This window comes from Musca domestica, unplaced genomic scaffold (assembly GCF_030504385.1).
Source record: "Musca domestica strain aabys unplaced genomic scaffold, Musca_domestica.polishedcontigs.V.1.1 12, whole genome shotgun sequence".
NCBI classification, from domain to species: Eukaryota; Metazoa; Arthropoda; class Insecta; order Diptera; family Muscidae; genus Musca; species Musca domestica.
The window spans coordinates 14,241,376-14,311,991 of record NW_026712155.1 but is presented as its reverse complement, the minus strand read 5'-3'; the positions used below and the strand labels follow the sequence as shown (position 1 = coordinate 14,311,991).

The 70,616-nt window shown below is 37.2% G+C and overlaps 7 protein-coding genes and 3 long non-coding RNA genes across 15 annotated transcripts in view; 7 read left to right on the top strand and 3 right to left on the bottom strand.

The window, feature by feature from the left end:
• Positions 1-13,169: 13,169 nt before the first annotated feature.
• LOC101891729 (protein pygopus) lies at positions 13,170-18,402 on the top strand. 2 transcript variants are annotated; one of them, XM_011297306.3, is made up of 3 exons: positions 13,170-14,067; positions 14,142-17,200; positions 17,263-18,402. In XM_011297306.3, exons 2-3 carry the CDS (start codon positions 14,415-14,417, stop codon positions 17,381-17,383), a joined length of 2,907 nt encoding a protein of 968 aa, XP_011295608.1. In that variant the 5' UTR covers positions 13,170-14,067; positions 14,142-14,414; the 3' UTR covers positions 17,384-18,402. The 2 variants fall into 2 exon arrangements, with proteins under 2 accessions (XP_011295608.1, XP_011295609.1); XM_011297307.3 differs by having other exon boundaries at positions 14,123-17,200.
• Positions 18,403-26,105: 7,703 nt separating this feature from the next.
• LOC101891554 (tubulin polyglutamylase TTLL13) lies at positions 26,106-30,685 on the top strand. The gene is made up of 5 exons (XM_011297308.3): positions 26,106-26,460; positions 26,533-26,829; positions 26,886-27,683; positions 30,004-30,478; positions 30,549-30,685. Exons 1-5 carry the CDS (start codon positions 26,228-26,230, stop codon positions 30,642-30,644), a joined length of 1,899 nt encoding a protein of 632 aa, XP_011295610.2. The 5' UTR covers positions 26,106-26,227; the 3' UTR covers positions 30,645-30,685.
• A 1,948-nt stretch (positions 30,686-32,633) lies between these two features.
• On the bottom strand, positions 32,634-36,793 carry LOC101891255 (serine/threonine-protein kinase pelle). Its single transcript, XM_005190878.4, has 5 exons — positions 36,676-36,793; positions 36,311-36,500; positions 35,836-35,948; positions 35,064-35,777; positions 32,634-33,388 (listed from the first exon to the last, which is right to left on the bottom strand). The coding sequence occupies exons 2-5, from the start codon at positions 36,482-36,484 to the stop codon at positions 32,881-32,883; spliced, it is 1,509 nt and encodes a 502-aa protein (XP_005190935.1). The 5' UTR covers positions 36,485-36,500; positions 36,676-36,793; the 3' UTR covers positions 32,634-32,880.
• A 1,027-nt stretch (positions 36,794-37,820) lies between these two features.
• LOC101891083 (protein unc-50 homolog) lies at positions 37,821-39,069 on the top strand. Its single transcript, XM_005190876.4, has 4 exons — positions 37,821-38,259; positions 38,314-38,379; positions 38,454-38,813; positions 38,882-39,069. The coding sequence occupies exons 1-4, from the start codon at positions 38,016-38,018 to the stop codon at positions 39,016-39,018; spliced, it is 807 nt and encodes a 268-aa protein (XP_005190933.1). The 5' UTR covers positions 37,821-38,015; the 3' UTR covers positions 39,019-39,069.
• Positions 39,070-39,692: 623 nt separating this feature from the next.
• On the bottom strand, positions 39,693-40,938 carry LOC101890907 (large ribosomal subunit protein bL19m). The gene is made up of 3 exons (XM_005190875.4): positions 40,749-40,938; positions 40,402-40,674; positions 39,693-40,319 (listed from the first exon to the last, which is right to left on the bottom strand). Exons 1-3 carry the CDS (start codon positions 40,813-40,815, stop codon positions 39,775-39,777), a joined length of 885 nt encoding a protein of 294 aa, XP_005190932.1. The 5' UTR covers positions 40,816-40,938; the 3' UTR covers positions 39,693-39,774.
• A 1,466-nt stretch (positions 40,939-42,404) lies between these two features.
• LOC101890731 (transcription initiation factor IIA subunit 1) lies at positions 42,405-51,929 on the top strand. The gene is made up of 7 exons (XM_005190874.4): positions 42,405-43,270; positions 46,136-46,330; positions 46,984-46,992; positions 47,068-47,586; positions 49,110-49,317; positions 49,386-49,630; positions 51,604-51,929. Exons 1-7 carry the CDS (start codon positions 43,247-43,249, stop codon positions 51,709-51,711), a joined length of 1,308 nt encoding a protein of 435 aa, XP_005190931.1. The 5' UTR covers positions 42,405-43,246; the 3' UTR covers positions 51,712-51,929.
• Positions 51,930-52,075: 146 nt separating this feature from the next.
• On the bottom strand, positions 52,076-53,127 carry LOC105262383 (uncharacterized). The gene is made up of 3 exons (XR_891772.3): positions 52,991-53,127; positions 52,712-52,928; positions 52,076-52,411 (listed from the first exon to the last, which is right to left on the bottom strand). It is a non-coding gene; the product is annotated as an uncharacterized LOC105262383 (long non-coding RNA).
• A 67-nt stretch (positions 53,128-53,194) lies between these two features.
• LOC131800669 (uncharacterized) lies at positions 53,195-53,655 on the top strand. Its single transcript, XR_009341491.1, has 2 exons — positions 53,195-53,410; positions 53,484-53,655. It is a non-coding gene; the product is annotated as an uncharacterized LOC131800669 (long non-coding RNA).
• Positions 53,656-61,778: 8,123 nt separating this feature from the next.
• On the top strand, positions 61,779-63,352 carry LOC131800670 (uncharacterized). The gene is made up of 2 exons (XR_009341492.1): positions 61,779-63,107; positions 63,181-63,352. It is a non-coding gene; the product is annotated as an uncharacterized LOC131800670 (long non-coding RNA).
• A 1,052-nt stretch (positions 63,353-64,404) lies between these two features.
• Positions 64,405-70,616, top strand: part of LOC105262382 (uncharacterized) — a 9,838-nt gene continuing 3,626 nt past the window's right edge. For 2 of the 5 annotated variants that reach the window (XM_059118266.1, XM_059118264.1), the window contains exons 1-3: positions 65,254-65,313; positions 67,638-67,739; positions 70,218-70,562. In XM_059118266.1, coding sequence (XP_058974249.1) covers positions 65,269-65,313; positions 67,638-67,739; positions 70,218-70,562 — 492 coding nt within the window. In that variant the 5' untranslated portion in view covers positions 65,254-65,268. Of the gene's footprint in view, positions 64,497-64,614; positions 64,780-65,019; positions 65,226-65,253; positions 65,314-67,637; positions 67,740-70,217; positions 70,563-70,616 lie in introns of those variants that run through there. The other 3 variants (XM_020039398.2, XM_059118268.1, XM_059118267.1) reach the window with 3 other exon arrangements.

Here is a 70,616-nt window from a genome sequence, read left to right as displayed (position 1 = left end):
ACAAAAAAAAAATTAAAACAAATTTGTCAACAAAGGACAGATTTGAGAAAAGTTTGTGCAAAAAAGTGTTTCTCAAGCATTGTTGAAAAATTCTTATGATAAACAATTTTCATAATATTATTCTCAAGCTGTATTGTATTTTTGGTATGTTGGGAATGCTAAAAATAAAACTTGTTACTACACCTCAAACAGACTGGTTGTTCTGCAAACTGTTATTGACTTTCACAAAAGAATATCTTCAATAGCACGAATATAGGTCAGCAAAAGCTACGCCATGCCATGGCATGCCATGCAGCAAGCACTCACTACAACAAGACCTAATACTGGCGGCATCCACTTGAACCGAATCAACGATACCTTTCTGGCTGTAATGTGAACAAACATCATTACGGCCATCATTATCACCGGCGTTGTCTTCGTCATTATTCAATAGTGTTGTTGAAGAAACATTCAAAACGGAACGTCATTGAAGTCAAGTGTCAAGTTTATCATTTTCAAAATATTTTGGTTTTTTTGTTTATTTTTTATAAAAAATTTTGAACTTGGCGTCATTTACAATAACAACTACAGCGAAAAAGACAAAAATAATAATTGTTAGCAAAGCAAAAAATCAAAATCAAAACAAACAGCCCAAGCCCAAGATTATAAATAATAGCTGAAAATTGTTGTAAGTCCTTCATCTTGAGCATGTGATGAACACGACTAAGCCTTAGCCAACGAGGCGAGCTAAATTGGGAATTTGACCTCGCCCTTAAATGAGCTTAACAGTAAATCCGCAGCAACCAGGCCATCGCCACAGCGGTACCAGGTATTAAATGGTTTCTTCACCCCTGTCAGATTAAACTTTTGCCATGCAATTCGACATGTTGCCATTGACGGCAATACCATTTAATTCGTTTTTATGGCCATAACAATGGAAGATGATTTTCGTGGAGCTTCTTAGCATTTAAATGATCTATGAAATGCTAAATGCTTCAATGACTTTACAATAATTATGGCTAGATGATGGGCTAGATCTTCATACGCTTCAAATTATTTTTAAAGAGAAGTAAATTGGGATCGGATTTCTATGCACACTAAAAGGTATAACCCTTTATTATGTGGAAATACAGGCGATAACTACAAGATTATTGGGATTTCCATAGTAAATATTATCGATAACAAAATTTGCTACAGCAAATGCTAACGATAACAAGATTTTCTTTAGATAATGGCAGTGAAAATAAGATTTTCAATAGAAAATGTTAAGTTTTGCATAGAAAATATTATCGATAACAAGTTTTTTTTTTTAAATGTAATCGATAACAAGATTTACATAGAAACAGTGATCGATAACTAAATTGTCCATGGTAATCGATAATAAAATCGATAACTGTAATCGATAACCAAATGTTATCGATAGCAACTTAAATGTATAACCCTTTATTCTGTGAAAATGCGGGCGACACCTAGATTTTTTACACAAAATCTAATCGATAACAAAATTTGCTACAGCAAATGCTAACGATAACAAGATTTTGTAATGTAATCGACAACAAGATTTACACAGAATCTGTGTCCTATAATTAAATTTCCCATAAAAATCGTAACAGATAATAGTATCGATAAAAATATTTTTTTAGCATTGTAATCGATAACAAAATGTTGAAAGAGACAGTGAAAACAAGATTGTCAATAGAAAATATTAGGTTTGCATAGAAAATATTATCGATAACAAGTTTTTTTTCTTCAAAATGTAATCGATAACAAGATTTACATGGAAACAGTGACCAATAACTAAATTTTCCATAGTAATCGATAACAAAATCGATAAAAAATATTGTTTAGCAATTGTAATCGATAACCAAATGTTGTCGGCAACAACACTTAAACGTATAACCCTTTATTCTGTGGAAACATCTAATCGATAACAAGATTTGCTACAACAAATGCTAATGATAACAAGATTTTCTTTAGAAAAAAGACAGTGAAAATAAGATTTTCAATAGAGAATATTAGGTTTTGCATAAGTAAATATTATCGATAACAAGTTTTTTTTTCGTTGAAAATGTAATCGATAACAAGATTTACACAGAATCTGTGACCTATAATCAAATTTCCCATAGAAATCGTAACAGATAATAGAATCGATAAAAATATTTTTTTAGCAATTGTAATCGATAACAAAATGTTAAAAGAGACAGGGAAAACAAGATGTTCCATAGAAAATGTTACGTTTGCATAGAAAATATTATCGATAACAAGTTTTTTCCCTTGAAAATGTAATCGATAACAAGATTTACATAGAAACAGTGACCGATAACTAAATCTTCCATAGTAATCTATAAAAAAATCGATAAAAATATCCTTGAGTAAAAGAAAATGTTACGTTTGCATAGAAAATGTAATTGATAACAAGTTTTTTTTGTTGAAAATGGAATCGATAACAAGATTTACACAGAATCTGTGACCTATAATTAAATTTCCCATAGAAATCGTAACAGATAATAGAATCGATAAAAAACAATTTTTTTGGCAATTGTAATCGATTACCAAATGTTGTCGATAGCAAAATTTTCTTAAGAAAATTGAAGATTTCGGATAAAAAATGTAATCGATAAAAATATTTACATAGGAACTGTGGCCGATACCTGGATGTCTCGTAGAAATCGTAGCAGATAACTATATTTTCTATCGACAGCAGCAAGATTTTCGATAACAAATCTTAAGAATCGTATGAAGTCCCAAAAAATATATGTATTATCGATTGGAAGATTTTCTGCAAAGTTTTTTTTTTTTTTTGATCGATAGGCAAATTTCTTTTGGCTATGATAAATGTGATGGTTAACAAAATTTCCTACACAAAATGTTATCGATAACAATAGTTTCCACAGAAAATTGAGTTGGATACTAGAACCTTCAAGAATCTACTAGTTTTGCAAATTTCTCCGATATCATAAAGGGAAAATCGATTGTCGTAGTAAAATTTTTTACATTCTTCCAGTTCTGGATATATTTGCTCTGTTCCAGAACCCGCAAGAATCTACTATTTTTTCAATGTTTTTCGATATCATAAAGGGCAAATCGGTTAACGTAGTAAAAAATTTCAGATTCTTGCAGTTCTGGAACAGGCCTATTATCAGCAAACATTTCATCGATAAAAATACTTGTTAAAAAAACTTTAGAGTAGAATAATCGATGATGAGATTTTCTGTAGAAACATTGTCGACAACAACTCGTTGTTTTTTAAAATATTTTGCAGATAGCTTTGTTCGAAAATCTGGAATAATCTACTAGTTTTGCAATTTTTTCGATATCATATCAGGGAAAATCGGTTATCGTAGTAAAATTTTTACATTTTTGCAGTCTTGGAATGTCCAGATGTTTTTTTGTTCTGTCAACTCTATTAGAAGTTGTAATCGATAACAATATCTTATGTGACAATAGTCATTTTCGATAATGTTGTTTTCTTTGCAACCTTAATTCTCATACTTCTAAGGCATCGCTATTGCTGTTGTTGTTTTTTTTTTTTTGTTCAACTATTTCAGCATAATCATCATTTGGCAACAACAACAACAAACATCGCTCCATATAAGCTTAAAATGTCAACTGCAATGCAGACATCATTGAAAACTTCAAGTTATGGTTTCGTTTTCGTTTTTTTTTTTTTTTTTTGAAAAATGTCAACAATAGATTTAAGCTCGAACAGTCACAATGACATACAGATGAGTAAATACAAAACACACACACAGCTGTTGTGTTTGTTGCTTATGCACAAATTATAAACAAATGGGATTCCCTCCCTCCCAGAAAACAGATTTGGCCTGAATAACAAAACAAGACATGTTGTGCACCACTAACCCTCATCCGCTCAACAACCACTCACACCGCTCCACTTAGCTTCGATCCGCATTAGATTGATTTGGAATTCCGCTAATGTTTAATTGTGTGCAAAATGTCTGACAAATTGCGCGTATTAATCGTAATTATCATTGCAAATTTATTCCCATGGACTTACAGCGCTTGCGATGAGCAGCAAAACCGTAATCAAAACAAAAGCCAAAAAAAAAAACAAAACTCAAACTCAAACTGTATTGAATGAAATCATATTAAGACCAACAGATAACTACAAATTTTGTTGCGTTTGGAATTTTTAATGAAGAAAAGCGTTCGTGTGACGAAACGATATATCATCGCAACTCCCTGCAATCGTTTGAGGTGTGACATGAGATGCATACTCTGTTATTAGGTTTAGATTAGAGGCATTAATGGAAGTGGGGATTATAAAATTTGCGAAAATTTTAAATCGATAACAACATTTTAGTTAGAATACTATTTCGATAAGATTATATTCTTCAGAAAATCCTGTCGCTCCCACATGTTACCTTGTTATCGACAAATAGTTTGTGAGGAATATCTAAATAAATTTCAATAGAAAATCGTGTTATTAAAAATGTTCTCGGAAAATAATACTCCTATGAAAAATCTTGCTGTCAACATTTAGAAAATATTGTTATCGACAATATCTTCAATAGAAATTTTTGTGGTAGCAAATATTTTTTATAAAAAACTCTTGTTATCGACAATGTTTTTTTTTGAGAAATTCTCGTTATCATCTATATTTTATTCTTGTTATCGACAATATTTTCTGTGGAAATTTTTGCTACCGAACATATTTTTATAGAAATACTTGTTATCGACTATAATTTAATAGAAAGTTCTGTTATCTAAAATATTTTTATAGAAATTCTTGGCGTCAACATTATTTTTGTGGAAATTTTTGTTATCGGTAATATTTTTTATAGAAATTCCTGTTATCGGAAATAATTTTAATAGAAATTTTTATTATAAAAAATATTATTTATAAAAAATCTTGTTATCGATAATATTTTTTAGAAAAATTCTTGTTATCGAAAATATTTTTTATAGAAATTCTTGTTATCGACTACATTTTAATCGAAATTTATTTTTAATAGAAAATTTTCTTTGTAGAAAATATAATTTATACAAATTCTTGTTATCGAAGAAGTTTTTTTAGAGAATTTATATTAATCGGCTATATTTTCACAGAAATTTTTGTTATCGAAAATATTTTTTTATAGAAATTCTTGTCATTGACTATATTTTAATAGAAATGTCTGTTATCTAAAATATTTTTATGGAAATTCTTGGTATCGAGAATATTTTCTGTGGAAATTTTTGTTATCGACAATATTTTTAATAGAAATTTTTGCTGTAGAAAATATTATATACACAAATTCTTGCTATCGACTGTTTTTTGAGCAATTCTTGTTATCGGCTATATTTTTATAAAAATTCTTGTTATCGAAAATATTTTTTTTTTATAGAAATTTTTGTTATCGACTATATTTTAATAGATATTTCTCTTATCTAAAATATTTTTAATAGAAATTCTTCATATCGACAATATTTTCTGTGGAAATTTTTGTTATCGACAATAGTTTTAATAAAAAATCCTGTTATCGATTATATTTTTAGTAGAAATTTTTGTTATCGAAAATATGTTTTATATAAATTTTTGTTATCGACAATATTTTCTGTGGAAATTTTGGTTATCGACCATAATTTTGATAAAAATTCCTGTTTTCGGTAATATTTTTAATAGAAATTTTTTTTGTAAAAATATTATGTATACAAAGTCTTGTTAAAGATGTTTTTTTAGAAAAATGCCTGCTATCGGCTAAATTTTTCACAGAAATTCTTGTTATTTTTTTTTTTTTATATCGACTATATTTTTATCGCAATTTATGTTTTCTAAAATATTTTTTTTATAGAAATTCTTGTTATCAACTATATTTATTGTGGAAATGTTTGTTATCGATAATATTTATAATAGAAATTCCTGTTATCGGCAATATTTTTAATAGAAATTTTTGTTGTAGAAAATATTATCGGTAATGTTTTTTAGAGTAATTCTTGTTATCGGCGATATTTTTATAGAAGTTCTTGTTATCGACAATATTTTTTATCGAAATTCTTGCTATCGATAAAATTTTTTATAGAAATATATTTTTCAACAATTATAATTCTTGTTATCGACTATATTTCTTATCGAATTTTTTGTTATCGAAAATTTTATTTATAGAAATTCTTGTTATGGACAATATTTTCGTTTTTGTAGGTGTGTTCCAGAACCTTTAAACAAACTAGGTCAATTATTTTTTCGATATCGTAGAGGCAAATTCGATTATCGTAGTAATATTGTTCGATTCTTTCCAATTCTGTATGTTATGTTACCGATTACTTTCACTGCAGAGAATGTTACCATTTTTCCCATAGAAGATCTGGTTATCGACTTTTATTTTCAATGAAACACTTGTTATCGATAACATTTGCTACTGGAATATGCATTTGATGGTAATTTGTTCTATGGAAAATCTCATCGTTAATCGTTAAAGGAAAAATCGGTTATCGCAGATAAAACTTTTTTCCTTGCAGGTTCTAGAACAGAGTATAGGACTGTTCCAGAACCTGCGAGAATCTCCTAGTTTTTTTTTTTTAATATTTTTCGATATCACAAAGGAAAAATCGTTTATCGCAGATAAAACTTTTCTCCCTGCAGGTTCTGGAACAGAGTATATTTGCTCTATTCCAGAACTTGAAAAATGTAAAAGTGTGTTTTTTTATAACGATAACCTATTTTTCTTTTATGTTATCGAAAACAAAACTAGTAGATTCTTGCAGGTTCTGAAAAAGAGCCTATTATTGCATAACAACCTAAATAAACAATGCCTAAAGTGGAAATCTTCCTACAAAAACAACAACAACACATGCACATTGTAATGTCTCAAGATGAAGATTTACAACCGTAGCCAAAAGAAAAAAACAGAAGGCGAACATTGAGATTTTTAATGGTTTCAAGAGATATATAACCTGTAAAACAGACAACAACAATTGTTCCTTCGATTGTCCGTCCATCCGTCCCCAACCTGTAGCATAACTGAAATGTAACCCATCTATAAATTGTGGTGTTCATGCCTGACGACATCGGGCGCCAGCGGCTGTTACAGAGCCCGGTTACATGGGGACCCAGCCACCAACAAATACATTCTCCTTGCCTCCAAAACGAGCTAATGATGACGACAACAATCGTGCAACTACTGCTGAAGATGGTGATGGCAACGACAACGACCACGACGGTGACGCTGATGGCGATGATGATGATGATGAAGAGTATTCCCAACTGAAAGTGAACGAACACGCCATGAAGTGTTATTGTGCGACCATCTGTCTGTCTGTCTGTTTGTCCATCTGCCTGCCTGTAACTACAAGTTGTTTTGGGGGTAATAACGATGAGCTGGCTGTTTTCGTAGCCAAAAAATTAAAAAAAAAAATACGAATTGAATTACGTAATGTCCTATTCACTCATGAATTAATGGTATGCTGGTGGGTATGAAGATATGTATGAGTGGATGTAAGTCGGCAGAGTCAGTGCACTTGGAAAAATGTTGGGCCTAAAAGAATGTTTACAGATATTGAACCCGGTGAATTACCACTGTCACTTCCATCACGTCAAATGAATACCACTCTTCCAGACCCTACAAGGATCTTTTTTTCCGATAACATAAACGAAAAATCGGTTATCGTAGTAAAAAATTTGACATTCTTGCAGTTCTGGAACAGAGCATTTATTTTAAACGACACCTAAATGCAAAAAATTTGACAGTTGAAATCAGCTGGATGTCATTTTTTAAACATATGGTCTAGTGTAAACATGCTATTAGTTACCTCTCCTAGCTAAATTCTTAATATCGATATTTTCTCAGTGTATTGCTTTTATTATTTTCATTTTTCTCTCTCTCTCCTTTTTTTTTTTTTTTGTGTTTAACGACATCTTTGGTTATATTTCATTTACACTTGCAAATATTGAAACTTCAAACCAAAACAAAAAGAAGAATATGAAAAAGAAACTCTGCATGTATTTCCTTGTTAACCGGAGACTTATCGCCGCATGATGGCATAGAGCCTGCAAACCAGATGAGACGTCTTCGGCAAGCAATAAAACAGGTTTTGACAGCACTGGAAATCTGCAGTACAGCTTCAAGGGAACCCCAAAAAAGACAATTACTGCGATAATGAGAAAGGATGGAATTATTGCTCCATTCCATTGCTCTGCCAGAATCTACTAGTTTTGTGAATTTTTTCGATTTCATAAAGAGAAAATCGATTATCGTTGTAAAAACTTTTACATTCTTGCAGTTCTGGAACAGAGCACATATTGTCCACAATTTTCTAGGCAAAATATTTTCGATAACAACCATTTATATGGAAATATGGCGAAAACAGCAATACCCCCCGATTATAAGATTTTCCATAAAAAATATGGGATATTATTAACGATAACAATGTTCTAACGACAACACTGTTATCGATGACAACATTTTCCCACAGCAAATGTGATAGATAACTGTGTTTTCTATAGAAAATGTGCGAATGATAACATAACCATACAAAAACATTGCTCTATTCCAGAATTGCAAGAATATACAAAATGTTACTACGATAACTAATTTTTATTCTTAATTATCGAAAAAAAAATTGCATGTTTCGTAGATTCTTGCAGGTTATGAAACAGAGCAATAATTTTTTGAATTGATTTTTTATAGAGTTTATTCTCAATAGACATAAGTTGTTATCGACAAAATATTCCATAGAATATTCGATAATATTTTATATGTTATCGATAGAAAATTATGAGATAACCCCTGTTTTCCCAGAAGAAAAATTCGTTGTCAGCGATTATTTTCTTTAGACCACCCTGTTATCGACTGTATTTTCTATTAGATATAATATATCGATTACATTTGAAGTAAGCAAATGTGGACTTCGATGACAGTCTATATGGGAAATCTTGTTCTTTTGTCGTTAGAACATTGTTATCGGCAATAATATCATATATTTTTTATACAAATTATACTATATACTTAATGTCGATAACATTTTGTTTACACAATAATGTTATCGACAATCTTTTCCATTGTAAACCTTGTTATGGGGAAAACACTATCAAAGAAACCCAGTTATATTTTTGCCAGTGATGTTTTTTTTACAGAAATATGATTATCGATAATTCTCTCTAGAAAATACAATATCGATTAAATTTGCAGAAAGGTAATGTTGTCATCGATAACAGTCAATATGGGAAAAATCTCATTTTCTTGCCGTTAGAATATTGTTATCGCTAATATTTGTATTTACATTCTGTATAGAAAATCTCATAATCGGTTACATTGCTGTTTCCGTCATATTTCCTATAAAAAATGGTTGTTATCGAAAATACCTTGGCTAGAAAATTGTGTTGTCAGTAAGAGTTTATATAGAATATCGACAAAATATATACTGAATACTTAATATCGATAACACTTTTTGTACACCCTAAAGTTACCGAAAAAAAGATCCATTTTAAGCCTTTGGTCTGTTCCAGAACTGTAAGAATGTAAAAGTTTTTACTACAATAACCGTTTTCCCTTTATGATATCGAAGAAAATGGCAAACCTAGCAGATTCTTGCAGGTACTAAAACAGACCACTTGTTATCGAGAAAAATTATCAAAGAAATTTTTGACAGCGATATTTTTTATAAAAACATGATTATCGAAAGTACTTTCTAGAAAATATAATATCGATAACATTTGTAATAAGAAAATGTTGTCATCGATAACAGTCTATATGGGAAGCCTTATTCTGCAAGAATGTAAATTTTTTTATTACGATAACCGATTTTCCCTTTATGATATCGAAAAAAAATTGCAAAACTAGTAGATTCTTGCAGGTACTGGAACAGAGCATATATAACAGATTACTATCGATTATATTTGTTAGGGTGGAAATACACAAAGCGCATATTTGGCTGGCTTAAGTCATCGGCTGGTTTCTTCGTAGATGAACAAAGGAGTTTTAGGTTGACTTAGTTCGATTTTGGCCCCAGGGCTCCTTTGTTCATTTCCGAAGACGCCACCCGATAACTTAAGCCTGCTAGATAAGCGCTTTATGTATTTCCACCTTTATTGTTATCACGTACCCAACAACGCAATAATATGAAATTGAATGTAACATTTGTGCCTTGTGTAGGCCTTAAATCTTTTCGCAGATCTTTAAAATGTATTTCAAATTGTAATATTTTGGCCAAATTGGTCTGATGCCTAACCACAACAGATTAACTGTTAACTGTTTTAGTTAGCAAACAAATAAGTAATTAAATCCCATATAATTATCAATTTGGCATGGCTTTGTTGTGCCGTTAGGCCATATTGTGATTTCTTCACACACAACTGTTTTCATTTCAAAACAATTTTTAATGCAAAGAAGATTTTATTTCATTAAATTCCCGCCTCCTCCTCCCCGTCGTCGTCTCTATTAAATTCAAAACAAAACTCGCTTAAAATAGTTTCTTGTAAAGGTAGATAACCTGCTGGTTTTTTGGGGAGGTGGTTTTTTATCATCATCGCCACTAGGCTATGTGTGGTGCCGGCTACTGTGTCCGTTTCGATCATTTGGTGTGTTGAGCTACTGACCTACTCTACGTGCGAACGATGGTCGAAGCGGTTAGTTTGAGATAATTATTTTTTTTTACTTTTCTTGGCGTGGTTATTTTGCGAACGTTTGTTTTCATTTTGTAGTTTACTCATAAAACAGTGGGGCAAAACAAAATTTTTTTTGTGACTTCAAAAAAATGCGATAATAAAAGGGTTGTTCCAGAACCTGCAAGAATCTATTACCTTTGCAATTTTTTCCGATATCATAAAGGGAAAATCGCTTATCGTTGTAACAACTTTTACATTCTTGCCGTTCTGGAAGAGACAAAAAATAGTAGATTCTTGCAAGTACGGAAACAGAGCAAAATTTTTTCTTTTGAAAATATTGACGATAACAATTGGTCTGTTCCAGAACGGCAAGAATTTAAAAGTTTTTTTTTACAACGATAACCCATTTTCCCTATATAATATCATAAAAAATCGCAAACTAGTAGATTCTTGCAGGTTCTGGAACAGAGCAAATATTTGGCCGGCTCCAGATCCTGCAATAATTTACTAGTTTTGAATTTTTTTACGAAAATCGGTTATCGTAGTAAACATCTTTACATGCTTGCAGTTCTGGATCAGACCTATTACCTAAAAAAATAAATTAAAGACATTTTTCTTTAGACAATTTTATCGATTACAAGATTTTATATAGAATATATAAACGATAACAAGTTTTCTTAACATAAAAATGTATTGATAAATAAACGCAATAAAAGATGTTATCGATAAAATTGTTATAATATATTGATCCAGAATCTTCAAAGGTGTAAACATTTTACAACTGTAATCGATTTTTCCTTTCTGATATCGTGTTGCTGTTTCAGTCATATTTCCATATAAATAGTTGTTATCGAAAATATTTTGCTTAAAAAATTATGTTGTCTGTAATATTTTATATAGAATATCGACCACGTTATGCTGTATACACAATATCGATAACATTTTTTGTCCACAATATTGTTATCGACAACAACATTTTCTATTGTAAACCATGTTATCGAGAAAAATTACCAAAGAAACCCAGTTATATTTTTGCCAATTATATTTTTTATAGAAACGTGATTATCGATTGTGCTTTCTAGAAAATATATTATCGATTACATTTGCAGTAAGAAAATGTTGTCATCGATAAAAGTCTATATGGGAAAATCTCTTTTTCTTGTCTTTAGAATATAGTTATCGCCGATATTTTCTTTTATATTCTGTATAGAAAATCTAGTAATCGGTTATATTGCTGTTGCCGTCATATTTCCTATAAAAAATTGTTATCTAAAATATTTATATTTAAATATTTATATAAACATATGATTGCATGACTTTACCTCCTTGATTCTACCATAAAACCTTAATTCAATTGTCTGAACTAACTAATTATTGAGTAGTTGGTAGAAGAATTTAGCTAGATGCATCGAAACAGCTGCTGGGACAATGAACTGTCAAACCAAATTTGGAATTGAAAATGTTGAATGAAAAATTATTTAAATTTGTAAAAATTGTTGAAAAACCAGTATTCTAATATCCTCCGAATGACGTCGTATAAGAAAACATATAAAAATCTACTTATATTTGAAAAGAAAATTAAAATTTTTTGACATATCAATGCTCCCAAGCATTTATGCATGTATTTTTCTACCATGGCATTCGTGTTCTCATCTCCTAAAACTAAAAGAGCGTTTACACACAAAATCGTTACCTAGTTTAACCCTGATAATTTACCAATCACAATATATGTAAGGTATATTTTATACAGACAGATTTATTGTGATTGGTCATTTATCAGGTTTAATAGTACGTCTACGTTGTAAAGGATTTGGAAAACCCAGTCGTTTTAAATTGTCAATTCAATTGTATATACCTCATATTAATCTTCATAACGAAGGTTAACCCGAAAAAAACTCTAACGTAAACATGGATTAACCCGAGACAAGGTAGGACACATAGTAGAATACAACGCATCGACACAGTTGACGGGACAATGAAATGTCAAACCAATTTTGGAATTGAAAAATTTGAAAGAATTTTTTTCAAATTTTTAAATAATTTTTTTTTTTTTTTAAAAATAATAACCTCCGATTGACGTTGTATACCCTATAAAATCTACTTATATTTAAAAGAACACCTGTATTCTTCTACCATGCTTGTAATTATTGTATCATGTGTGAACGTACTCTCACCTTGGTTAACTGTCATAATTGAACAATCACAATAAATTTGCCGTAAGTGTTTAATGTTTAATGGCTAAATTTACAGAGATTGGACAATTATCAGGGTGTTGTAAGGCAAATTTGTTTGAAGAAATTGGTATTAAGCAATAAATTCTGATAATGTGGGTTAATCCGGATAAAATTGTCAATCCAAACGCGCTATTAATCTTTCCCCCCTTCAAAAACTATCCACTGCACTTATTAACCTATTGCCTTTGGTGCCAGAAATTTACCCCCCGAAGTAAGATTATATTCATTGGGTAAAAATATATTCTAGGTTATTTCAATACATCTTCGAAATAAGGGACAGTTTTAAAATCTAACGAGTTTTACTAAAATTAAACCGGAGGTTACGCAGAGTTGCGTTTTGATAGACATCAAACGATTATTCGATTTTGGCAGTCACACAAAAATCGATAGTGCCACTAGAACACAAATCGATCTAAGTATCCCTAACCGCGTCGTCGATACAAGATGGAAACAAGTAAAAGGAATTTGACAAAATTTTAATAATTTTTAATGGAATATCACTTAATATTCCAACAAAAACAAGTGTAACCCAAACGCCAACAGTAAATTTCTTTGGCCGCTTACGGTTTTCAACATAAAAACTGCTACAAAAACTCAGTAAATGCGGTGCGCGATAAACTGAACACCAAAAGAAAAAAAAAGAGAAGTGGTAGTAAAATTTTTTGCAATGAAATTGACGACACACAGGAACGTCGGTCGGTCATCGAAAAAGAAGTGAAGCGAAAAAATTAATCGAGCAGCAGAAGACGAAACAAAAACGTTTGCGTGCAAGGAAGATTTGTGTCAACATTTCAGTGGTTCCATGTCGACCTGGAACATTGAAGCGTTCCTTGCAGCATAAAATTTGGAAATAAATCAACAAGAATAGTGTGGAATTTTTCTTTTTTTTTCATCGTCAAAGAAAGTGAGCGGTGGTGAGAAAACAAAAAAAAGAACAAAAATATTCTGAAGAAGAAGAAGCACACATACATTCAATAGTCAAGAAGAAGAAAGTCATATTAACAAAAAATAATAAAAAGAAAAGAAAAAAATCAGGATTTTTTTATTTGGACACATTTTAAACTGAAAATAACACACACATTTGGACTCCTCCTGTTGTTATTGTTGTTAATGTAATCGATCAATTAGTGCCGTGCAGTAAGGCGAACAAACACAAATATTTGGAACAAAGCAGCGGCGGCAACGGGAAACGCTGCTGCTGTTTGTGAAAAAAAAGAGACCACTTCGTTGTCGGTTGCTTGCTTGCAGATGGTAGCAAAAATGTGCAAGATCACAAAGAAGGAAACATGTTGAAATTATGATCAAATCCAGGTGAGATTTTCATTTGGCAAAAATGTGGACACAAAAGAAATGACAGAATTAACAGAAATTGTTTTTCATTTTAGAAAACAGCAACACCACCACCAGAGATATGCTTCAACATTGAAATAGGCGCTTTAAACCTAACAAAAATATTACAATACAAATTGTTGAAACTTACCTTAAAGTACTCCCACAAAAGCCAACAATTCATCTTGGGACTTGCTTGAACGTCGTTTTGTAGTATCAACCCCGTTATATTGTATTGCCTGCTGGTCGGCAGCAGGCCATTTTTATTTTTTTCTCTCCGATCGTCTTAAAGAAAAGCTGCCACCATTCGGAAGAAAAATACCAACAACATGACCCATAATCTCGGTATGGCGCCATATCGTATGCCGGGTCCAGCAGGTGGACTATGTCCGCCTGATTTCAAGCCACCGCCACCAACGGATATCATCTCGGCGCCGAGTAATCCGAAAAAACGTCGAAAGACAAATGCCAATTCGGCGGCAGCAGTTGCAGCAGCAGCTGCCGCGGCCGCAGCAGCAGCTAGTTCAATGCAACAATCACAGACACCACCTACACCGCAGGATCTGTTGCCGCCGCCGCCAATGGGTGGCTATGGCGATACAATTGTAGCTTCGAATCCTTTTGATGATACTCCGCCTTCAATGTCCAGCTCGATGTCCTCCATGAGTCATATGGGTGGTCCCCCAGGACATTTTGGTCCCGGACCCGGTCCTCACATGGGTATGGGAGGACCACATGGGCCACCACACATGCATCCGCACATGCATCCTCATCATCCCGGCGGTCCTCCACATCCACATCATCCAATGGGTGGTCCACCGATGCGTGGTATGAGTCCTATGGGAATGGGCAGTCCAATGGGAGGTCCTGGCCCCGGTCATCCAATGGGTCCTGGTGGACCTATGGGTATGCCACCGCACATGGGCGGACATGGTCGTCAGGGACCCGGTGGTCCCATGGGCAGTCCAATGGGCAGCTTGGCGTCAATGGGTGGCATGAGTCCCATGGGAGGTATGGGTGGTCCCAGCATATCACCGCACCACATGGGCATGGGTGGTCTTAGTCCTATGGGGGGTCCGGTACCAAATGGTCCCCGCGGCATGAGTTCTCCCATGCCGGGAGGACCAGGTGGTGGTTCTGGGCCTGGTCCTGGACAATGTTCACCCATGAATTCAATGCCAATGGGTTCGCCCATGGGCGCAGCAATGGGTAGCCCCTTAGGTCCACCAACATCTCAACCAGGCCCGCCACACCCGCAAAATCAATCGCAACTTCCTCCGCCTCATATGAACAACGGTCAAATGGGCCCGCCTCCAATGCACAGTCCCTTAGGTAATGGGCCTGCGCCTCAGAATCACATGTCCGGCGGTCCAGGACCAGGTCCTGGGCCCGGTGGACAGCTCCAGACTCCCTCCGGTATGGTTCCCAATCAACAAGGTGGTATCTCTCCTGCCCACAGTATGGCCTCAGGCGTCAATAGCAATAATTCAATCAATAGCAGCGGTAACAACAACAGCAACAATCCCAATAACAGCAACCAACAACAACAACAAAGTCAACAGAATCCCATGCTTTCGCCGGCGGCGTTAAGATTGGGTATACCACATTCACCATCTGCCAGTATAACTCCGAATGGACCCTTGCCGCCGACCTCATCAACACCCTCGTCATCTTCCTGTGCGTCATCAAATTCAGCTACAACGACGACGACAACAGCGTCTACGTCAGTGCCTATATCTTCACCAGCGCCCGGTAACGGGCCTCCTGCAATGTCACCCCATCATGCAATGTGCGGTAGTGGTGCCCGACCGGGACCTAGTCCAGGGCCAGGTGGTGGAGTGAATAGTAATATGCCTCCTGGTGGTCCAGGACGTAGTCCCTTGGCATCGCCAGCCCATGCGGGTAACTCGAACAGTAACAACAACAATAGCAATGCAGCTGGCAATAATTCCATGGGTAACATGGGTGGTGCTAGTCCACACAACAACAACAATGGGCCGTCAAGTGCGGTCACCTCACCGCTGGGCTGTGGACCGAATAACAGCGGCAATAATGCCAACAACAACAACAATGGTCCAAATTCTGGCGGTCCAATGCAGCAGCAGCAGCAACAACAACAAATGAATCCTAATGTTCCTATGCAACAGCCACAACAGTCACCGCATGCGCATGTGCCGTTGGGAAGTGGTGGTTCTACGGGCAGTGGCGGTCCAAATCAAATGCTGCCACCGCAACAACCCTCGCCACATTTAAATGCACCTCCACAACTTTCACAAAATATGAATCAGGGGTCTGGGCACGGGCCCAGTCCTGGACCCAGCGGTATGCCCTCACCGCATATGATGCATGGTCCCGGTGGCGGAGGTGGTGGTGGTCCACCAATGGGTATGGGTTCAGGGCCTCCAAATCACATGGGCGGCGGCCCACATCACATGATGGGTCCGGGCGGTAGTCCACACATGGTGCCCGGCGGCAGTCCTCACATGGGTCCTGGCGGCAGTCCACACATGGGCCAGGGTCCCAATGCACACATGGGCGGTATGGGACCCGTTGGCATGGGTCCCGGCGGTATGAATGGACCACATCAACATGGACCTCATGGTCCACATGGACCACATGGTGGTGGCGGTATGCCACCGCATCATCATCACAATCCTATGGGTGGCAATGGTCCACCTGGCATGTTTGGCGGACCAATGGGCCACATGGGTGGCGGTCATATGGGTCCCGGTGGGCCAATGGGACCAGGTGGACCCATGGGTCCAGGAGGTCCTATGGGTCCAGGAGGTCCTATGGGACCGGGTGGTCCCATGGGCCACGGGGGGCCAATGGGCATGGGTGGTCCCATGGGTCCGGGTGGTCCAATGGGTCCTGGCGGTCCCATGGGCCCCGGCGGCCCAATGGGCCATGGCAACCCCATGGGTCCCGGCGGTGGCCCCCCCAAGCCAATGACAATGGGTGCTGGCAAAATGTATCCTCCCGGCCAGCCAATGGTGTTCAATCCGCAAAATCCTAATGCGCCACCAATCTATCCTTGCGGAATGTGCCACAAAGAGGTCAACGATAATGACGAAGCTGTTTTTTGTGAATCCGGTTGTAATTTCTTTTTCCATAGGTAAGTAATTCGTCGAAATAAAATTTTGAATACATTGCAATTATGATTTGGGCTTCTTGTAGGACATGTGTTGGCTTGACGGAGGCCGCCTTTAAAATGCTGACGAAAGAAGTCTTTGCTGAATGGTGCTGTGACAAGTGTTTATCAACCAAAAACATACCCATGGTCAAATTCAAATGCTAAACAAGGCAACGTCACGTAGCTTGAATCTTCTTTGATGGCGACAATGCAACGAAATTTAACTAAAATGCAATGTGTTGGTTGTTTAAAAAAAATATATAATAACAGAGACAATGAGTGATAAATAACGAAAAATAAAAACAAAAAGCAAAACAAGCTAAGAAGTAATTTATATAAAACAAAAAAAAAAAAAAATAAATCTCTCCTTTTCCCTGTCACATCCAGTACATAGACATATAAACATCATACCTACATCATAAAAATAATAAAAATGAAATAATAATGAGAAAGGACTGCCTCTTGATTGTAAAAATATTAATATATATACATATATATAATATTAAAAAAGAAATTCATTAATTGAAAGAAAAAAGAAAAATAAACAACAAAAAATATTGCAACAAATTATGAAAAAAAAGGATAATGTAAAACAAATGTTAATGTATTAAAAATACTTAGTAGTTTATAAACAACAACGATTACGGAAAAACAACAACAGCACCAAAAAAACAAAACACAACCGCCACCTCCAACACCACCACCATCATCACTACCACAATTAAGCACCACAACAGAGACAAGATTATCAATTTCAAATCCGGCAAACCTCCCAACCACCATTGAAACAAAAGCAAGAAATAAAGCTCATCAGCATAAGGAAATCTACAAAAACACCACCACCACCAACAACAACTACAACAACACATCATTCATGAGTATAAGTACTATAATTAAAAAGTAAAAAATAACTTAAATTAGGAAAACAAAAATGCTAAAATATAACAAATTGTATAGATTTTTTTTTTGAAAAGTATAAAAATTAACTACAAAAACAAAACAAACTGCAAACAAAAATAAATAAAAAAAAAAAACAAAAAACAATACAACAACTTAAGTTACAATGTAAGCAATTGACGGATAAAACAAAAACAACAACTACCATTTATATCATGTTTAAGTAATAATAAATTAAAATAAAAACGAAATAACAATAATAATAAAAAAAGAAAAACAAAAAAAAACAGCGAAACAACATTATATATAAATTATAGTTGCATTAAACAAAAGTAAAAACAAGTATTTGAGAAAAGGAAAAAAAAAATAAGAAACATTGATGGCCTGTTTCTTGGAAAACGATTCGGAAGCAAATCCCATCGAACGTTCTCGTGCAGAAATTACAGGGTGAGATAAAAACAAAAAAACTGCAACAAAGTCAAACGCCATAATTTTTATTTTTTTTTTTTAAATTTTATTGAATGAAAGCAAAAAATTTTGGAAATAACATTAAATTTTAGGATAACTTTAGATTTGTTCGAATTCGTCACCTTTGGCACGAATGATGGCCTTCAAACGGCCAATGAAACCAAGTCATACGCTGCCGTAATGTTGCTCGGCGGTATTTTGGCCCATTCCCGGCGAAGAGCATGCTTGAGGTGATCGACACTTTGGTATATTTTAGTGCCAACCATGCTTTCTAAAAAAACTTCCCGACACAATTGTCGTCCAACGGATTGGTGGTATTCGGAGATTTTGGTGGCCATTGTGCACTGGAAATGAAGCGAGGAAGCTCATTTTGTAACCATTCTTGGGGTGAGTCCTGTTGGAATGTCCAAAGTCTGCGGTCAAAATGTTTGCGTGCCCAAGGCTTTAATACACCTTCCAGAATATTTTCGCAGTAATATTCGACATTTATTCTGATGCCACCTTTCACACCAGACCTTGCGTTAATAAAAATATTGTGATGTATGTAATTTGAAGTGAACCGGATGCATATTTCGGATATTTTGATAGTTTTGGTTATTTAAAACTTTGACTATTTGTGGGGGGAGGTACCATAAGGAATGGTCCGATCTCTAGCATCTTTATAACAGATCTTGTGTTTATGGAGATATTCAGATGCACCTGGTCTGTATGGAATCGAATGTTGATTTTGCGTTTTATGACCTTCATGGATGCTCAAAATGTTGACGGTTTTTTGGGAAGGTATCAGAAGGAGTGGACGGATTTATTTCATTTTCACACCAGTCCTTGGGTTAATGAAAATATTGAGATGTGTGTAATTTGAAGAGAACCAGATGCTTATTTCGAATTTTATGATGGTTTTGGTTATTCAAAACTTTTACTATTTGTGGGGAAGGTACCACAAGGAATGGTCCGATCTCTACCATATTTATATTCGATTTTGTGTTTATGGAAATAGTGAGATGTAGATATTCGACATTTATTCTGATGCCACGGTCGATTAATACGAGCGGAGAGCGACCATCGGCAGTTATGGCGGCCCACACCATCACCATGGCTGGCGCTTGAGTTCGGGTGGCCAACCGAATATATCACCACTTTCGGCCAAGCAAAGCAACATTTAGCTCTTTTGAGTCTATTTTCTTTCTGTTGCGGTGAGGTTCTTACACTTTTTGGAATTTCAATGGCTTTACGCCGAGCTCATTTTTCAATATTTGCCGAATGGAATATGGCGATATGTTAAGCTCACCAGCTATTTTTCGGCCACTGTGACGCGGGTTTCGATCAAGTCGCTTCTTTACTTTTTGAACCATTTCTGCTGATGTTGCAGTTTTCTTCCGTCCACGTCCACTTCCGTCCTTGACGTCGGGATACGCTACCAGCTACCAGTATCACGGCAACGAGCGATAGTACGAGACACAAAAGATTTATTCACATTTAAATGCTGGAGTGCTCTAACGATAGCCACTTGTGGTTTTCCAGCCAAATATAAAGAAATCACGCTTGAATTCCCAGCCATCACGAATAACTTTTTTTTTCCGGAAAATTCTCACCAAAATGCTTTTGTGAGCTTGTAAACAATGCAATGAGCTGTCACTGGAATAATTTTAACATCTGACGGACGAGTAGCTTAGAAATGGCAGAGGTCTGAAGATGGTTGCAGTTTTTTCATCTCACCCTGTAGTTTGGATGACTCCCACCATTTGGTAGACGCAAGTTATTGAATAAAAACACGGGTATTTTGCAGTTTATTATATCAGGAAATCGGTTGTCTTGACAAAAATCTTTAACTGTTTTATTTCATTTACCATGATCTGATTAAGGTCTGGTCATGGAGTCGTTGACTAAGAATTCCGATCTGATATTTGCAAACACTGGACATTGACAGAGAAAATGCTCGAACGTTTCATCATCTTCTCCGCATGGCCTGTTATATGTACATCCAAGATGGGACAGTTGAACTTGTAGGCCCTGGCAACCCGTTAGGGTGCCTGTGTTACATCACACAAAACTCTAACGACAAAATGAGAGGCCATAAAAGTCTGCGTCGTCGTCACATTTTCTTAGAGAATACCAAAAAAACCTCAAAAATGGTAAGATTTACACTTGGTATACCGATTCGCAATAAACGTCACCGACTTGTGTCAACGCCGACACATAAAATAAAGGCGTATACTTTAATTCTATTAGAAAATGAATTAATTGATGAAATTGTTTTCGAATCGACTCAAAGAAATGGGCCACTAGAAAAAATTGCTATTTTTTTTCAAATTGGTTAAACGTAATAAGTCATGCTCCTTTTTCCACATTATTTTTAAAACACCCTGCTCCACTTCTCTCCCTAAAATACGGGATTGGCACATAGAACATTTCATGCAGGAAAAATATTGGTTCGTGGCAAGGTTGTGTAAAGGACTATAGGCTATGAAACCTATATTCAGGGTGACATGAAAAAAAACGGCAACCAACTTCAGACTGCTGTCATTTCTAAGCCACTCGTCCGACAGCTATTAAAATTATTCCAGTGACAGCTCATTATATCGTCTACAAGCGTACAAAAGCATTTTGGTGAGAATTTTCCAAAAAAAAAAGTTATTCGCGATGGCTGGGAATTCAAGCGTGTTAGTGTGAGTTCTTTATATTTGGCTGGAAAACCACAAGTGGCTATTGTTAGAGCACTCCAGCATTTAAATGTGAATAAATCTTTTGTGTCTCGTACTATCGCTTGTAACCGTGATACTGGTAGTGTAGCCCGACGTCAATGACGGGAGAAAACAGCAACATCAGCAGAAATGGTTCGAAAAATAAAGAAGCTGCTTGATCGAAACCCGCATCGCAGTGGCCGAAAAATGGCTCGTGATCTGAACATATCGCAATATTCCATTCGGCAAGTATTGAAAAATGCCCCGAACTCGGGGTAAAGCCATTGAAATACCAAAAAGTGCCAGAACCTCACCGCAACAGAAAGAAAATAGACTCAAAAGAGCTAAAGAGTTGATTCGAAAGTTGTTGGCCGAAAGTGGTGTAGGTGAACTGCCGAATTTGGTTTTCTCCTCTCCGATGAGAAAACATTCGTTCCCCAGCAGTTTGTAGACAAAAAAATGACCGCGTTTACTTGCCAAAGAGGTCAGCTGAAAATGTGCACCTTCGGTTGGCCACCAGAACTCAGACGCCGGTCATGGTGATGGTGTGGGCCACCATAACAGCCGATGGTCGCTCTCCGCTCGTATTAATCGACCGTGGCATCAAAATAAATGCCGAATATTATCGCGAAAATATTCTGGAGGGTGTATTAAAGCCTTGGGCACGCAAACATTTTTGGGCGCAGTCCTTGGACATTCCCACAGGACTCAGCACGTGCCACCCAAGAATGTTTACAAAATGAGGTTCCTCGACATCGACAGTGGCATCAAAATAAATCCCGAATATTATCGCGAAAATATTCTGGAGGGTGTATTAAAACCTTGGGCACGCAAACATTTTGTGCGCAGTCCTTGGACATTCCCACAGGACTCAGCCCCATCGCACTCAGCACGTGCCACCCAAGAATGGTTACAAAATGAGGTTCCTCGACATCGACAGTGGCATCAAAATAAATGCCGAATATTATCGCGAAAATATTCTGGTGGGTGTATTAAAGCCTTGGGCACGCAAACATTTTTGGGCGCAGTCCTTGGACATTGCCACAGGACTCAGCACGTGCCACCCAAGAATGGTTACAAAAAGGGGTTCCTCGCTTCATTTCCAGCGCCCAATGCCCAGCAAAATCTCCGGATACCAATCCGTTGGACGACTATTGTGTCTGGAATATTTTGGAAAGCAAGGTTAGCACTAAAAAATACCAAAATGTCGATCACCTCAAGTAAGCCCTTCGTTGAGAACTTTCCAAAATACGGCAGAGCGCAACATTCGGGCAGCGTGTGAAGGTTTCATTGGCCGTTTGAAGGCCATAATTTGTGCCAAAGGTGACCAATTCGAACAAATCTAAACTTATTCTAAAATTTAATGCTATTTCCGAAATTGTTTTGCTTTCATTCAATAAAATTTAAAAAAATGTAAAAATTATGGCGTTTGACTTTATTGCAGTTTTTTTTTGTATCACCCTGTAAAAGTAGGAACACATATGTGTGGAAGTGGTCTTTTTTGTGAAAACACCCTCTGGGCTTTTTCTTGTCCCCTTGATCGTGGTATTTGATCCTTCATCATGAATCTAAAAAAGTCAAACGTTTTTGAAGAGAAAACAAATGTTTGTGAGGATGCAGGTTTTCTTTTGTGAAATAATTCGTCTGCCAATCCCGTTTAACTGTTTTATCTTTAGACAGTTTTGTGCTGGATGTTGGAAGCACATCTACTCCACATAATAATCATCCTGGTTTTTGCATGTGTCTCAAAAAAAAAAAAATAAATAAATAAAGAAAATGAAAATATAAAATAAAACAATAGTTAAATTTTATTAAAAAAAATAAAAACTAAAAGGAAAAAAATAATGAAATATATATATTTAAATATATGGTTGGTTAAGTTTTATTACACAGACAAACAAACATAAGCAAAACACAATTACGACTTCAAGAAAACATAAAAAAAAATAACAAAAAGAAAGAAAGAAAAAACAAAACAAAAAAAAAACACACATATAAATATAATATTTGTCATATAAAAATGAATTTAAAAAAAATATATTTGTAAAAATAAAAGTTGTTTCTTCTTCTCTTTTTATACCCTCCACCACAGTATGGAGGGTATATTAAATTTGTCATACCGTTTGTAAGGGTGGAAATACACAAAGAGCGTATTTGGCTGGCTTCTTCGTAGATGAACAAAGGAGTTTTAGGTTGACTTAGTTCAATTTTGCCCCTAAGCTCTTTGTTCTATCCGAAGAAGCCAGCCGATGACTTAGGCCAGCCAGATAAGCGCCTTATGTATTCCCACCTTAACACCTCGATATATATACATTTTAAAATCCACAAAGTACAGGGTGAGATAAAAAACTTTTTTTTTTTTTTTTTTGAATGAAAGCAAAAAATTTTGGAAATAGCATTAAATTTTAGAATAAGTTTAGATTTGTTCGAATTGGTCACCTTTGGCACGAATTATTGCCTTCAAACGGCCAATGAAACCGTCATATGCTGCCCGAATGTTGCGCTCTGCGGTATTTTGGCCCATTCCCGGTGAAGCGCTTGCTTGAGGTTATCGACACTTTAGTAATTTTTAGTGCCAACCTTGCTTGCCAAAATACTCCAGACACAATAGTCGTCCAACGGATTGATGGTATTCGGAGATTTTGGTGGCCATTGGGCGCTGGAAATGAAGCGAGGAACCTCATTTTGTAACCATGGATGGCGCGTGATGAGTGTGATGGTGCTCAGTCCTGTTGGAATGTCCAAGATCTGTGGTCAAAATGCATGCCCAAGACCTTAATACACCCTCCAGAATATTTTCGCGATAATATTCGGCTTTTATACTGATGCCACCTTTCACACTAGGCCTTGCATTAATAAAAAATATTGTGATGTATGTAATTTGAAGAGAATCGGATGCATATTTCGGATTTTATGATCAGTTTTGGTTATTTAAAACTTCGACCCTTTGTGGGGGGAGATACCAGAAGGAATGGTCCGATCCCTATCATCTTTATAACAGATCTTGTGTTTATGGAGATATTCAGATGCACCAGGTCTGAATGGAATCGAATGTTGATTTTACGTTTTATGACCTTCATGGATACTCAAAATTTTGACTCTTTGTGGAGAAGGTCCCAGAAGAAGTGGACCGATATATTTCATTTTCACAGCAGATCTTGAGATTATAAAATTATTGTGATGTGTGTAATTTGAAAAGAATCGGATGCATATTTCTGATTTTATGATGGCTTTGGTTATTCAAAACATTGACTATTTGTGGGGGGGCGGTACCACAAGGAATGGTCCGATCTCTACACTATTTATATTAGATTTTGTGTTTATGGAATTAGTGAGATGTACATATTCGGCATTTATTCTGATGCCTCGGTCGATTAATACGAGCTAAGAGCGACCATCGGCTGTTATGGCGGCCCACATCATCACCATGGCCGGCGCTTGAGTTCTGGTGGCCAACCGAAGGTGTACATTCAAGTTCAGCTGACCTCTTTGGCAAGTAAACACGATTTTGTTTGTTTACAAACTGCTGGACAACTAATGTTTTCTCATCGGAAAACCAAGGAAACCAAATTCGGCAGTTCACCATCACCACTTTCGGCCAAACGAAGCAAATCTTTAGCTCTTTTGAGTCTATTTTCTTTCTGTTGCGGTGTAAGTTCTTGTAATTTTTTTTAAATTTCAATGGCTTTACCCCGAGCTCAGTTTTCAATATTTGCCGAATGGAATATTGCGATATGTTCAGCTCACGAGCCAATTTTCGGCCACTGTGACGCGGGTTTCAATCAAGTCGCTTCTTTGCTTTTCGAAACATTTCTGCTGATGATGCTGTTTTCATCCGTCCTTGACGTCGGGCTAGGTACCAAAAAAGACAAAAGCTTTATTCACATTTAAATGCTGGAGTGCTCTTACCATAGCCACTTGTGGTTTTCCAGCCAAATATAAAGAAATCCATCCATCCATCCATCACGACTAACAATTTTTTCCGAAAAATTCTCATCAAATTGCTTCTGTACGCTTCTAAACAATATAATGAGCTGTCACTGGAATAATTTTAACAGCTGTCCGATGAGTGGCTTAAAAATGACAGCAGTCTGAAGTTGATTGCAGTTTTTTCATCCCACCCTGTATATATATTCTTGATCAGCATAAAATTCTATGTCGATTTAGCGATGTCCGTCCGTCTGTGGAAATCACTCCAGCTTCCGAACGAAATTAAGTAGTTTGATAAAATTTTACTCAAATGTATATTATGTCTGCTGGACCTTTGATTTTGAAAGTGGGCCATGTAGGACCACGTTTTGGTATAGCCGCCCATATAATGGTATCTGCCTATATTCGAAATTTTGATGATTTTAGCTTTATTTTTCACCCGAGTTGTTTGAAATTTGGCATTTGAAATTCGTAATGGATACTGCAGCCTATGACAAAAGATTTTCTGTGCAGGTCCACGTCTTCGTATAGCCCCTATACAACGGTACCCTCCGATATTCGGTATTTTGATGATTTTAGCGACATTATTCACCGGAATTGTTTCAAATTTGGCATTTGAAGTTCGTAATGGATACCACAGCCAAGGACAGAAAATTGTCTGTGCAGGTCCACATCTCCGTATAGCCCCCATATAACGGTACCTCCCTATATTCAGAATTTTGATAATTTTAGCGACATTATTCACCGGAATTCTTTCAAATTTGGCATTTGAAGTTCGTAATGGATACCACAGCCTAAGAAAATTGTCTGTGCAGGCCCACGTCTTCGTATAGACCCCATATAATGGTACCTCCCTATATTCCCCCTCAAGGCCAGAGAGTTTAATTCAAACCAAACAAAAAAAAAAACTCAAAACAAAATACATATTTTTTTTTTCAAAAACATTTCAAATATTCCCAACGAAAATCTTGCATAAAAATTGTCCTATTGATCGTGGAAGATTGATCTCTCTCACTCTTTCTAATACCTCATCATGAATCTAAAAAAAGCAAAAATTTTTAAGCGAATACAAATGTTACATCGCATTTCGAGGGAAAAATTACGTCAAGAAAAGCAAAGAGGGGATGCGGAACAGCAGCTGTATTGGAATGTGGAAAGAGCTCTGTGTGAATGCAATGGCAATGGTGTCGTGGAAAAATCAAATGATATTGAGAATCAAAGTCAGGAGATGGACAGTAGTGGCATGGAGACAATGCCTTCGATAAGGTTAGTTTGAGCAATAGATCCTGGACATTTGCCTTTTGAAGATATTGAACTATCTTGCCTTGCCTCTTTCAGCTCCACCAGGGCCAGCATTTGCATCGCCCAATCCCGCTATTCAATGATTGGCTCCTTGGCCAAATCTTTGGGTTACAAACTAACCAAGGCCAATAGATTGTGGAACATATTGTGGAGTGATTCTCTGCCGGGTGTTGAGATGTACAAGACTATGAAAAGATTTCAGCAAATCAATCATTTTCCCGGCATGATGGAAATTTGTCGCAAAGATCTGTTATCGCGGAACTTAAATCGCATGCTAAAGCTGTATCCAAAGGATTATAAAATATTTCCCAAGACTTGGATATTTCCAGCAGAGTATGTAACTGTGGGACATTGGATTCCAAGCATATTATTATTTTCTTCTCATTCAGCTATGGTGAGGCGCTCAACTATGCCCAGAGTAGTTGCGGGCTAAAAACGTTCATTTTAAAACCGGATTCTGGGGCCCAGGGACGTGGCATATGGCTGACAAACGATCTGAAAACAATCAATGGCAGTGAACGAATGATTTGCCAGACCTACATTGCAAAACCCCTGCTAATCGATGGCTACAAATTTGATTTGCGTGTCTATGCCCTAATCACCTCCATTGATCCGTTGCGCATCTTTGTCTACAACGAGGGACTGGCACGATTTGCCACTAGCAAATATCTGCCACCCTCTATGGCCAACAACAGCGACTTGTATATGCATTTAACCAATTACTCGGTGAATCGCAGAAATGCCCAATACGAACGCTGTGACGATGATAACTGTGGCAGCAAACGCACCTTTAGTTCCATCAACACCTGGCTGGAGCATAGAAATCACAATGTCGCAACATTTTGGTCTCGCATTGATGATATTATCATCAAGACGATATTGAGTGCCTGGCCAACGTTGAAACACAACTATCATGCCTGTTTTCCGAATCATGATCGTATTCAGGCATGTTTTGAAATTTTGGGTTTTGATATTCTCGTGGATGCAAAGTTTCGCCCCTACATTTTGGAAGTTAATCATTCGCCCAGTTTTCACACCAATGAAATGGTCGATCGTCAAGTGAAACGGCCATTGATCCGAGACACCCTGGCCCTGGTGTCGACAGCGCTGGCTGATAAAAGACAAATTCTGAAGGAGGATCGTAAGAGAGTCAAGCAAAGGCTTTTGAAGCTCAAGCAAGAAAATGGGTGCGGGGTGATTTTAGAAATTTTGAAGAAAAAAAAAATTTTTGTAGCTCCATGATCTATTATATCTGTAAAGACCTCTAAAAGGTATTTTACCTCCTGAAGCTCTGCGAAAAATCCTTCTATAAAGGGTTCCATTTTGTAATGGTTTATCGAAAGATCGTTAGAAGTTCTCCCTACAGTAGAAGTCCTTTTGTTCCCCTCCAAAGGAACTTGCTATAGTTTCTTATCGACATAGAGAAATGTACTCTAAGACGATCATACAAAAGTTGAAGAGCTGTAGAAGATTTTGCTGACATATACCACCACCACCTAAAGGTACTGTCTTTAGAGAAAAACAAGTAAAATAGTATCAGTCGGTTTCGGACAGATATATATCCCCAGCCTTTAGTTATGAAATTATTCAAACTATTGATCCTTTATGAGGAATTCGTATCGGACCTAAGACAGGTTTAAAATATTACAACTCACCAGATTTGGACTATATCGACTACTTACTATACTTTATATGAGATATGTGCAAATTTTTGGAAAATGTGGAAATACAGGGTGAGATAAAAAAACTGCAACAAAGTCAAACGCCAGTTTTTTTTTAATTTTATTGAATTAAAGCATTAGAGTCGGAAATAGCATCAAATTTTGAATAAGTTTAGATTTGTTCGAATTGGTCACCTTTGGCATGAATTATGGCCTTCAAACGGCCAATGAAACCGTCACACGCTGCCCGAATGTTGCGGTATTTCGGTCCATTCCTAGCGAAGCGCTTGCTTGAGGTGATCGATACTTTAGTAATTTTTAGTGCCAACCTTTTTTAGTGCCTAGACACAATAGTCCAACGGATTGGTATCCGGAGATTTTGGTGGCCATTGTGCGCTGGAAATGAAACGAGGAACCTCATTTTGTAACCATTCTTGGGTGACGATTGCTATTTGCGATGGTACTGAGTCCTGTTAAAATGTCCAAGGTCTGCGGCCAAAATGTTTGTGTGCCCAAGGCTTTAATACACCCTCCAGAATATTTTTGCGATAATATTTGGCATTAATTCACACCAGACCTTGGGCTAATAAAAATATTGAGATATGCGTAATTTGAAGAGAACCGAACGCTTATTTCGGATTTTATGATGGTTTTGGTTATTCATAACTTCGACCCTTTGTGGGGGAGGTACCACAAGGAATGGTCTGATCTCTACCATCTTTATAACAGATCTTGTGTTTGTGGAGATATTCAGATGCACCAAGTCTGAATGGAATCGAATGTTGATTTTGCGTTTTATTAGCTTTATGACCTTCATGGATATCCAAAAATTTTGACTCTTTGTGGCGGAGGTATCAGAAGGAGCAGGCCGATATATTCCATTTTCACACCAGACCTTGAGTTATTGAAAATATTGAGATGTGTGTAATTTGAAGAGAACCAGATGCTTATTTCAGATTTTATGAGCGTTTTGGTTATTCAAAACTTTGGCTATTTGTGGGGGAGGTACCACAAGGAATGGTCCGATCTCTAGCATATTTATATTAGATTTTGTATTTATGGAAATATTGAGATATACCAAATCAGAATGGAATTGGATGTTAATTTCGTGTTTAATGAGTTTCATGGATACTTAAAATTTTGACGGTTTTTGGGGGAGGTACCAGAAGGAGTGGACCGATATATTCCATTTTCACACCAGACCTTGGGTTGATGAAAATATTGAGATGTGTGTAATTTGAAGAGAACCGAATGCTTATTTCGGGTTTTATGATGGATTTGGTTATTTAAAACTTCGACCCTTTGTGGGGGAGGTACCACAAGGAATGGTCCGATCTCTACCATATTTATATCAAATCTTGTGTTTATGGAAATATTGAGATGTACCAAGCCTGTATGGAATAGGATGTCAATTTCGTGTTTCATGAGCTTTTCATGGATATTCAAAATGTTGACCCTTTGTGGGGCAGTCATCAGAGGGAGTGGAGCGATATATTCCGTTTTCACACCAGATCTTGGGTCAATAAATATATTGCGATGTGTGTAATTTGACGACAATCGGACACTTACAGCACATTTTATACGAGTTATAATTATTCAAAATTTTGACCCTTTGTGGGGGAGGTACTTGCTGGAGTGGACCGACGTTGTTCAAATGCTTCTTAGAGGTTTTTACACATATAATTCCTGAAGCTTGTTTATAATTAGAAGTCCATCCAAATTTGTCGGACATTGAAATAATGCTCTAGCCATCGTAAACGCCTTTTCTTTTTCTGAAGGTCTTCTATAACTAGATCTCCTAGCTACGTAAACCACCGAAATACCAAATAAATTCGTTTTTTTTAAGCTCCAAACTGACAGATCAAGAATCTGCCCCCTTGAGTGCCATGGCTCAACAAATTGCCTGGGAAGAAAGTCATTTGGGCAATTTCCGGCGCATCATGCCACCCAACAATCAAACTCAACTCAATTATTACTCTCAATTCTATAGTCAAAAAAATCAAGCCTCGATCTATGCTGAAACCGCGGCCAGCAAGAAACGTGAAGAAGTCTCGAAAAGGCTACGTCTGCAGCTGGAAGCAAGGCGACGTCGACAACACGACGAGCTACGAAATCGTAAAGCTGGCATTTTCAGATTTGAAGAGCGTGGTAGAAAACGTTTAACCATGCCGCGACGTCTAGTGGAACGACAACGCCTTACATCGTTGCAAAATCAAGCCCATTGGACGCCAGGTTTTATATCGAGCGGTGAGGAACGTTTACGTCTGGCCTACATGCAAATGAGAAGTGATCTTCTGAAGGATAACAGAATATTGGAAATGGTTGGTAACAAAAAAAGAAATGGGTGTATATTTTCTTTCTATTTATCTGCCTGTATTTTTTTATGTCCAGATATATGGCAATCTCTTCAAGGCTGGTATCTTGAGTAACAGTGATATCTTAAAATTTCCTGAACTCTATAGGAATTTGGAAAATGGCTGTAATTGAAATGTTACTGAACTTTTGTAATAAAATTGTTGTGCCATGCAGATTTTGGAAATCCCTTGGGGTGATGGGCACTCTGTTGATATAAATCGGGGTTAAGGAATACTTTTGTGGGAATACAGGGTGAGATAAAAAAAGGGCAACCAAGTCAAAAAGCATAATTTTTACATTTTTTTTTTAATTTTATTAAATGAAAGCAAAAACTGTCGGAAATTGCAGCAAATTTTAGAATAAGTTTAGATTTGTTCGAAACGGCCAATGAAACCGTCAGACGCTGCCCCAGTGTTGCTCTGTGGTATTTTGGCCCATTCCCGGGCCTTGCGGTAATCGACACTTTGTTTTTTTTTAGTACCAACCTTGCTTTCCAAAATACTCCAGAATCAATAGTCCGACAGATTGGTATCCGGAGATTTTATTGGCCATTAGTGGCGCTGGAAATGAAGCGAGGAACCTCATTTTGTAACCATTCTTGGGTGGCGCGTGCTGAGTGAGATGATGCTGAGTCCTGTTGGAATTTCCAAGGTCTGCGGCCAAAATGTTTGTGTGCCCAAGGCTTTAATACAGCCTCCAGAATATTTTCGCGATACTATACGGCATTTATTCTGAGGCCACGGTCGATTAATACGAGCGAAGAGCAACCATCGGCTGTTATGGCGGCCCACATCATCAACGTGGCCGGCCCTTGAGTTCTGGTGGCCAACCGAAGGTGCACATTCAGGTTCAGCTGACCTCTTTGGCAAGTAAAAACGATCATTTTGTTTGTTTACAAACTGCTGCTGGACAACGAATGTTTTTTCATCGGAGAGGAGAAAACCAAATTCGGCAGTTAACCATCACCACTTTCGGCCAAGCGAAGCAACTCTTTAGCTCTTTCGAGTCTATTTTCTTTCTGTTGCGGTGTAAGTTCTTAAAATGTTGGGAATTTCAATGGCTTTACCCCGAGCTCATTTTTCAATATTTGCCGAATAGAATATTGCGATATGTTCAGCTCACGAGCCAATTTCCGGCCACTGCGACGCGGGTTTCGATCAAGTCGCTTCTTTACTTTTCGAACCATTTCTGCTGATGTTGCTGTTTTCTTCCGATCACTACCGTCCTTGACGTCGGGCGTAGCCCTGCCAGTATCACCAGGTAACGAGCGATGATACGAGACCCAAAAGATTTATTCACATTTAAATGCTGAAGTGCTCTAACGATAGCCACTTGTGGCTTTCCAGCCAAATATAAGGAAGTCACACTATCACGCTTGAATTCAGTCACGAATAACATTTTTTCTGGAAAATTCTCCCCAAAATGCTTTGGTACGCTTGTAAAGCAGTCTGACGAGTGACAGCAGTCTGATCTTGGTTGCAGTTTTTTCATCTCACCCTGCAATTTTCACAAAATGATCGTTGATTTTTGAATCGCGGATATTAGAATATTATATTCATTGCCTAAGACTGGAGTATTGCCCACTGGCTTAAGCCTTTATTACTCAGAGAAATGTTTTCCGGAACGAAACTGACAGACAGACAGCTTTGCAATATTTGCTGATCGCTACTTCTGGCGAAGGGAATGATCTGTCAGATTCCTGGTAATGACGACTTTGGTGAAAGGAGCTTATTTTTTAAAAAGATACTCTTGGGCAGGGATACTTAAAAAATATCTCATAAATGATATTTTCGAAGAGATCATCTGGAGTGTAATTGTGGATATTTAAAGAGTGTTCTGTAAGACCAATCTCAGCTATAATTGTTGATTTTTCTAGGGTATTTCCAGAAGGTCTCTCGTGGCCATAATCGAGGTTTTGATTTTTGACAATGTTTTTTTTTTTCAAAGAATTGGTTTCTCATCGAGAATTGTTTTAGGGGTGGTTTTAAGGAACAACATTCTTAGACATTTTCAGAGCATTTTGCTTTTAAATTCTCATTTAAAGTCTGTTGGGATTTTCAAAATATCATCCATTTTTTTAAACAAAATATGCATTTATTTCAAAATACAACTTAAAAAAATTATAAAAACGTAAAAAATATAAACTAGTATTGGATTGTAGAGGCACATAAACAAACTTGTTTTAAACAAGATTTTAAGGATATTTAGCTTTTTTTTCACAATGTCATTTTGTGTTTTATATACAATTTTAGAATTAAATTGATGTCCAATATTTATAGCAATTAAACAAAAGAAGATTGATTGGAATGTATAGATTAATATGTTACAAAATTGTACCCCCCTCCCCCCCCAAAAAAAATATCAAAACTCAATCAACTGTAGCATAACGATTAAATATCTTAACTAAATCCTCCATATTCGGCCGTTTCAATGGATCATCTCGTATACACTCCAAGCCCAACTCGATTCCCATCTTACACAATGATCGTTCCTCGGGTTTCAATTTGATACGTTTATCAATTAAATCTTCAATGGTTTTGCTTTGCAGCAGAACTTTAATATAATCTCTTAAGAAATTCTTATTGTCCACCACCGATGGCAGTCCCGTGAACATTTCGAGTAGAACCACGCCAAAACTATACGTATCAACGTGTTTGCTCAGCCGCCGTAAATCAGCAAATTCGGGTGGTAAATATCCTCGGGTACCGTAGACGTGCGCCACCTCAATATAGGAATTATCCTGTGGACCTTCACGAGCCAGCCCGAAGTCGCCAATTTTCGGCTGTAGACATTGATCCAATAGAATATTGCCAGGTTTAATGTCACAGTGTATCAGCGAGATATTCGGTAATAGGGTGTGCAAGAAAAGTATGCCCCTGAAATTAGAACAAAGAGTTTGAATTAAAATTTTTTTCCTCAAGGACCTTTATGCTAAAATCTTGGGTTTTCAAGGAATATTTTTTTCTAGAAATATTCTTTCCAGCATCACCATAGAATATTCGCCTAGGTGTGATTTTCAAAAAAAAACTTTTTTAAACAACATTTTTTCCTTTGAAATCCATAAAATTTCTTCAAGGATCCATATACACGGAGAGATGAAAAACCTGCAACCAACTTCAGACTGCTGTCATTTTTAAGCCACTCGTCCGGCAACTGTTAAAATTATTCCAGCAATAGCTCATTATATTGTTTAGAAGCGTACAAAAGCATTTTGTTGAGAATTTTCCAGAAAAAAGTTATTCGTGATGACTGGGAATTCAAGCGTGATAGTGTGATTTCTTTATATTTTGCTGGAAAACCACAAGTGGCTATCGTTAGAGCACTCCAGCATTTAAATGTAAATAAATCTTTTGTTTTTCGTACCATCGCTCGTTACTGTGATACTGGTAGCCTAGCCCGACGTCAAGGACGGAAGTGGACGGAAGAAAACAGTTCGAAAAGTAAAGAAGCGACTTGATCGAAACATCGCAACACCGCCTCGCAGTGGCCAAAAATGGCTAGTGAGCTAAACAAATCTCAATTTTCCATTTGGCAAATTTTAAAAACATGGGCTCGGGGAAAAGCCATTGAAATTCCAAAAAGTGCAACCTACACCGCAAGAGAAAGAAAATAGACTTGAAAGAGCTAAAGAGTTGCTTCGCTTGGCCGAAAGTGGTAATGGTGAACTGCCGAATTTGGTTTTCTCCGATGAGAAAACATTCGTTGTCCAGCAGCAGTTTGTAAACAAAAAACAAAATAATCGTATTTACTTGCCAAAGAGGTCAGCTGATGCTGAATGTACATTCGGTTGGCCACCAGAACTCAAGCGCCGGCCATGGTGATGGTGTGGGCCGCCATAACAGCCGATGGTCGATCTCCGCTCGTATCAATGGACCGTGGCATCAGAATAAATGCCGAATATTATCGCGAAAATATTCTGGAGGGTGTATTCTGCCCAAAGCTTTAGGGCACGCAAACATTTTGACCACAGATCTTGGACATTCCAACAGGAATGGTTACAAAATGAGGTTCCTCGCTTCATTTTAAGCACACAATGGCCACCAAAATCTCCGAATACCACGAATCCGTTGGACTATTGTGTCTGGAGTATTTTGGAAAGTAAGGTTGACACTAAAAAATACTAAAGTGTCGATCACCTCAAGCAAGCGCTTCGCCGGGAATGGGCCAAAATACTGCAGAGCAACATTCGGGCAGCGAGGGACGGGTTCATTGGCCGTTTGAAGGCCATAATTCGTGCCAAAGGCGAGCAATTCGAACAAATCTAAACTTATTCTAAAATTTGATGCTATTTCCGACATTTTTTGCTTTCATTCAATTAAAAAAAAATTTAAAAATTATGGCGTCTGGCTTTGTTGCAGTTTTTTTTTATCTCACCCGGAATATAAAAAAATAAATAGTTTAACTTGATCATTTTTAAGACTTTCATTGTGAGCATTTAAAGAATACTTCTGCAAGAACCTCCGTCCTTGCCATAATCGGGAATTTTCAAACAATTATTCTTCAAATACCGTCACAACTAAATCCGACTTTCTCACACATTATCAGTTTTACCTTGCTGTCCCAGCACTAATATCAATCCTCTGCTGCATTGTCAGCGGTGGACGTTTGTTGCTGTTCAAACGGTCATACAATGCCCCACCCTTCATTAGCTGATAAACCAGACATGGCTTTTCACCCGTAATACAATAACCATATATGGGTAAAATATTGTCATGACGATAACGATATAAACAATTCAGCTCGTTGCGACTTTGTTGCAGTTGAATTTTAGCCTGTTCCTGTCCATCCGAATCCTTATAGGTCATTAGCTTAATGGCAACATCGGTCAGCTTCCAAACACCCTTATAGACGATGCCAAAGCCACCTTTACCCAGACGATAACGTTCATCCCAATTGTTTGTGCCAACGGTTAGTTCGTGATAATCGATTTCCGGTAGTCCTGCCTCATGATGACGGTTAATTTCTTTTTCAACTCTTGGTGTTTGCGGTTTGGCCTGATATCCATTATTAGGCTGAAGATGTGAGCGGCTTCTCCACGAGTTATTATTGGAGCTGGTATTATTATCAGAAGACACAATCGTGGAGCGGGATTCTGATGTAACACTGGCGGCTGGCGTTAAACCGCCAATGTTGTTGCGTGGCGGTCTATCTGTCCGTTCCGAGGGTAAAATTTGACTCAGTGCGGGTCCACTTTCGGGAATTAGTATGTGATATTCTCGTGGTACATAATCCTTGAGAATTCTCATACCCTGGTATGCTTTCAGTCTGTAATAAAAATAAATAGTATTGGGGGATTTCCTCGAGGGTGTTTTAGTTTACTTACTTCTGTAATACCATATATAGTTCGAGTATTTTGTGGTTGTATTTACCACCCCAAATGTTGAGTAGCTCATTGATTGGTGATTCTCCCGTTGCCTTTATCCTTCGGTTGATACTCTAAAAGGGGACATTAAAAAGTAGGTACATCATTCGTTAAAAATAAAAACCAATAAGTAAAAAAGCATGAGATTATATGGAAATCAATAAAAATGGATTTCCAGTAGGGTTATACATATGTAGGTATGTATGTACGTACAATTTCCAACACTAAACTTAAATATCAGATGAATCGACGTCATATAAGTGATGCATTTTTTGTCTGGTTTACACACATACACATATATATTTTTTGTGGGGATCCATCCAACTGCAAAATTGGAAAATCCCCCAGTTTGCTTGTTATCGGCAAAACAGGAAAATCCAAACTATTAACATCACATTCAAAACTTTTTACTTGGTCACTATGTCCATCTACTCACTTGTATGTCTTCCTCACTAAAACGCATCCTTTGCGCCACTTGCACCCATATTCCCAAACTATCTAAATGCTGACACAGCTGCTGGGTGATCGTCAATGGAAGATCATAGATGAAGCCACTGTTTGGTATACGAGGAGCTGAGATTACTTGGGGCTTTGTTGCGGCAGATGACATCTTTAAAAGATCTCAACTGAGTCATATGCAATTGCAATTTATTGCACGTTTGATTTTGATTCATACACACACCAACAAATGCATGCAAAAACAAAAAAAAAACAAAATGCAAATGACTGTTATGCTGCATTCACTGTAGGCACTTTCTCTCTCCCTCTCTTTTACTCTTGTCGGTTATTATTTACCCCTACCTCTTTAAGTGAGAAATATTATATTTTTTTAAGCAAAATGAAAACACAGACACAAAACAAGAAGCTGCAAAAATAAACTAAACAATAAAAACAAGATAATTAAAAAAAATATTTACAAATCAACAGAGCAGGGAGTTATAGATCGCCGATCTTCCTTTTGGGATTAGCCGCCGTCAGATTCATCGGCTAGAAATCGCCTTCACAAAAATATCGTGGGCCCTTTTTTAAGAAATTTTCAAGTAAAGAAAGGTTATTGTGCCCCGTATATGGTCAAAATTCATGACATCAAAATCGTGTACGTGGGCATGAAGTTTTCGGTGCGCACGGTGCATGCATTAATTTTGCTTTTGACTTCGTGCTGTGCAGATAACGTACAATACATTTTTGGCGATTTTGGCCGTGTGCTTAAAAAAAAAGAAATCGAAAACAGTAGGAGAAATAACAGAATCTGGACGAAAAAGTGGTACAAGAAAAATTGAATTCATGCGTATTAAGCTCCACGTAACAAATAAATGTTTATATAGGCAATTTTTTTAAATGCCAAGTATGGTACTTACCTGTCTCATCGACACAGCTGCTGGGACAATGAACTGTCAAAACAACTTTGGAATTCAAATTTGGAACGAAAAATGACTGATATTTGTAAAACATTCGTGTTGTATGTAAGCCATGAATCGGACTATAAATGTGGACTGCATTTTGTTCTCAAAAATGCATTGAAATCTCAGAAAATGGTCCTATAACGACCCTCAAAACTTATGTTTCCTTTTGAATATTACAAACAAATACACAAAGACACAATACCCTGTAACAGGCGGGAGATATAAAAAGTGTCACAGGGTGAAACATATCAATGCTTACCATTTTTGCTTGACACCAATGTTGTAGTTTCCAATAAAAAAAGCTGCATTTTGACATCAAATTTGGTAGTCGGTTGGCTTGGAACGGGAACCTTATAGTTGGCTCGTGCCAGTCCTTTTTTTAGAAATGAATAATACATTTATAGGACTTGGATGACCGTTATTGCATAAATATCTTGTTGTGTATCACACCTAAGCGAAGGTACATTTTACAAGTTCGATTTGTAAAGCCCTTTTGCATGACGTTTTGCGTTTACGCAAATAAGGTTTAACATGGCCGACTTTGGACTCTGGCCCACCAATGATGTGTCAGAACTGTCAAAAGCAATAACAAAAGGCGATAATTTTCTTTCTGATCTTAAACGACAAAAAATAAAACCAAACAGACGTAAAATGCAATAATATTTGTAATATTTAAAATAATATAACATTTTCCGCGACATTTACGAACGAGCATAGGTGTAAACATAACAACAAAGAATGAAACAATCTACATCGCCCACGCCTTCAGTGGTCTCCAGCTATGTGGCCTCGAGAGGCCAATCGCCATTGCCTCCACCGGCTAACTATAAGAAGAATTGCCTCTCGGCCACAACAAAAAGCTACAAATATCTGAGGCGTCTGCTGAAATTCAATCAAATGGATTTCGAATTTGCCCTATGGCAAATGATTTACTTGTTTATAGCGCCACAAAAGGTCTATAGGAATTTTAATTATAGGAAACGTAAGTAGGCCAGGCATTACAATTGGAATATGTGTAAGCGTTTATGTATTCCAGAGACAAAATCCCAATTTGCTAGAGATGATCCTGCGTTTTTGGTGTTATTCCTGGTTTGTCTTTGTGGTGAGTAGTGTCCGTGAATGGATGATCTTTGTTGTAATGATGAAATTTATTTTGTTTATTTTTTTCTTTTCCAGTTACATCATTGGGATTTGCTTGGGTATTGGGCCTGAATATTTGGCAAAGTATATCGTTTATTTTCTATGTCGTCTTTGTGGATTGCATATTTGCTGGCATCATTGTGGCCACATCTCTTTGGTTGTTTACAAATCGCTATTTACGTACCAGCAGTATTGAACCCGATGTGGAATGGGGCTATGCTTTTGATGTCCACTTGAATGCCTTCTTTCCACCCTTAATGCTGTTGCATTTTATCCAATTGTTTTTCTACAATTGGTTAATAAGCAAGCCCTGGTTTATATCGAATTTTCTGGGAAACACTTTTTGGCTCTTGGCCCTAAGCTATTATGTTTATATCACATTTTTGGGATATAATTGTAAGTATGAGTGGTTCTAATGAAAAGAAATGTCCTTTTCAAATTTAATTTTATCTGTTTCTTCCAAGGTATTCCACATTTGAAGAACACCCGTCTTATTCTCATTCCTCTGCCCATAATATTTTTGTTTTATTTAATCACGTTAATCATTAGTTGGAATGTTACCGTATCCTTTATAGACTTCTATAAATATCGTGTATATTAGTTTAAAGTAGTTTTAAAAACATAAGAAAATAACACACAATTGTAACATAAATGTGATGTCGTAGTATTTTGTTAAGGTTTAAAGAATCTATTAATGGAAACTGGCAAGTTGATCAATATGCGGCAGAAGTTCTTATTTACCCTTTATGGTGCCAATTTCACAAATTTTACCAATATCAGACGCCAAGGTGTGTCATACAATCGGCAAGGGATGAGGCCGCGTTTAAGTCTGAATCGAGTTGAACTAATTTTAATATATGACTGCCTTTACACTATGTGATTCTAGCTTTTAAATGTTATTGAGATCAGAAGTCTAGGTGATGTATAACCTTGAAATATAACGGATAATATTCATGGATGCATTACATAAATCTGGCCGATTTGAATTTGCCAAATATCTCGGTTTGACATTAACTAAGCTAAAGTATTTCAAGCATGCACCATATATAATGTACCATAGCAAATAGCATCGATATGGGAAGCAGTAATTGTTCTATAGTGGAATTCTCTATTTTTTGTCGTTACCACGAACTTTAAACTTTTGTGTTAAAAAGTTAGTTTCTTTTGTCATTTCTTTGCGACTGCTTCACTTTCGACCATCACCAAATTCAATAGATATCATCATGGGACTAATTGAGTAAATTCAACGGACCTTCTCACCTTCAAAAATTCTAATTTTAGCTTCAGAAATGCTTTCTTCTTTATTACATCAAATTATAACAATCCTCAACAAACATTTTTCTCCCCAAAAACTCCTCTATGCCAATTTGGTGGGCTTTACAAAAGATCTCTTGCGCTTATTTCTCTTACGCTGAAGCTCCATTTGATGTAGCTGCGAATAAACTTCAGCATAGATTTCCTTCTGTTCTTCTTCGGGAATGGTTGAACGATATTGTTTCATTAGATCATATTTCTCCCATGGTTTTTCATGTTCCTTGGCTGTGCGTCTACGTTTGTCGGTTAGGTATTCATCAATGTTGGAGACACCTTTTAAATTTTGTCTTTCCCATCTCTCCAACCAGGGACGTGGTCGTAGGCGAACTTGTATATCATTTACCGGTACGGGAGCACCATCTTCCATAACCTCCGGTTCCATATTGGTATCGAAGGTACTGTATTCGGGCAGAGCATCACGTAAATACAACAAATGATCATCCAAACGTTTTTCCAAACGGAGAACTTCGATTTTTTGTATGGTGGGATCGTACATTTCATACAAAACCTCAACACCCTGTTCATCGACTACGTTGCGTAAAATGAAACGGGCTCGCAGGCCACAACGTTCACGTTGAATGCAAATGCCTTAGTTTTAAAGAGCGCGAGAGAGAGAGAAACATCATCAATTATTAATCGAAACAATTTCCATAAACCTTAGAAAACCTACCCACAAAACGGCTAACTTTGCCGGCAGCATGTGGATCCGAACTGGTTACCGCCAATATCGAACCTACATAAAATTCCGGTATATCTATCTGTGAACGCCGGTCAATCATGTCTAACCTTTCCAGTTTTTCTCTGATTGGATTGCGCCATTCCACCTTGGGATCAGGCAAAAATTCCGGATAAATAAAACGATATGTTGTGGGGGCAACATTCGTTGTCTGTTTGTTGCTGTACTGTTCCTTTTCTTTGGGGGCAGCTTTAGTGGAGAACGTGACTAAAGCAAAGCAGCAAAACAAATTGGACAATCAGCCAAAGTTTTGTAATCACTTTTTTTAATGAAAAACTTACCAACTCTCGTGAAAACAGTTTGCCGCAAAAGCGAAGGTGTAACTAAACGCGATGGAGCCAGCATCATGGACAAATAATTGGGGTTTTAGTTATAATTTCGTTTTATAAATAACCCCAAAACTCCCTAAAAATTAATGAAAATGAAATGAAAAAATACTGCGCCTAGCTAGCCCTAATGCAAACAGCTGTAAAGACAAGTTATGCCACATCTGAGCAACCCTGATGATGACAACCATTTTACAGCTGTTTTGCTGAGACATCGATTTTGCAGGAAACAAATAGTTAATTACATATTTTGTCAATTCTTCTTTAACTTTAGCTTTTCTTTTGAAAATAGTATTTTTTATCATAGGCACAGGGGTGTTTTATGTAGGCGCCTTTGAAGAGGGCCCACATAGACGGCATAATTCCAACGACAGTTTGTAGTCCTATATAGAATATAAAAACTACTTTGGAAGTCAAAATATCTATAACGTTGTCAAATGCCTATAACCATGCCCTTTCCTGCTATTAATAAATAAAATATTAATAATTTGTTCCACACAACTATTTCTGGGTACCATGGCAGAAGAATACAGGTAGATGCATCAACGCTTGGGAGCATTGATATGTCAAAAAAAATTAAATATTTTTTTCAAATATAAGTAGATTTTTATATGTTTTCTTATACTATGTCAGTCGGAGGCTATTATAATTCACGTTTTTCAATAATTTTTACAAATTTAAATAATTTTTCATTTAACAATTTCAATTCCAAAATTGGTTTGACAGTTCATTGTCCCAGCAGCTGTGTCGACGCGTCTACCTATATTCTTCTACCATGCTGGGTACATAGTCTTATGTTTAGAAACAACCGCGAATAAGGTCTCCCATTCGGCCACCACACGACCTCAATTCCCACCACTACACACCTTCTTCTGTTTCTTGCTGTCTTGCAGTTTTTTCGACATAGAATCCACCAGAAAGAAAAAAAGCGCTAATGTTTTATATTTTACGTTATACTCACATAATTTTGTTAAAAAATAGAAAAAGTTTTTAAAACATTTTCATTTAAAAGTTATGTTTTGACAGTAAAAGAAGACAACAGCTGATCGAACTGTAACACCCTGTAAATACACCTTGTGGCGTTGTGTGTGCGTCAAATAAAATCCCAATCACAGTATATAAAGAGGCCATTTCACTGCCAGATTGCTTTGCGTTTATTTCGTAGAGCCTTTTTCCAGGACATGGGAAATCTGTGCTGGTCATTGTCATAATGCAATTGACATGTGCAATGGAAATTACGTACAAATGATGCTCTTCCTTGAGAAGTATTTAGCAACAGTTCTGTTGATTTGCTTGTCATTGTGTGCTTTTTTTCCTTGTTTTCTCAACAAACACATGCCTGCAGAGATGGAGAGCGGCACCATTGTACAGATGCTAAAAAGTGGAAGTTGTTTACATGCTTGCAAAACAGAGTATTAAAAAATGTTTTTTTTGAAAAATAAATAAATTTTAATGGCATTTTTTTAAATTTGGCGAGTTTTGTATTGACAAAATTTTATTTGTTCTTTTGAAGTATTCAAGAGAATAACTTTTTTTTGTGTTCTAATGACATATCAAACCAAAGAGTACCAACGAATACAACACTGTGCTGCTGCTCTACCATATTCATGATCCAACAACAAATTGCATTCATTCGTCAGTTGTAGTCGAGAGGAAGTCATCGTCGCTGCTGTTTGCAACTCAGAAAAAATAGAAAATTATATTTATTCGATCCACCTGAAAGTGAAAATAAATTTGGTTGAGTGACGACTGTGTTGTAATGAAGGGACTGAGAATCAAGTTTCCTGGCTGCTATCGTTGAATCGTCGTTTTTTTTGTGTAGTGCGGTGTTAGTGAGAACAGAATTGTGTCTCTCATCCGTGTTAATTATAATTAACTAACATTTTATTAATAATTTTCTGCGCACTTTTATTTTTTTGACGGGTGCTGCTGTTCTGTCGGCTTGCGGTCGACGTCACCGCTGTTTACTTATTGGTTACATTTGACTGGGATTCTCCAACCCCACTACCTTTCTCGTCGCATCGCCAATCACTTCATTTTTGGGTTATTTACCGTGCTGATGATGATATTTCAGTTTTTGTGCTTTGTGGTGTGTTAACACATACTGACTGCTGCTTGACAGACGTTGGGACGGACAACAGCATCAGCTCAAAACATTCCGTATGTTTTTTCGGTCTTCAGCTGCTACTGCTGCTGCTGCTTGTTGCATGCCGATCAAAATCTCGGTCAAATCAGTGAGAAGTGACAACGAAAAATAGCGCCGCAGCCATCATTGTGCTGCTGATACCGCTAAATTTAAATCAACCCAAGAGGAAAATACAAGACCATAAGATAGTACAACAAACAACAACAATTGCCCAACTAGCTTGAGACAAACAAGCAATTGCAAGCAAATTGTATCTTGCTCCAAGTAACACAACAACAGCATCAAACTGGCGGAAAAAAAGGTTCAAATGGCTTTATGCCAATCTTCGGTGGTAAGTAATGTTAAGGGTTTTTATGGTGCCATTAAAGCTATGCCATTGCATTTCAGGTTTTGTGGTTTACGTTTTTTACCATATTGGTCCATATGAGGGATATCAATTGGGTGTTTAATAAGACATGAAAGCAAAATCATCAGGAACACTATTTATTTGTATATCAAGGAAATAGTGCTCGACAAGTAGCTTAGGACATAAATTTCATATCTGTTCAAAATGGGTAGTCTTGGCGCAATTACGGTCAGGATAGTGTAGTCGTCTCGTATTCGTATTGGGCACGAATTGATGAAGATGTGTGTGACGCCTGCCCGACGTGTGATACAGGCCCGCACAATACGCTGCACCTGTTTAATTGCACAGCCAAGCCTACCCAACTCACTCCAGAAGATCTCTGGCTACAGCCCATTAAAGTAGCCGAATTTCTTAAACTGGAGCTGGAACCAGATTAGCTGAACGCAAACACTCACATGTACTACTGCTACAACAACAACAAAGTTGATATTCAGCTTTTTCTATGCTATGCCGTCCTTTTTGGCATCAAAAGCTCATCCCATTTCGAATTAGAGGTCTATTTCTTCAATGAGAGGAGTTTGGTGTATTGGGGGAAGTTCTGTAAACCATGAAATGAAACAAATATCAAGCCTGAATGTCATAAAAGGTTCTCCCTGAACTGAAAGATTAATCATCACATTGCACAACTGTAGCGAATTACATTGGAATTGTTTCCATCACACAAGGTTGTAGAGTTTTTTAGGTCGCTGGACTATCGACACCCAAATCGTCGCGTGTTAACAGCAATTCGTATTGCTGGTAAATTGATGAAAGCATCCAAACCACAGGACCACATTCCACACTAAATCTTTCCAATTAACACCAAACTTATCAAATTGGTTGCATTTTTAAATTTAAAACCAGACCATAACTCTTAACCTTGAAATTTGGCATAACAGTTCGACTTATATATATCGAATGATTGGTATTGAAAGTTGTCTATAATGGTTCAAGATTTAAATTCGCAAACTATATAAAAGAGAGAATTGCACATTTAGGATTAGTTTGCAGAATGCTCAACGACACTGGAGCCTGGCAGCTGCTTAAAACGAAATCAATTGTGGTCATACTAGGAAAAATTAGTGGTGATAGGAAAGATCTAGATCGAAAAGGAATGAAGGGATAGAAAAGGTTTGCTTAGCCATTAAATATATATATTTGGAAAAGCTATGGATGATGATAACGGGCCGCATAATTCTTCTGCTTGGCATGGGACATCGTCTCCAAATCTTTTTCGTCCTCACATAGTCTATCCCGGGATTCTTAGATCATGTCTGCTAATTAATATAAGGGAGCAGGTTCTTTTTGCTAGATACCTTGTTACTGGTTTCTAAGTACCAGCTGCTTTGATGGGAATTTTTCTGAAGCGGCTGACATATTAGCTTATATATGGTATGGACAGTCTCCCCATTGATTGTGTCCTGGGACCTAACAAAGAAAGCCCTACCGGAGATATGTGAACACATTTCTTGCAATTAAGAATGTCTCTCGATTAAATGGTACTTGAATTTATAGCTTTGAGGACAGCCTGCCTGCCAACATATATAGTCACTGGTCCTGTTACCCCACAGTAGTGTTCTTCTAGCTTTTCGGCTGCCTTCGCAATGGCAAGAATTTCTGCCCAAAAAAGTTGCATTAAGCTTATGTGAGTTTAGGGGCTGAATACGCTAGCACAGGTGTCACCATTCATCTGGGAACCCTCTGTATATCGCGCCAGAATGTCCAGAGGAGTTGCAACACCAGTCCAGGCGCCCCCATTTTTGTTATCTCGTAACGTCAAAACTTGTTTTAGAAACGTTTGGGGAACTGAGTGGGGAGCTCCATTTACTGAGCTTCGTGGAAAATTGAAATGTTCTTTTGTCTATAACTGGAAATTAACAACAAAAACAACAAGCTGATTACGTGACGCTCATGTGTGCGTGTGTGTGCTTGTGTCACATAGTCTTTTTTTTGTTTTGAATTGATAACGAAAACGGCAGGTACTTGTCAGTCAGTAATGCGGTTTGTTTTTTTTTTGCCGCTGCTAAAAAAAACGTTAACACCGCAAAAAAGGTATTTGTTTGTCAAAAGCATTTTGAAGTACATTAGGCTCTGTTATAATCTGAACAAAAAAATCCGCTTTAATGCAACATTTCTTCTTCTCTCCGTCTCTGCAATCGTAGGTGACACCAAAAAATGCATTCCGACAACAACTTTCACTTAATGCTTGGCTATATTATCTTCCAGCAACGATTCTTGTTTGTGATTGTTGTTGTTTTTGTTTTCACTGCAACTTTCTTGCTCTTAATAACAACAGCAACAATAGCATAGTGGCACACACAACTCAACAGCCAGCGAAACATTAAAGGTTGTTGTTTTTTTGTTAAACCTTCAACAAGGACGTAGACAGAAAGGCATTTCGAAATCATTTTGGGAAGGGTTACCCCATTAGAAAGCAATCCCTATGTCTAAAATATACAACATGGGACCACGTTTCCCCATTTCGTAACCTTCAAGAAAGGCGTAGACAGAAAGGCATTTCAAAATCACTTTGGGGAGAAGTACCCCATCTGAAAATATGTCCCTATAGCTCCTACATTTTCCAAAGGAATTGCTTGAAATTTCCTATTCAAACTTCCTATACCATTCTCTCCGACAGAAAGTGGTCTATATAGGTTCAAGGTTTTCAAACAGTATAGGTCCTATAGAGGTTTATATGGGGGATATGGCCACCACCCCCATATAAAAGGCTCACCTGCTTTTACTTTTTATTGTTGCTGTGTAAAATATTTTTTTATTTATTTGTTGTCCTTTGTTTGCCGGCTTTTTCAGCTGAAGGTCTATCACGCCGTCATTGAAGATGTTATTACCAGCGTTCGCGATGCCTTCTTGGATGACGGAGTCGATGAACAGGTGCTGCAAGAAATGAAACAGATATGGCGAACAAAATTAATGGCTAGTAAAGCTGTCGAAATAAATCCAGATCCCCCAGAACAGCCGCCACAAGTAATTGCCAACAATCCAAAGGTAAGAATTTAGAGGTGGAAGAAGAGGGTTGGGTGCAAAATAAAGGCAATAAATTTCGGTCCCAAAAAGAGGTTTCTTAAATGTCCTCCATCTATGGGAAATCTTCTGAAGATGCTCTGTCCATAAAGGAGCTTCATATAAGTCTTCTATCTATTTGAAGGCCTTCTCTGTACAGAAGGCCGATCTTTACATAATTCTCTGTTCAATGAAGGCATCTAATTAAGAGCTAGTTTTACAAAAATACTTCTATTAGGTATTTATCTATTTAATTTATATAGAAGACCTTTTTCAGAAGGTCCTCTTCATATATAGGCCATGAAGTCATCTGATGACGCAAGTTCTGCTAGAACATTTATATATATATGACTTCATTGACCAGAAGAACATATGGTGGTCTTCTGTACAGAAGAGATCTGAATGCTGAAGCTCCTTAAGGTACAAAGGATGTTCTTTAAATGTCTGAATGTCTTCTATAGACCTCTACCAATGTATTTTGCCTTTAGAGAACTTCAAAAAGTTATTATATCCTTAGAGAGCACTCATAGAATGAAATGGGTTTCTTATTTGCGATGCTAATTCTCATATTTTTTTCTTTCATACTCAAATTTGATCTGCTCTCTGATGTGGCCATCGACAACAAACACAACACACAGCCCACAAAGGTAAGCTAGCTAAATATCTACCCATATTAATATCTGCTGCAATTCATTTGTTTATGCTTTAACAACAATTTCTAGGCTCAAGTAGCTAAGGCCAAAAAGGCTGCCGCAGCAGCAGCTGCCGCCAATAATGCCAACAATGGAGCAGCAGCTCAGAGCTCCAGCTCAGCAACATCTTCGAGTTCGGTGGATGTCAAGCCGAATATTGCGCAATTACAGCAGGCGGTAAATGGACCCTCTACCGTGTCAGCAGCAGCAGCAGCTGGTTCCTCGGCGGCCAATAGCAGCGGCAGCAATACAACAACACTCATGAATGGCACAATTAAACAGGAACCCCAGGGGACGATGCTTTCATCTTCACAACAATCTCAAAGTCAACCACCGCCATTACATCCTACCTCTTCGAGTTCGGCATTGCTGTTGCAACAACAAAAACAACAGCAACATCAGCAGACAATTGGCGGAGCTGGTGGCAGTCAACAGTCACATCAACAACCTGGCGGTGTTGGTGGTAATGCCACCAGTGGTAATCAACCTCAATCGTCAACAATACCCATTGTTGCTGCCTTAGATCCCAATCGTATTATGCCTGTAAATGTAAGTCCATGGATGTAAGGCAATGCTTTTAGGAAGTCTCCCCCCCCACCCCCTTGTTCATCACTTGTATAAAGTCTGCAAAGCTCTCGCAACACAAGGTATTTTTATACCCTCCGCCATAGTATGGAGGGTATATTAAGTTTGTCATTCCGTTAGTAACACCTCGAAATATACATTTTAGTATATACTTTATTCTTGATCAGCATAAAATTCTATGTCGATTTAGCGATGTCCGTCCCTCTATCCGTCTGTGGAAATAACTGAAGCTACCCAAAGAATTGCAGTAGATTGATAAAATCTTACTGAAATGTATATTATGTCTGCAGGACTTTTGGTATTTGGTAAATGAGCCATGTTGGTCCACATTTTGGTATAGCCCCCATACAACAGTGCCTCCCGATATTCGGTATTTTGATGATTTTAGCGACATTATTCATCGGAATTGTTTCAAATTTTTTATTTGAATTTCGAAATGGATACTACAGCCTAAGACAGACAATTGTCTGTGCAGGTCCACGTCTTCGTATAGCCCCCATATAACGGTACCTCCTGATATTCGGGTCTTTTTTGATTTTAGCGACATTATTCACCGGAATTATTTCAAATTTGGTATTTGATGTTGGTAATGGATTTTACAGTCTATGACAGAAAATTTTCTGTGCAGGTCCACGTCTTCGTATAGCCCCCATATAACGGTACCTCCCGATATTCGGTATTTAAATGATTTTAGCGACATTATTCATCGGAATTGTTTCAAATTTGGTATTTGAAGTTTGAAATGGATACTACAGCCTAAGACAGAAAATTTATTGTGCAGGTCCACGTCTTCGTATAGCGGTACCTCCTGATATTCGGGTCTTTGTTGATTTTAGCGACATTATTCATCGGAATTCTTTCAAATTTGTTATTTGATGTTCGTAATGGATTTTACAGCCCATGACAGAAGATTTTCTGTGCAGGTCCACGTTTTCGTATAGCCCCCATATAACGGTACCACGCCATTATTCGGTATTTTGATGATTTTAGCGACATTATTCACCAATTTTATGACAAAAGTTACCTAAGCAGGTCCATGTCTTCGCATAGACCCTAATATAAAATCTACATTCGGTGGTATTTTTAAGATTTTAGAAGAATTTTTTACGAATTTTATTGTTTCTGAGAATTGCCAAATTCGTTCCAAATGGTCGAGGGTGTTCAAAGTTCCACCCGGCCCGGAATTTACAGCTTTTTTACTTGTATACCTTTAAAAGTCCTCCTAAATGTTTTTTTCTTTGAACAATAAATACCTCAAGAATAGTAGGTCTTCCACACGCAAATGGAAGAAGAACTACAGGTGGACTTGTAGAAGACTTGTAAAAGTTTTTGTACTATGAATGTCCTGCGGATAATATAAAGATCTTGGATGTTGAGAAAACCAGACAATTTCAATGAGAGACTTTCATCCATAGAAGCAAACAAATCCTAATTTTTTTTTAAACATTTATTTTTCTTCAATTTTTTACTTTTTTCTTCTTTGCCAGATAACATTGCCTGCCCAACCGGGCACCATGAATTCAGAATCACGTGTATTAACCATTCATGTACCAGCCTCAGCATTGCAAGAGAATCAATTGACCCAAATTCTGACAGCCCATTTGATATCGTCGATAATGTCATTGCCCACCACATTGGCCTCATCAGTGCTGCAGCAACATGTCAATGCGGCCCTGGTTAATGCCAATATGCAGAGTATGTCTTTTTTTCATATAAATCGTTAACAAAAAGTAACACAATTTTATTGATCTTTTGCAATTTAGAAAATTTCAATACCTCCAAACAAATGGACGGTGCCCTGGATAGCTCAGACGAGGATGAAAGCGAAGAAAGTGATGCCAACATCGATGATGATGACAATGATGATTTGGACAAAGATGACGAATCGGATTTGGACAATGAGGGCGGCGCTGAGGAAGAGCCCCTGAACAGTGAAGATGATGTCACCGATGAAGATGCTACAGATTTATTTGACACAGACAATGTTATTGTTTGTCAATACGATAAGGTAAGATGTGTGGCGTAACTCCAGAAGGACTCTAAAGACCTCTGGAAGATTATTTTTTTTTGAAATTCATACAGTCCTTTGAATAATATAGTCTTGACATGGAGAAAAAAAAAACTAATGACCTCCCAAATGTCTATCTCCCATAGATGAATGATCTACACTTTGCTCTCTCTCTCTCGAACTATAATTTCTTTACAGTTATGAAATTCTTCTCTTTCTCCTTCATAGACATTCACAAGGTCTTTTAGAAAACCTCCAAATCAACAAGAATTTTATATGGAGGTCTTATTTCATTCATTTTATGTGTGTATGTAGGTGAGGCCCCTGCGTTATCAACTATTAGGTCATCTTTCGTATTTAAAAGATCAGCTAAAGATCTCAATGAAAGAGAGTTTCTAGAACACTTTTCGAAAACATACGGGGCAAGATGATAAAACTGCAACCAACTTCAGACTGCTGTTATTTCAAAGCCACTCGTCCGACAGCTGTTAAAATTATTCCAGTAGTGAGAATTTTCCAGAAAAAAAGGCTATCGTTAGAGCACTCCAGCATTTAAATGTGAATTAATCTTTTGTGTCTCGTACCGTGATACTGGTAGCGTAACTCGACGACGTCAAGGAAGTGGACGGGAGAAAACAGCAACATCAGCAGAAATGGTTCGAAAAGTAAAGAAGCGTCTTGAACGAAAACCAAGTCGCAGTGGGCGAAAATGGCTCGTGAGTTGAACATATCGCAATATTCCATTCGGCAAATAGTGAATAATAATGAGCTCAGGGTAAAGAAATTGAAATTCCAAAAAGTGCAAGAATTTTCACCAACAACAGAAAGAAAATAGACTCAAAAGAGCTAAAGAGTTTTTTCGCTTGGCCGAAAGGGGTGATGGTGAACTCATATAAATCATGCAATGATTTTGCACAAATCATTGGTTTGGCCCAAGTGCGAAACCTATTGAAATTGGAGATAATCGGGAAAAATTTAGATATTGCTCCCATTTATATCTTCATCCGATTTGCCTTTTATTTTGCACCAAACGTGTAATATCAGCCCGAATAGTATGGAATTTTGCACATACAACTGAATTAGGCCTGAAAATAAGTATGCCAAATTTGATCGAAATCGGTTCAGATATAGCTATAGCTCCCATATATATTGTTCATCCGATTTGTTATTTTAGTCCTCCGCAGCCGTAATATGCACTCTCTAACAACAATATTTGGGAAAATATATCAAATACAGATCAGAAATAACTTTGCCAAATTTTATCGAGATCGGTTCAGATTTGGATATAGCTCCCATATATATAACTTCGTCCGATTTACCTTTTATTGTGCATCAAACGTCTAATATTTGCTCAAATGTGATGAAATTTGGCACATACGACCGAATTGAGTCTAGAAGCTAGGATGCCAAATTTGGTGGAGATCGGTTCAGATATAGCTATAGCTCCCATATATATTGTTCATCCGATTTGTTCCCCACAGCCATAATATGCACTCCGTAACAACAATATTTGGGGAAATATATCAAATACAGCTCAGAAATATCTTTGCCAAATTTTATCAAGATCGGCGCAGATTTGGATTTAGCTCCTATATATATCTTTATATGATTTCAAATTAATTTTGCACCAAATGGGCAATACAAGTTCGAATTTAAAAGATACAAATGCTTCGGCATATTTAGTCCTTTGAACTTTAAATTATAGTTATAATCATGGCATGTATGATTGAATTCTCCCATAAAAACTTTTAATTGTTATGTGGAGCTCTACTAAATTAGCAAAGTGGTGGTGTAGGGTATCATAAAGTCGGCCCCACCTGACTTTAGGACTTTCTTTACTGGTTTTTATTTTAACCTGTATATAATCTTCTCCGCTAGAGGGTCGCCTTCAATATCTTCCACAACAGGTTCATAAATCTAAAGAATATAACCGTTTTCTCTTCATCTCTCTCTCTCTCTCTCTCTCTTTACAGATAACACGCTCTCGCAACAAATGGAAATTCTATCTCAAAGATGGCATCATGAATATTGGTGGAAAGGATTATGTTTTTCAAAAATCGAATGGTGATGCTGAATGGTAAAAGAAAAACTGGGCCTGAGAATATTTTTTGCGAATCACAACAAATTACTTATGAACAACCACCTTTCTCTCGCACCGCCCCTCCCCTCACCCCAATCCCCCCTCCTCCTTTTCCTCTCCTATGCTCATAAATTAATTCAAAATAATTGTTAGTAATTAAATTAACCTAGAATTTTGTTAATATACCATCATATAAAACATGCATAAAAATGATGTAAATTTGTTTGTTTTTTCTTTCCTAAAAAAAAAAATACAGAAAAGGATATTCATACATACAAAACATATAATATATATATACATACTTTTATTCATATACAAACAAACGACAAGACAACAAATAAAAAAAAAGAAAAACTTCAAAAAAGTCTGGTATTCAAATTAATGGGTATTTTTATTTACTTTGGATGCTAATTTCCAGCCAGGCCAATAATGATGACCTTATCCTCCTAATTTTATCATTATTTTAACAAACTAAATGAAATGTAACTTTTAACAAGTAAAATAGTATCAATTGGTTTTGCCGACTGATGTATACACCCAGCCTCGAGTTACGATTATTCAAACTGTTGACCCTTTATGGGGGGTGGTTCCGAATATAAATATTGCAACGTTGCAGATTTGAACTAGGTTAGGTTAAAGGACGCGCGGCTACCATATGGCAACCGCTCCACTCGGAGACCTATAGGTCCATTGTGTTCATCCTAGAAGAATGTTAAGAAAATAGGAAGAAGTGGTTGATAGAAGAGATGAAGATAAGGCATGGAGTTATAGAGTGTGATCTACGGCTGAGGAATTTGCCGTGTCGTCTTTAGCCCCATGAATCTTCTGGCTAATTGAAGGATTACTATAGGGTCAGTGTTAGAAAAAGAAGACAGAACATGTGACACTAGTTCTCCCACCAGCCTCTGTCTCACATTAATGAGTGCAGGGCAGTGGCAGAACAATTGTACGACTATCTCGATTTCTTCTTCATCCACCTTAACGCCTCTATGGCCACCTACCTGAGGCGTTTCTGATGTAGAATGTATCGTGTATGGCTGGCATAATGATAAGACCCCTATTCACTGTGAAGTGATAACAAAAATGTTTATCGATTGGGCATTGACAGTAACCACAATAGAATTGAAGGTGTATTCCCTACCATCAATTCTGGAACACAATGCCTGAATCTGTTGCGTCGGGTGGGCCATCAGGGGGCGTGTAGGCTACATGGCTTACCTGGAAAATTCAATGTAAATAGTTTTTACATTGTTTTTAAAATATGCCATTTGTTTACTTACCCCAGTAGCTATTTCTTTGAAAAGAGAAATAGCTCAGAGACCCGATTCAGAAAAATAAAATTTTAAAGTTAGATGCTGTTGCGCATCAGGCGAAATGAAAAAGAAAATGACAAGAAGGAAATGGATGGCGTTGCCATTATAAAAGAATAGGGATCGTTCAATCGTTATTTGGCTACGGATTTATACAACCATGGCTGAGTAGCCATTTCGTAGCTACCCTATCGCCATCAACAAGGTCCATAATAAATATTGGAAATTTTAGGAAAAATGGTGGCAAAATGAAGCGACTATAAAAAGGGGGAAAATAGGAAAATTGGCAACATAGTGTTGCAAAAGATCTAAGCAAGAAGACGGTCCAAAGTAGTTTTTAACACTAAAAAAAAGTGAATATTTATATGTGTGTTTACTTGTTAACAAAAAGTGAGAACATCATACTAGTGACAGTGGGAAAGCAAACAACATTTTTATTTTTGTATTTTTTTTATATATAAAGGTTCCCCAAAATCACAATATTTTTTTTGGTCTCCACTGACTGCTGAGTGGGGATCTGGTGTTAAATGCCCGGTCCTTGGGTTTAAATTGGCCGTTGAATTTGAAGGTCTCCCTGTTTGGTGTCATACTTCTGTTTGGTGTCCGTATCTGAGGCAGCGGAATTTGGGTCAAAATTGATCGGATGGCCACAAGTTGGAGATTTTTTTTTTTGATCGCAAGGTGTCATCTCCTATGGCATAAAAATTAATATTTTGCCACGTAATTAATGACCAGGTAATAGACACCCTTTTTCTTTATCCATGTTTTGGAGCACGGAAGAATATCCAGGGAATTGCAACTAAAAAAGAAAGAGAAATCGACAAATTAAGAAAATTTATTTGAAAAAAAATCATAAAAAAAAAAAAAAAAAAAAAAACAAAAAAAAAATTAATTTAAATAACGATAGGAGAATATTGATAGACATGCAAATTATTTTAATATAAACATATTGCAAATTTAATTGAATAGTATAAGTATGTGTTGTGATGTCCTCTCTTAATGTTTTAATGTAAGGATGTTTAACGCCAGTTTCCTTTAAATTTCACCTAGTACTATATGAGCAATATCCAGGGAAAGCTAGAGGGTGTAGTCGTATGTTTCAATTCGAGCCAATTTTGGCTAGTGAGGCCGTTGTAAGAGAGCTCCTTTACAGTAGGTAATATTTTGTTTAGAATTTGAGGTCTGAAAAGTGCAGACAAAATTCCCTAGGTTTCTCACAAGGAAAATTTGCTATTTTTCATATGTTTACAATTTGTTTTAATCTGGTGTTAGATTGTCCGTTTTAAAGATCGACAAAATTTATCTGTATTTAGCTGTAAGTCCTTTCTGTCAATAAATAATGTTGTGATTAGAATTAGACTAAAAATAAACTATGTGTTAAATTTTTGTTAGTAGGGCAATTTTCTAGCTAGGTAAAGAGGTGAGTGTGTGTGGGGTCTTCAAAAAATTACTTTAAAAAGGAACCCTGAAGACCATGGAAGGGTGGGCGAATGCGGGAGTAGAAACATCAACTCTCCCTTGCCTGAGCAGGTGTTGTGTTTGTGTAGTGTATTGTATTTGTGATGTGTAAAGTTCCAATTTCGTGTTCGTCCTGAGGTGTTACAAAGTGACGGTTGAGAACCAGACCCCGAGACCGCTAGCAGCCGGAGGGTCACTTTTAACGCCGCCAATCAGGAATACGTAACAGATGGCGCCCAATGAATTAAAAAAATAAGGTTCTGTCGAACCCAAAAACTCAGTAATCGGTGCAATAACATCTAACCACCTTGATATAGACCATAGGAAAAAAATAGACATAAGTTATATCGCAATATTCTTCAGCCTTGCTGATATTGATCCATATTTTCTTTGAAAATATGTAAGTGCAATATTAGTTTTAGGAATTAGAATATTTAGGATATTACTTCCATAACAATAATCGGTCAGTGCAATAGCTTGTTCGTCGTGAGTGTAACAATGTATGTATTGTAAATGACCTGTTTAGTGTTGTTTGTGTAAACTTATTAACGTAGCTGAAATAGGTAGGATTTTTGATTTCTGGGAAATGTGCAATATTCACCGATATATGAATTATCAGGTGACAGTTGCTCTCCTATTTTACGAGATCTTTTTCTTGATGGTTATAACAAGAAAATGCCGTGAAAAAAGGGATCAAAAGTTCTAAATAAAAAAGATAAAGTTAAAAACAAAGAAAAAACATTTTTCGTAATGGTATTTGTTCTGAACCTGCTTGGATAACCGAAAGGGCATTTTTATAAAAGAAATATAAAACACACACCTCTATGAAATAACCTAAAATGAAAATCCCTATATAGTATTTATTGAAATATTAAAAAATTGTGCTGTCTTAATTTTTGTATGCTGTTTGAATTGTGTCGTCATTTTTATATTTATTTTTAAATTTTGTTTTGGTTATTTTTTTATATTGATTTTTATTTTTTTTATATAATTATTTTTAATTACTTATATTTAATATTTATATTTTTTTATAATTTTTATATTTTTTATTTTTTTTTATATATTTTTTTTAAATATTAGTGTTGTGACGGATTTATATGTATAATCAGTTTTGACAGATCTTATTTATAAATCGGACAAACCTATTTATTTTCATCAAACATTGGTCGAAACACAGGCTTTTTTGCCAATGACTGATGAAATTGACTCTGAAGCTACACGTCGAAGTAAGCGAAATCGTACAGCTTCCTTTGACATTAGCAGAAACTATTTTCAATCTGTTCCAAAACATAGGAAAAAAGCAAATAGTGGCAAAATGGTTAATCCACCGTCTACGGGAGATCAGTCGATTATTGACATGTCTCAAAGCATAAATTCCAATCCTCAACCAAATAATGGAGTGTCAAATAGAAACCCAACAGATCCTCAACGGATAAACAATAATGTAAACGGCAACCCTGATGAGAATATGTTAAGGCAAATGGTAAATGAGAATGTTGCAAATGTTCAACTAAATCTAAGGCCTTTAACTCAAGAATGTGTAGGAGGTGAATTAAAAAAGGTTTATGAAGCTATTGGAAAGTTAGGGGATATGGTTAAGAACATAACCGATACTGCTAGTGCAACTAATCAAACCATTTTTCAACCTAGTAACATACATCGCGATTTTACCGCTCCTCCACCACTATTTCTAAATAACAGACCTCCAGAGATACCATCATCTAACATGATGTTATTTCCTCCCGGCCCCAATTTGGAGAGGCCTAGCAAAGTGGAGAAGTTTAAACTGAAGTTTGATGGTAATCCTTCTGGAATTTCTGTAGAAGATTTCGTTTTTAGATTAGAGTATTTGAAGAACCAATACAAAGTATCTTGGGAAGACATTTTTGCTGAATTCCAGAGTTTGTTGTCGGGTGGAGCGTATGAATGGTACTGGCTACAAATTAAAACTGGCGTAGTGCGAGATTGGTCTTCGTTGAAAGACGCCCTGTTCAGGAGATATAGCACCACTAGGTCAAATTTTGATGTCATGAGCGAAATTGTAGAAAGGAAGATAAAGCCAGGGGAAAGCTTAGATAATTTTTTTCAAGTCATAAATACCTTGAGGTCGAAGTTAAGCCAGCCAATATCTGAGAGAGAAATCATCCAGATTGTTAAGAGAAATTTGAAAGGTGAAATATTTAGAATGATTTATCCCATGAGCATACATTCAATGGAAGAACTCAGGATGGAATGCATAAGAGCTGAAAAAACTTGCAACAAGCGAGATGTGAGGTATATGCCTCCACCTCCATACCAAAATGTTAGAGTACACGAGTTGCAAACATGCGAGGATAATTACTATGTAAATGAAACCATGCCAGAAGTGTCTGAGATCCAAGGGGAACAAATTTGTTGGAACTGTCGTAGGCCAGGACATCGGTTTATGGATTGTTTGTCGGCACAAAGATCACTATTCTGCTACAGATGTGGCCAACCGAACACCGTCGCACCAAAGTGTCCGAGGTGCCAATCGGAAAACGGGAAAAGGAACACAGTGTCAGCGGGAACATCGTGTTCGACAGACAGACCCGTAACATCCAAACAACAACAAAATGCTTAGAGCAACTTAATTATCCGTCCATTCGGCATTACCTACCAATAGAAGTTCGAAAAGCGAACTATGAAATTATAAGAAGACACATCTTTGAGGAGGAAAAAAATTGTGAGGGATTGACTGAAACAGAAGTCACCAAAGATGATGAAAAGGTGATAGTAGTTCCTAAGAAAGCCAAAAATCCAAAAAAGTTAGATAGAATTCTGAAGCTCCGACATAGAAAAAAAGAAAACAAAATGATTAAAAAAATGCTTATTGAATCGGTGAGAAAATACAATGAAACATCTGATCAAAGGCCTTACGCCACCATAACTATTGAAGGTCAAGAACTAAAAGGACTGCTGGACTCTGGAGCCACAGTTTCGGTTCTCGGTAAAGGATGTAGAGAGTTAGTAGACAAGTTAAAAATGGAACCAGATTTTTATTATACCAATGTTAGAACCGCTTCAGGCCAATTACATCGAGTGTTAGGAAAGATAAGAGTAAAAGTCCAATACAAAGATATCGAAAGAGAGATAAGTTTCTACATGTGTCCAGACCTAGAACAGCCTGTATATTTAGGAATTGATTTTTGGAAAGCTTTTAATTTAGCCCCTGATATAGTGTCAGTCAATGTCATAGACATAGAGAAAATCCAAAACAAATTCGTAGAGGAGAACGATTATCCGAGAGAAATGCATAACCTTACAAATGATCAAAAAGAACGGTTGCAAAAGACTGTGGAATCATTCCCTTCTTTTGAGAAAATGGGTCTAGGGCATACAACGCTGGAAAAACATTCAATCAAACTTGTTGAGGGAACAAATCCTATTAAAGATAGACATTACCCCATTTCCCCAGCGGTGCAAGAAATAGTTTACCAAGAAATAGATAAAATGTTGGAAGTAAACGTCATTGAAGAGAGCAATAGTGCGTGGAATAATCGAATTACGATAGTGCGGAAACCAGGAAAGAATCGTTTCTGTTTAGACGCGCGGAAATTAAATGCTGTAACGATGAAAGACGCGTATCCGCTTCAAAATATTGATGGAATTTTGAGCCGTATAGATCAAACTGTTTTTATTAGTAGTGTTGATTTAAAACATGCCTTTTGGCAGATAGAGCTGGATAAAGAGTCAAGACCATACACTGCCTTTACTGTCCCAGGACGTCCGCTCTATCAATTTAGAATGATGCCTTTCGGGCTATGTAATGCGGCGCAGCGTCTTTGTCGATTGATGGATAAAGTTATTCCGTCTCGTCTAAAATCCAATGTCTTTATTTATTTAGACGATTTGTTAGTTATTTCAGAGGATTTCGAAACACATTTAAAACTATTAGATCAAGTTGCCGACTGTTTAAGAAAAGCCAACCTCACGATAGGACTTAAAAAGAGCAAATTCTGTTTTAAAGAACTAAAATATCTAGGCTTTGTAATTGGAGGGGGTGTATTAAAAACGGATCCTGAAAAGGTAATGGCCATTAAAAACTTGAAAGTGCCAAAATGTCCACGAGATGTAAGAAGTTTTTTGGGAACAGCGGGGTGGTACCGCAGATTTATTAAAAATTTTGCCAGCATATCTGCGCCTTTAACAGATACACTCAAAAAAGGACCAAAATTCTTGATGACCAAGAACGCCATAGATGCATTTGAGGAGTTGAAGAATGCCTTGACAACGGCCCCGGTGTTAAAACATCCGGATTTCTCCAAACAATTTTATATCCAATGTGATGCATCGGAATACGGAATAGGGGCCGTATTATTCCAGAAGGGAGACCATGATGAGGAATACCCTATAGCCTTCTACTCCCAAAAGTTGAATGATTGCCAAAAAAACTATAGTGTGACAGAGAAAGAATGCTTGGCGGCCGTTATGGCAGTAAAAAGATTCAGACCCTATGTGGAAATGATGAAATTTACGGTCATAACGGACCATGCCAGCCTGAAATGGCTCATGGGGGTGAAAGACCTTAGTGGTAGATTAGCTCGATGGTCCCTGCAGTTACAGGGATACAACTTCAATATTGAACATCGAAAAGGAAAAGACAACGTAGTGGCAGACATGTTGTCACGCTTGGAAGTTGTAGAAGATGTCGAAATTGTGGACGATCTTTTCGACTTTGAAACAGCCGAGTTCGAAAGTCAGGAATACCAAGACTTGATCGGTGATATCGAAAAAAATACAGCCAAATTACCTGATCTGAAAATTGAGAATGGACTTATTTTCAAGCGTACCAAAACAGAAAATGATTTACATTTTGAGGAAATGCCGTGGAAATTATGGATTCCCGAATCCCTAACATATCTTTTGATAGAAAAGGCACATAATGAAGTGACCTCTGCTCACGGGGGAATAACAAAAACATTGCATCGTCTACAACGATTTTATTATTGGCCAAAAATGGCATCACAAGTAAGGGCATTTGTTGTGAACTGTAGGACATGTAAGGAGACAAAACCCCTAAATAGAAATATGCAACCTACTATAGGATGTGAGGTCGTTACTGAACGCCCATTCCAAAAATTATATATGGACTTTTTAGGAAAGTATCCTCGTTCGAAAGGTGGTAACAGCTATATTTTTATAGTTGTCGATCATTTTTCCAAATTCGTATTTCTAAAAGCCATGAGAGAAGCAACCACCTCAAATGTAGTCCAATTTCTTGTACAAGAAATCTTCAGAAAGTTTGGAGTTCCAGAAACGATTCACACGGACAATGGAGCGCAGTTTACTGCTAAGGGTTTCAGAGAAATGATCGAAACCTTTAAAATCAACCATATGCAAACGGCACCGTATTCACCACAATCTAACGCCTCAGAGAGGGTAAACCAATCTGTATTGGCTGCAATCCGGGCATATTTGAACGAAGATCATAGGGAATGGGACACATATTTAACAGAAATCGAATGTGCTTTACGATCATCAATCCACTCTTCAACGGGGGTAACTCCGTTCTTTGCATTATTTGGTTACGAGATGTACACGTCCGGCAGTGACTACAAGCTAGCCCGCAAACTACAATCTTTATGCGATCATCAGATAAATGAATTAGGCAGAAAAGAACGGTTGGAAATAATCAGGGACAAAATTGAGAAAAACCTACACGAGGCCTACGAGCGGAGTGCGAAACGCTACAATCAAAGAGCCCGAATAGTTAAATTCATTCCCGGACAGGAGGCCTACAGGAAAAATCATATATTGAGCGATTTTGGGAAAAATATAAACGCCAAATTTTGTCGCAAGTACCTAAAGTGCAGAATAGTCAAACCGATTGGTAGCAATATGTATGAAATAGAAGATATGCAGGGAAAGCCTTTAGGAACCTGCCACGTGAAGGATCTGAAGATGTAGAGCTTAATGGCGAAATTGTTTTTTGATTAAGATAAAGTCGAAACAATATAGGTGGTCAAAGTGGCTAACTGAGCTACGGCCAAAAACCATGTAGCTGAAATCTAACCACATAAATGGTTTCCCATCATAGGGGCAGGTCGGAACTATGCCATCGCGAACCTAGGGAATTTAGGCCAAAGTGGTAGATATCCTAGTTAGGTTTTGATCACGAAATAGCTTCGACCACTATCGTTAATAAAAAAACAGAGTATCCATATAAAGGGTGAAGACGAATGTCATGATAAAATGTGACTTAGCCCCATTATTAAAAACGTAAAACTTAATATCCCAAATTTCGTATAAAACTGAAATATTTTCTTGTTGACCCATTTTGAGGAAATGACATTATGTTTCGCCGGTTATTAAAATTTATACTGGTGATTTTCCAGTTTGTAAAACGTGATGTGTTGGTGTCAATATTGTATATATTGTCTTATTGATAAACAAACGTAACAAAAAAAACACATCACCAATAATTTCGTCAGGCAGATAAAGTTAAGTTACCATAAATTAAATTATTGTGGAAGTATCTTAAATAAGAACCTAATAAACTCAGCTAAATTCTATTCACTTTTGTGCCCATTATTTGGACAAGAATTGTGGTAGCATGGTACAAATTTTGCTTTGAAAGACTCAATTTTGAACATTGAACATCTATTCGATCCAAAAGCGAAAATATTAATATAAATCTCAAGAGATTTAAAACACTTTGAACATTATTTTGTATATTTATTAGGCCAATAAAAACATCTCTGCTTTTATATAAAAAGGCTAAAAAAATCACCTCCTAACTCCTAACAAGTTAAACTGCCTAAAAACAATTTCAGAAATGTATCACTCACCTGTACATATCATGGTAAAATAACTCCTTCACATGGATAAAATTTCGATGGGGGAAAAATAAATATAAAATCAACACTTCCACTGCAGATTGATCCCATATTAGCCACCTCATGTTTTGTTCTGGGACGTCTGCAATATGTACACAAAAATTAGACAATGTTTTTTTTTTTTGTAAAGCAAAAAAAAAGTAATAAATATACTCACGGTTTTCCACTTACACCAGGGACAGACGCTTTATTGCGCGATAGTTAGTTTTCTATTTTACGAATACCATGCTTTTATCCATATAAACACACAATTCCGAAAGATTTGGAGCAAAACAAGTTCATGTTAGGCAGGAATTTGTTCAAAAATAAGTAAGCGCAGTATAACTAATTCTTAATGACCGGACAATAACAATAATATGACCCCCGACTCAGCAGTATCTGAAAAAAAAAAAAAAAAATTAAAATTACTACGGCATTTATAAACAGTAAAGGTTTAACTTACAATTTCATAAACCCAAAGGAGTACGTAGTGGTTGGAGGGCTGAATAAAAGCATTGAATACACCATACACCATTCAATGATGGTTGGTGTAGCCCAAATGGGGATTTTACCCAAAAATTAAAAAGGAATCACCACAGCTCACTCACGGCCAAACAATAACCACACAAGTTTGGTAGAACGTACGCATTTCACTTTCTGCACACTACAAATTCTGCCAAATGATACTGAAGAAATCCATGTTAAGGAACTTTACTCATATCCCAGTCGAACCGAGTAACCTAAAAAAATATGCATTAATATAGGGGTAGATATAAATAAAAATATATAAATTATACTCACAGTCTCCTTAAATATTGTTCGGGTGCTTCAAATCAAAAAAATTCTCCAAATAATTCAGGTGTAATCTGGAATTTTTCAATTATGTCGGCAAACACGTCTGTATGAATAAAGAAGAGAAATAAAAACAGTCTTCTTCTTATTTCCATTCATCAACATTTCATTCAGCGTGAATGGATAACATTGTAGAAACTAAGGTTGCCACCTTGCTATATACGCATAAACGTATGGGGGGACGGGTCGTACCATAACGCATACATGTATATGTGTGCATACATTAAAAAAATGACGCCACACAAAGTACCGTTGAACAAATCTCACGGTTCCAAAAGGGTATGCTTACCATTGAAGTTCCAGAAATGCCCGGCCATGAGACTTCAGGGCTGTGGGAGTTCCCCACGTGGAATAATAAAACCTTCCGCACATCGACCTTTGCAAAATTAACTCAGCAAAGGGTCGAAGTTTTGTTGCGTCGGGTGGGCCATCAGGGGGCGTGTAGGCTACATGGCTTACCTGGAAAATTCAATGTAAATAGTTTTTACATTGTTTTTAAAATATGCCATTTGTTTACTTACCCCAGTAGCTATTTCTTTGAAAAGAGAAATAGCTCAGAGACCCGATTCAGAAAAATAAAATTTTAAAGTTAGATGCTGTTGCGCATCAGGCGAAATGAAAAAGAAAATGACAAGAAGGAAATGGATGGCGTTGCCATTATAAAAGAATAGGGATCGTTCAATCGTTATTTGGCTACGGATTTATACAACCATGGCTGAGTAGCCATTTCGTAGCTACCCTATCGCCATCAACAAGGTCCATAATAAATATTGGAAATTTTAGGAAAAATGGTGGCAAAATGAAGCGACTATAAAAAGGGGGAAAATAGGAAAATTGGCAACATAGTGTTGCAAAAGATCTAAGCAAGAAGACGGTCCAAAGTAGTTTTTAACACTAAAAAAAAGTGAATATTTATATGTGTGTTTACTTGTTAACAAAAAGTGAGAACATCATACTAGTGACAGTGGGAAAGCAAACAACATTTTTATTTTTGTATTTTTTTTATATATAAAGGTTCCCCAAAATCACAATATTTTTTTTGGTCTCCACTGACTGCTGAGTGGGGATCTGGTGTTAAATGCCCGGTCCTTGGGTTTAAATTGGCCGTTGAATTTGAAGGTCTCCCTGTTTGGTGTCATACTTCTGTTTGGTGTCCGTATCTGAGGCAGCGGAATTTGGGTCAAAATTGATCGGATGGCCACAAGTTGGAGATTTTTTTTTTTGATCGCAAGGTGTCATCTCCTATGGCATAAAAATTAATATTTTGCCACGTAATTAATGACCAGGTAATAGACACCCTTTTTCTTTATCCATGTTTTGGAGCACGGAAGAATATCCAGGGAATTGCAACTAAAAAAGAAAGAGAAATCGACAAATTAAGAAAATTTATTTAAAAAAAAAAAAAAAAAAAAAAAAAAAAAAAAAAAAACAAAAAAAAAATTAATTTAAATAACGATAGGAGAATATTGATAGACATGCAAATTATTTTAATATAAACATATTGCAAATTTAATTGAATAGTATAAGTATGTGTTGTGATGTCCTCTCTTAATGTTTTAATGTAAGGATGTTTAACGCCAGTTTCCTTTAAATTTCACCTAGTACTATATGAGCAATATCCAGGGAAAGCTAGAGGGTGTAGTCGTATGTTTCAATTCGAGCCAATTTTGGCTAGTGAGGCCGTTGTAAGAGAGCTCCTTTACAGTAGGTAATATTTTGTTTAGAATTTGAGGTCTGAAAAGTGCAGACAAAATTCCCTAGGTTTCTCACAAGGAAAATTTGCTATTTTTCATATGTTTACAATTTGTTTTAATCTGGTGTTAGATTGTCCGTTTTAAAGATCGACAAAATTTATCTGTATTTAGCTGTAAGTCCTTTCTGTCAATAAATAATGTTGTGATTAGAATTAGACTAAAAATAAACTATGTGTTAAATTTTTGTTAGTAGGGCAATTTTCTAGCTAGGTAAAGAGGTGAGTGTGTGTGGGGTCTTCAAAAAATTACTTTAAAAAGGAACCCTGAAGACCATGGAAGGGTGGGCGAATGCGGGAGTAGAAACATCAACTCTCCCTTGCCTGAGCAGGTGTTGTGTTTGTGTAGTGTATTGTATTTGTGATGTGTAAAGTTCCAATTTCGTGTTCGTCCTGAGGTGTTACAAAGTGACGGTTGAGAACCAGACCCCGAGACCGCTAGCAGCCGGAGGGTCACTTTTAACGCCGCCAATCAGGAATACGTAACAAATCATACATGAATATATTCGCTACATTCACTCAAGTGTTGTGACCGAGAGTGGCAGTATCGAAGACGTCTTTGCTTGTTCTTAAATAAAGCGTGTAAAGATTTTTTTTTTAAATTGAAAAAGTGAACATTGCATTAATTGTGTGTGTGTTTGTGTTTGGATTTGTGCGATCGGTTACGTGTGTGTGTGTGTGTGATAACACTTTGATAAACGATCTGGAACACCACCAAAACTGATAAAAAATTAGGTGTTTCCGGTTACAGAAATTTACAAGTTTTAGCAATAAAATTAAAATATGAGCAATAAAAGAAAGATCGATTTTATGTGTTCCCCGGAATCCTTTAAAAGTGTTGCTAAGGGCATTTGTCTAAAAATGTTGGAAATAGTCTTTTATTTTTTTCTTATTACATAAAAATACAGTAAACCCCGCTTTAGCACCTAACCCGTTTTAGTACCCAGAAACTTCCGACACTATTGCTTTTTTTTTGGAAAAAAATGTACCCTTATAAGTAATACCCTGCTTAAATACTTACCCCGCCTAAGTACCATAATTTTTTGCGCATTAAATAAAATTTTATCTACGTTTTTCCCCGGTTTAGTAAACGGCAGCTCTTTATAATCGATTGTTTATTTATACCATTACCAATTTATCGAAAAACTCACATACATATCTGTCAAAATAATCAAAATTCAACATCTTGGAATCGATTGCTAATTTTGCGTTTTATGACCTTCGTGGATATTCAAAATTTGGACCCTTTGTGTGGGAGGTGCCCGAAGGAGTGGTCCGATATACCTCATTTTCACAAGACAGTCCTTGGGTTAGCAAAAATATTAATAATTCACTATGAAGTGATAACAAAAATGATTATCGATTGCGCATTGACAGTAACCGCCATAGAATTGAAGGTGCATGACTGCCATCGTGAATGCATGAATCATACAATGCATGAATGTACAATACAATATAAAATAAACCGGAAACAAGTGTAGGGGGCCGCAAACCATGGTAGAAGAATATAAGTAGACGCATCGACGCAGCTGCTGGGACAATGAACTGTCAAACTAATTTTGGAATGGAAAATGTTGAATGAAAAATTATTTAAATTTGTAATAATTGTTGAAAAGCGGGAATTATAATAACCTCCGAGTGACGTCGTATAAGAAAACATATAAAAATCTACTTATATTTGAAAAAAACTTAAACATTTTTTGACGTATAAATGTTTCCAAGCGTTGATGCGTGTACCTGTATTTTTCTACCATGCATGAACCATACAATGCATGAATGAACTCGAAATATTTAAACCTATTTCTCAAATCCACTCTATTTTAAGTGATCTCATAAAATATATACATACATATATGTATATATACATATATGTATAGATACAGATGATGTGAAAAAACTGCAACAAAGTCAAACGCCATAATTTTTACATTTTTACAAAAAAAAAAAAAATTACAAAAAATGTCGGAAATAGCAGGAAATTTTAGAATAAGGTAGATTTGTACGAATTGGTCACCTTTGTCACGAATTATGACCTTCAAACGGCCAATGAAACTGTCACACGCTGCCCGAATGTTGCGCTTTGCGGTATTTTGGTCCATTCCCGACGAAGCGCTTGCTTGAGATGATCATCACTTTGGTACTGTTTAGTGCCAAACTTGTTTTCCAAAATACTCCAGACACAATAGTCGTCCAACGGATTGGTATCCGGAGATTTTGGTGGCCATTTTAGGCTGGAAATGAAGCGAGGAACCTCATTTTGTAACCATTCTTGGGTGGTGGAGCATGCAGAATGCGATAGTGCTGAGTCCTGTTGCAATATTCAAGGTCTGCGGCCAAAATTTTGCCCAAGGCTTTAATACACCCTCCAGCACATTTTCGCGATAATATTTGCGCATTTATTCTAATGCCACGTTCGATTTGTACGAGCGGAGAGCAACCATCGGCTGTTATGACGGCCCACACCATCACCATGGTCGGCGCTTGAGTTCTGGTGGCCAACCGAAGGTACATATTCAGCATCAGCTGACCTCTTTGGCAAGTAAACACGAGCGGATCATTTTGTTTTTTGTTTACAAACTGCTGCTGGACAACGAAACCATATTCGGCAGTTCACCATCACAACTTTCGGCCAAGCGAAGCAACTCTTCGGCGGCCTTTTGAGTCTATTATCTTTCTGTTGCGGTGTAAGTTCTTGCACTTTTTGGAAATTAAATGGCTTTACGCCGAGCTCATCTTTTAAAAATTTGCCAAATGGAATATTTGCGATGTGTTAAGCTCACTAGCCAGTTTTCGGCCACTGCGACGCGGGTTTCAATCAAGTTGTTTCTTGACTTTTCGAACCATTTTTGCTGAGGTTGCTGTTTTCTTCCGTCCACTTTCTTGACGTAACGAGCGATGGTACGAGACACAGACGAGTTATTTACATTTAAATGCTGGAGGGCTCTAAAGGTGGAAATACATAAAGCGCTTACCTGGCTGGCTTAAGTCATCGGCTGGCGTCTTCGGAAATGAACAAAGGAGCCAAGGGCCAAAATCGAACTAAGTCAACCTAAAACTCCTTTGTTCATCTGCGAAGAAGCCAGCCGATGACTTAAGCCAGCCAAATATGCTCTTTATGTATTTCCAGCATAAGGATTAGCCACTTGCGGTTTTCCAGCCAAATATAAAGAAATCACACTATCCCGCTTGAATTCCATCAGGAATAAATTTTTTTCTGGAAAATTCCCATCAAAATGCTTTTGTACGCTTGTAAACAATGTAGTGTGCTGTCACTGGAATAATTTTAACAGCTGTCGGACGAGTGGCTTAGAAATGATAGTAGTCTGAAGTTGGTTCCAGTTTTTTCATTATTTTGCTCTGTTCCAGTACCTGCAAGAATTTTTCATAGTTTTGCAACTTTCTTCGATATCATAAAGGGAAAATCGCTTATCGTAGTAAAAATTTTCACCTTCTAGCAGATCTGGAAACGAAGGACCATTTGTTTGTTTACTTAAGGTGCAAGTACATAAAAAGCCATGAAGTCATGACTAGGCTCAATGCCAAATTATAATGGAAAACGTCGGAGGATTTTAGTGCGACTCTGCAGTCCCTTTATGAAATGTCACAAAATATGCCTAACCATGACTTCAAGCTTCTTATGTACTTCCACGTTTACACCTATAGCATGTGCTTATAGTTTATGGTTCGAAATTGATTTGATTTGTTTTTTTTTTCATTTTAGAAAAGAGAAGACCAATCAAGGTTAAAAACCCCCGCAGACACACAACAATTGATTTTCCCTGTTTGCAGAGCATCGAACAAGAGCATCAAAATGGAGAGAGCGGTAAATAATGTTATTTTTGTTGTTTTATAGTCTATTTAGAGCATTTTCAACATATCCATGGTGGGAGAATACGGAACTTCTCTAAAGACTCCGCTTGAATCGTGACGTGATGATATCAAACATTTTTTGCCAAAAATGCAAGAGCTTCACTTGTACTACATGTGTAGTGGACTTATTGAAGGGCAAGTTGAAAGTGGAACGAGCTAAGAGAGGCTTGACAGCACTCTATTCCTGTAAGAACTCCCTGGGTAAAAGCTGGGGCCTCAAACCACACATCCACACATTAAATGGATGTATGAGTCAATTGTCCGCCCTATTCTATCCTATGGATCTCTAGTATGGTGGCATTCCTTAAAGAAGTCAACCTAATTACGACACATTAACAAAGTTCAAAGAGCCGCATCCCTACTAATAACGGGTGCCTTCAGGAGCACGCCTCAAGCAGCACTGGACACCCTACTGTCCGCTTAAGTCCGTGTAGAGGAACAGGCAGCATTCAGGAGTGCTCTTCGACTCAGAGAACTAAACGAAGTCAACCCTTTGGACATTCTGCGATTCTAAGACGTGTAAGAAATGTGGGAGTGGTAGCCAATACAAGTGACCATATTTCACCATGGTTGAGCTTTGACCCACCTGACCAAGCCACCTTTCCGCGGTATAGCTGTTTATACATAGACATTACTCAAAGATGGACTGTGGAACGGGAGCTGGTGTCTTCTGTGATACCCTTAATGTTCGTGAATCCTACAAGCTTTGAAACAACTGTAGCGTATTTCAGGCGGAAATCTTTGCGGTCAAAAAGGCCACATACCTGATGGTTACGAGGAATACTGAGGTCAGCGGTCCGATGACTATATATGCCGATAGTCAAAGCGGCACTGAAGGCCTTAAATTCCTTTACTATTAAGTCTAGGGCTGGGTTGCCAATAAGCTCAAGTTGGGTTTCTGGTCATTATAACATCCCATCCCATCAAAAAGGCCACATACCTGCTGGTTACGAGGAATACTGAGGTCAGCGATCCGGTGAATATATATATGTCGATAGTCAAGCGGCACTGAAGGCCTTAAATTCCTTTACTATTAAGTCTAGGGCTGTTTTGAACTGCAGCGGAGAGCGACCATCGGCTGTTATGGCGGCCCACACCATCACCATGGTCGGCGCTTGAGTTCTGGTGGCCAACCGAAGGTACATATTCAGCAGGAAAGCCTTGAAAAAACACTGGGTTGCCCATCAAACTCAAGTTGGGTTCCTGGTCATTACAACATCCCAGGTAACGAGACTGCAGACGAATTGGCCAGGCTAGGATTCGGTCAAAAAGGCCACATATCTGCTGGTTACGAGGAATACTGAGGTCAGCGGTCCGGTGACTATATATGTCGATAGTCAAAGCGGCACTGAAGGCCTTAAATTCCTTTACTATTAAGTCTAGGGCTGTTTTGAACTGCAGGAAAGCCTTGAAAAAACACTGGGTTGCCCATCAAACTCAAGTTGGGTTCCTGGTCATTATAACATCGCAGGTAACGAGACTGCAGACGAATTGGCCAGTCTAGTATCTAGGAATCAACTACAATTGAAGTAGATAACTCGGTTAAACCACCACTGTGCCACTTCCTACAGGTCATTCACAGGACACTGACTCTGAGAGAATCCAACAAAAATAGCCGAAAAACGAAATGGGATGCACCATCTCCCAAAGAAAATCTGGCCCACACTCTCAGAGAAGAGAACAAAGTCGCTACTGTCATTTGTGAAAACTGATCTAAAGCTTGTGATGGGTATAATCACAGGTCACTGTAGGGTGACGAGGCAATGACCTCGAAATGGAGCAGCGACGACATTGACTACTGTAGGATCTGTCAAGATGAAGAAGAAATCGTGACAGTCGAACACTTGCTCTGCCACTGTCCAGCACTCATTAATGTGAGACACAGGCTCGGGTCACATGATCTGCCTTCTTTTTCTAACACTGACCCTATAGTAATCCTTCAATTAGCCAGAAGATTCAAGTGGCTAAAGACGACATGGCAAATTCCTTAGCCGTAGATCATACTCTATAACTCTATCTCCTATCTTCGCCAACTTCTATCAACCACTCCTTCCTTTTTTTTTTTCCTTCTAGGATGAACACAATGGACCTATAGGTCTCCGAGCGGAGCGGTTGCCATATGGTAACTGCGCGTCCCTTAACCTAACCTATTAAAGGGCAAGCTCGGTGAACCTATAATTTCATGTTCGATTCGATCGCCTTTAAGATGAGAATACATAAAACTCCTATTTCACTGGCTTAAGTCATCGACTGGCTTCTTTGGAAAAGAACGAGGGAACGTGAAGATAATATCGAACTAAGTCAACCTAAAACTCGTTTATCCCTCTACGAAGAAGACAGCCAAATAAGCGCTCTATGTATTTCCACCTTTATATTGGCGTCGTATAAGAAAACAGAAAAAAAAAGAAATAATCCATTTCTGAAATTACAGATGAACTATCATGAACAATTTATTGATATATATATTGACAATCTTCGGGATACTTTGCCCGACAGGGTGCTGCAGAAACTAAAACGGGCCTATCTCACAAATATCAGAGCCAAGATCGAACAATTGGAATCTAAGGAACCGTCAATAGCCGATGAGGTTCAGGATGAGAAAGTCAAACCCAGAGTTTATCCTCCAAATTGGACAGCTGAAGAAATTGCCGTTTACGAAGCCGCAAAAAAGGAATTTCGTTTGAAATGGCAAAAGGCAGATGAAGAATTGGCAAAGCTAAGGGGGCCAAAGGCATTACAATTGGAATATATAGTAGAAGAGCACCGGCGGCGAAAGGTAAGAAACTACGAATTTTCCAAAAAGTTGGGAACAAAATTTGAAGTCCAAATT

Excerpts from the sequence above, each read along its gene's own strand:
- LOC101891729 (XM_011297306.3), top strand. The coding sequence starts at position 14,415 with ATGACCCATAATCTCGGTATGGCGCCATATCGTATGCCGGGTCCAGCA. Across the intron at positions 17,201-17,262 it reads TGTAATTTCTTTTTCCATAG|GACATGTGTTGGCTTGACGG; the intron begins GTAAGTAATTCG and ends GGCTTCTTGTAG.
- LOC101891554 (XM_011297308.3), top strand. The coding sequence starts at position 26,228 with ATGAATCTAAAAAAAGCAAAAATTTTTAAGCGAATACAAATGTTACAT. Across the intron at positions 26,830-26,885 it reads ACTTGGATATTTCCAGCAGA|CTATGGTGAGGCGCTCAACT; the intron begins GTATGTAACTGT and ends CTTCTCATTCAG. Across the intron at positions 30,479-30,548 it reads ATAACAGAATATTGGAAATG|ATATATGGCAATCTCTTCAA; the intron begins GTTGGTAACAAA and ends TTTTATGTCCAG.
- LOC101891255 (XM_005190878.4), bottom strand. The coding sequence starts at position 36,484 with ATGTCATCTGCCGCAACAAAGCCCCAAGTAATCTCAGCTCCTCGTATA. Across the intron at positions 35,778-35,835 it reads CTATATATGGTATTACAGAA|ACTGAAAGCATACCAGGGTA; the intron begins GTAAGTAAACTA and ends TTTTTATTACAG. Across the intron at positions 33,389-35,063 it reads ATTAGTGCTGGGACAGCAAG|GGGCATACTTTTCTTGCACA; the intron begins GTAAAACTGATA and ends TTCTAATTTCAG.
- LOC101891083 (XM_005190876.4), top strand. The coding sequence starts at position 38,016 with ATGAAACAATCTACATCGCCCACGCCTTCAGTGGTCTCCAGCTATGTG. Across the intron at positions 38,260-38,313 it reads GAATTTTAATTATAGGAAAC|AGACAAAATCCCAATTTGCT; the intron begins GTAAGTAGGCCA and ends TATGTATTCCAG. Across the intron at positions 38,814-38,881 it reads CACATTTTTGGGATATAATT|GTATTCCACATTTGAAGAAC; the intron begins GTAAGTATGAGT and ends GTTTCTTCCAAG.
- LOC101890907 (XM_005190875.4), bottom strand. The coding sequence starts at position 40,815 with ATGATGCTGGCTCCATCGCGTTTAGTTACACCTTCGCTTTTGCGGCAA. Across the intron at positions 40,675-40,748 it reads AACTGTTTTCACGAGAGTTG|TCACGTTCTCCACTAAAGCT; the intron begins GTAAGTTTTTCA and ends GCTTTGCTTTAG. Across the intron at positions 40,320-40,401 it reads CAAAGTTAGCCGTTTTGTGG|GCATTTGCATTCAACGTGAA; the intron begins GTAGGTTTTCTA and ends TTTAAAACTAAG.
- LOC101890731 (XM_005190874.4), top strand. The coding sequence starts at position 43,247 with ATGGCTTTATGCCAATCTTCGGTG. Across the intron at positions 43,271-46,135 it reads CTTTATGCCAATCTTCGGTG|CTGAAGGTCTATCACGCCGT; the intron begins GTAAGTAATGTT and ends CGGCTTTTTCAG. Across the intron at positions 49,318-49,385 it reads GGTTAATGCCAATATGCAGA|AAAATTTCAATACCTCCAAA; the intron begins GTATGTCTTTTT and ends TTTGCAATTTAG.